This window comes from Quercus suber, unplaced genomic scaffold (genome assembly GCF_002906115.3).
Source record: "Quercus suber isolate HL8 unplaced genomic scaffold, Cork oak 2.0 scaffold_133, whole genome shotgun sequence".
NCBI classification, from domain to species: domain Eukaryota; kingdom Viridiplantae; phylum Streptophyta; class Magnoliopsida; order Fagales; family Fagaceae; genus Quercus; species Quercus suber.
The window spans coordinates 678369-750457 of NW_027069596.1; the positions used below are offsets into that span (position 1 = coordinate 678369).

The 72089-nt window shown below is 35.6% G+C and overlaps 1 protein-coding gene and 2 long non-coding RNA genes across 4 annotated transcripts; 2 read left to right on the forward strand and 1 right to left on the reverse strand.

Moving 5' to 3' along the window:
• Positions 1-4284: 4284 nt before the first annotated feature.
• Positions 4285-9734, reverse strand: LOC112030987 (uncharacterized). Of its 2 annotated transcripts, none has more exons than XR_002884932.2 (3): positions 8855-9734; positions 8342-8709; positions 4285-4618 (listed from the first exon to the last, which is right to left on the reverse strand). It is a non-coding gene; the product is annotated as an uncharacterized LOC112030987 (long non-coding RNA). The 2 variants fall into 2 exon arrangements; XR_002884931.2 differs by having other exon boundaries at positions 4285-4612; positions 8855-9733.
• A 24792-nt stretch (positions 9735-34526) lies between these two features.
• LOC136068791 (uncharacterized) lies at positions 34527-39698 on the forward strand. The gene is made up of 3 exons (XR_010630113.1): positions 34527-34926; positions 35531-39115; positions 39290-39698. It is a non-coding gene; the product is annotated as an uncharacterized LOC136068791 (long non-coding RNA).
• Positions 39699-44355: 4657 nt separating this feature from the next.
• LOC112017363 (uncharacterized) lies at positions 44356-49884 on the forward strand. The gene is made up of 4 exons (XM_065776429.1): positions 44356-44556; positions 44638-45579; positions 45657-45809; positions 49449-49884. Exons 2-4 carry the CDS (start codon positions 44779-44781, stop codon positions 49752-49754), a joined length of 1260 nt encoding a protein of 419 aa, XP_065632501.1. The 5' UTR covers positions 44356-44556; positions 44638-44778; the 3' UTR covers positions 49755-49884.
• Positions 49885-72089: the final 22205 nt, after the last annotated feature.

Below are 72089 nucleotides of genomic sequence, written 5' to 3' on the forward strand. Positions count from 1 at the left end.
GCCCCATGGTCCTCTTCCAAAAAGACACCAAATCTACTCTAAAAAAGTGATTTAAAGAGAAGCTTTTTTACTTCAAAAAGCACCCTAAAACCAAAGTTTCTTAGTTAGGACCTATTTCGGTCCAAAGCCCTCTAGTCAAACTTACTAACCCTCTAGGTATTTTTTTATGTGGATTGACTAAGTGGAACCCTCAAAATCAAACTCCAAGAGCTCTCTTGTTTGAGGCAAGGGTCTAAACTTGTCTCCTTCACTCTATTGTTTTCATTACTATTTTAATGCCTTCATAACTTGTTTTGTAGTTTAGCATTACTACTTTGATAATTAGAAACATGCTATGATAGCCTAGGTTGAGTTTTGCTTGATTATTGCCTACGGTGTTTCTAGGTAGAGATGCAACAAGGAGGCCCAAAACTAGAGAGATTCATTTGACTTTGTAGGATCTTGGATGCTAGGCCTACAGCATATTTGTTACCTTCGGTCAAAGACTTTATATTTCAAAAAGGCCTTGATTTGGCTTATGATAGCAAATGGGTTATGACCCTATGAACCTTTCAGGTTAAGACATACCTTCAGGCTTTGGGATAAGCCTTTCTTATATGTGAGATACTTCTTTTCTTTTTGTCCCAAAATCAGGGTATACCATAACCTTTAGGTCATCCTTCCAATTTTAATCCTTTATTTTTCCTTTAGAATTAGGTGATCACAAGATATATGGTTGAACACACAAGAGATATAAAGGGTACCCTCTTTTGATAGGATCTAGGAGCTCTCTATGTGTGGGTAGGCTCCTTAAAGTTAAAGGGACATATCAATAGGTTGCTCACAACTAGGTGGGCTATTATTCCAACCTTGGGCCTAAATGGACCCCATATGGAGTGGTAGACAAACCTTTAATGTACTCAAAGCCCATCATAGGCAATGGCATGGATTGTGAGTTGGTGGGATGAACTTCGAAAAGTCTTGGCCCTAAATGGAGCCTCTACTTTCCCATTTATCATCAACCATGGTAAAGGGATAAAGAACCAATTGAAAGTGTGTGCAAACCATATTAGAAATGCCTTTGTTAGGATTAGCAAATGGAATACATTGAAGTCAAACTTCTCTATCCCCAATGGAGTCGCCACTATGGATGCAAGCACGGGCAATGAGTGGTTTCCTCGTAGGAAAAATGTCCTGGCCTAGGGTAGACTGGGTGAAGGGTGTAAATGGAATCGCTAACTAGATTAGGTCTAGGAACCTGTGGAGTTTAGGTATGAAGATGGAAAGATGTTAGGCACAAACCCCACCCAACGCGTAAGTCGGCCTCCACTCATTATGTTCTAAATCCTAATCCCATCAAAGGGTCCTCTAACATGTTATTCTAAAATCGCACACTCTAACATTCAAACATGGAATATTGTTCCACATACATCATGGCATGAAATCTTATCATTCATCTAGCAAATCATGCTTTATCTCTAAGGGTAGCAAACATATCACTAGGTAGTAGCTATCTTAAGCATATCCATCATGGAATTCAAACAAGCATGTTCGATCACTCAAGCATAGTATCACAACGTTCATCAATTAAAGAGACCAATCACATGTTCAAGCAATCAAATGCATGTTCACATGATTTGTGCATGGCTTATCTCCCATAATTCACTATGCCACAACACCTATGCATCAATGTATGTTCATGTTCTTCACTCAAGACATATAAACCCTAATCATGAATCTAACCATTAAACAAAGCAAAGCATGTTATCTTATTGACCTAAGACCTAAGCATGCAAGAACTAAGCAAAACAGAACCCAAACATGTGATAAGAATTAAGCAAAACAAATAAAACAACAAAAATTCTAAATATGGGTTTCTAGGCACTAGTATGTGTGCACATACACAAAATATGTGCACACATTCCTTATGTATGCATCATGCAAAAAGCATGTGCAAACATACATGCCCAGAAACTTAAACCTAGAAACAGCAATCTAAAAAGCTAATTTAAACAACCTAGCATGTTTCTAATATGAAAACTAAACAACCTAAACTAATAGGCAAGATATTAAAGCAATAAAACACGAAAGAAAACAAATAAATAAATAAAAGGAGACAAAGTTTAAACCTTTACCTCAATCACTAGAACTCTTTATAGTTTTGATTTCACCATTCCTCTCAGTCAATCTAATCAAGAATAAAACCAATAAGGTTAGTAAACTTTAAACTCGAAGGTCAAGACCAAAATAAGTCCCAACTAAGAAAACTTTAACTTGAGAATGTTTTGAATAAAAACTCCCTCTTTAATTCACTATTTTCTAGTGAATTCGACATTTTTTGGTAAAAGAGCCTTTGGGGCCTTTTTATAGTGATCATAGAGGGGTGTAGGGCGACTCCCAAATGATGTGGGATTCACTCTACATGATTGAATGTCCAAAACCTTTCCTTGTAGGTATTCTGAAATCCTACATGTTTTGCACACATGAGGCATGCATGCGCATGCTCGATGTATGCGTATGAATACTTAAAGTCATATGTGCGCATACGTTTGTATACATGTGTATGCTTAGGGCTTGCCTTGCACATTTTCTTTACCAAAAGCATCCTTCAAGTCAAAGTTTCACTAGATCGGGCCCTAAATCAATCCTGGGCCTCTGAGTGATGTTGTCATTAAGGAATGGGGGTTCGAGTCGTAAGGGATACAAAATAAGGTGCCTACAAGGGTGACTTCCAGCCAATGTGGGATTAACTTTGAACGAATTTTACATCAAAAACTTTACATACTTGTATTTTGAAACCCTACATGTGCGCACATACTCGAGGTATGCGTGTGCATGCTCAAAGTATGTGTCCACATTCTTACAATATGCATGTGCATACATAGGGTTTCTACAGGTTTTTCTTTCACCAAATCATCATTCAAGCTATCCACTTACAAGATTAGGCCTTAAACTAGCCCTGGGCTTACACACACACACATTGCAGTTCATATCCTTCAGAGAATACTTTCATTTTCAGCATTACGTCTGCTTTCATTAATATTCGCTATTAATGCTAACCATGTTTTGGACTAACCATTATTTTGCCACAAATTCAAATCTCGTTTGGATTATTTTGTCTTGTGCAAGGACTAGGTCCAGGGGAATCTCGAGGAGAGAGCTAGGCCCAACTCCCTTTACCCTCTATTGAAGTTTTAGTCCAGAAGCACAAAAAGGGACCAACAATTAGCATGACCAATAAAATACAAACAATATTATTATTTTGAAGGACAATTAAATTCATTACATATGAGTTTAATCAGGCATAGCTCAGTTTACCCTTTTCATAAAAAATGAACAACTAAAAACTAAATAGTTATGGCTAAAAGTAGCAAACTTGAACTATCTAAAAAAAAAAAAAAAAAAGGATACAGATGTGTCTATCATGCTTTAGAGAAGAATGAAAAAGACAAAATAAGTTAATTTTTATGATTGTATAGTTGGAATTTGGAGTGAAGAGAATTTGATGACTGACATGTTTTAAGGGGAGCCAAACTTTTTACCTTGTCGAGGCCAGCTCTTAAAATAAGTGAGGCCTAGTTTTATCTACAATTAGAGAGGTATTAAAAAATTTTGGTAGGACCATTAAGAACAAAAGATAACAAAGGAATAAAGTTTGGATTTGATTAAGAGAATCTTGATCTCTAAGAACCAATTAGGATTCAAATTTATTAAAATTATCTAATATATTTTATTGAAAATAACTTCAGCTGTCTAAATTCAACAAAGTAAAAACCTAAAACAATGGACCACATTATAACTAACACTAACAATACAATCCAAATTCAACTCAAATACTAACAACTTCCTACCCACACTAGTCCCTATGTTAACTAAAACATGGTAATTCCCTACAAACATGAAACAACTAATAAATAATCATCAATATTAGTTCAGTGATTGAAAAAAATATGAATGATCATTTACATGTAATTTGACAATTTCAATGTGAATAATGAATATGGGTTTATTTAGAAATTTAGGGAAAATCAGAACTAAGATCAGTTGTAAACTAAAACAGAGTTAGGATTTAGTTTAAATACAACAAAAAGTTTGAAGCTGAAACACAAGCAACTAAGGAAAAATTCACTCTCACTCAAGTCCAAAAATACGTATTAAAAAAAAAACCAAAAAAACCAAAAAAATTTGAGTTCCATTTACAAGCACCATAACAATTCATGATCAAATCCTTCGACCTCACATTCCCAAGCACAAAGCTCATCGCAGCACAACATAATTTTTTTTAAAAAAATCACAGTAACCATGAATCAAGAAGGAAGTTATACCGACATTGTCACATTGCCAAACCCAACCATTAAGATAGGCATATGCTAACAGCCGCACACATAAAAGTTTCATCCTACAAGTGCAAGGCCTTGTTAGCAACTAAAATTATCCTCAAATAACATTACATCAATAAATCTAAAAATATCCTCATACCATTAGAAGCAAAAATCCAAACTTCATAACCATTTAATACAAATCAACAAAAAGAAAATACTAAAATTATTACAATATTATCTTATCCCAAAAATCATAATCTCCTTTTATGCGCACAACCTCAGCAGAAGTCCCAAAACTTGTTCTTCATAATCTGAAACTAAATAGGAAAAAAGAGGGTGAGTTAACAACTCAATAAGTATCCAAACTAGCTAGAATTAGGCATATAAATCAGCAAAATAGTAGGTTGTACATAATTTTACATACATCAAAAGTTATGATTTACAATGGAGTTCCAATAACATAAGAAATTTCATGGACTTAAACCAGTTCACAAATTCAAACAAATTCATATTCTTAACAATCTTATATGACTATGGTCGTGCTATATCCCCATGACTAGGCATCAAATTCAAATACATATATAAAAACATATATAGTAAATCAAATACATTTATAATGTTTCTTTATTCTTTACTTTAAATCAATGTAGCTAAGACAACTGAAATGAAAATTGTAACAATTGTAAAACAATATTCAATAGCCAAAATATAGTAGTATAAGTAAAAATATAACCAATTAGGAGAACACCAAAGTAGTTCAACCTGGACATAGGCAAACCAACCCTAGAGTTGCAAGTTTTCCCAATCTTAGTTGATCTAGATGGAACAAAATACAAGTAATTAGAGGTGTTGGCTAAAAAGCTAGATGGTTGGCGGAAGAAAAAAATAGTGCAAACAACCCAAGGGTGAAAGAGTGAACGGAGGGGAGAGAGAGAGAGGAGAGAGAGAGAACTCAAAGGAACATCAAAATGAAAGAGGAAATGGGAGTTATGGATATTCCATTAGGGAGGGAGAGGAACCACTTAAAGCGGAAGAGTGGTTAGGGTTTGTTACATTTACCAAAATACCCCTATCATAACTTGAATTAAAACCTTTAGAAAATAGAATTTTCTCCTCAATTAAAACTTATAATTTCAAAAGCTGCATAAGTCTCAAAACAAAATACATATTTATAAGATAAGAATTGTTAGACATTAAAATTTACTGGGTGTTACATTCTTTATTTTCAAATCTTAAAAAGATTTTTGAAAAAAAAGAAGAAGAAGCAAGACAGCATGGTCATTAAAATTATCTCAAGAATCAAGGAGAACTTTAACTAATTCAAGTACCAGTAAGGATTCTTCTTCAAACTTTAGAAGCAAAATCAAGGCACAAAATGGGGTAAATTATATGTCATTTGTAAAGGGTAAGGACACAAGCACATATAAATGTCAAATACATTTTAAGTGAGAAGAAACTAGGATAGAAGAGTTAAGGTTGACATTGTTCGATTAGCTTCAAGTTTTGGAATCCAAATGGATCCATGGGTAGTTAGTTAACCTAAAATTTATAACCAGTTGGATAAAGTCGAGACAAAAATATGCTGGTTGATTCATAAAATTAGACGTGCTGCTCAAAAATCACAGCCTCAAGACAATGACACAGGTAACCAAGTATTAGCAAGAAAGTATTACGATTAAAAGAGCAATAAAGTTTCAAGAATAACAAAATCTTAAGACCAAGTATAAATTGTTACCAAAATTTTCGAACTTAAAAGAGAAATAGAGCCACACACTTATATTAGGAAGAGTTAATAAATAAAATTACCATAGACAATCAAGGGGTTAGCAAAAAGTTAGACAAGATTATGAGATCCGGAGGGAAGCATTGAATCACAACAATAAGAGAAATTTTCAAGTTCAAAGGATAATCCCCAAGAGCACAAGTAGAAAATGAAATAGAATAATGTAAACACGCAAAAAGAAGTTTAAGGATGGGTGATTCCAGAATTCAAGTATGACCATTATTGCCTAAAACCTTAATATATATATATATATATATATTAATATTAATAAGGTAAACTTCTGATAACGACTCAATTATAAGCCCAGAAAAATAAAGGTTTAAGATAAGATTAGCAAACTCAAGGGAAACCAGAGATATATATATATATATATATTTTCAAAATAAGCTAATGTTAAAATTGAAATTCACCATACATATTAACAGAGGAACCGTTAGGAAAAGGATTTCAGCAAGCTAGACTTTAGTCAGGGAGTTGTATTTAGAGTTTCTGAACATGAATTACTTGTAATGGAGGAAGTACTGGTACAGTTGTTGGAATGCCTTTACCCTGAATGTTTGTAGGAGAGAAAAAGTGATCTCATGAATATGTAAGTCCAGGAATTACTTCGAACATTGACATTTAATACAGAGGTTTAGGGTAAGCATGATTTCTAAAATCTCAATAACAAAATATGAATTTTGATTTCCTTAGGCTGGTAAAAAATATGTAAGACTAAATTTAAACAAAGAAAATATGGAACCAAAGGAAACCAATGGAAAAGTTCAACCCCATTTCAAGGATGGTTGAATTGACACCAGATCTTAAGCTGATCATATCATAGGGTGGATGTACTCAAGTGGTCACAACAAGATAAATTAAAGTCGAACATAGGATATTGGGGAACAATTTTACTGATTCTTTCTTTTTAAACACAAAAGAATACAAGGCACATTTCAAAAAAATGCAACTGAATCTCGAAAATTCAACTAAATAGATCCAAATAGAACTCTCCATCACAAATAGGTGGCAAAAGATAATTTCAAATGTTGAGTAAAACTAAATCAAAATTAGTTCCTTACCCTAATCACAATCAAAATGATATAATATATCATATTGTGAAGCAAAACCAATTTGAGGTTATTGTAGTTTGGCTTATATGTTCTGATACCTATCAAAAAAAATTTATATAATATATAATAGAGTTAAAACTCTTCAATTAAAAAAATAAACTCGCTCAATTTTCCATTATATATATACATATATGGCGAACTAAAAAATAATATAGAATAATGCAATGCATACATTAAAATTAGATGGTCAATGGTTTATTGGACCACAAACGAGTTCACGGAGTCAAATAAATCCATTGACCAACTATGGCAGTCAAAAAATACTCACTGAACCATACTGAAGTTAGATGATCAACAATTCACTCGACCACTCCTGGCTAGCGAGGTTTCACTAAATCGGACCAAACTAACGTTAGGGAGGTTGACAATATAAGGCAAAACCATTAAATGAGTTTACAAAAGATCAATCACAAAATAGTTATAAGATTCTTTTGCCTATTTTATTTTTTCCAAAAAGAATTTAATAATAAATTTTTTTTGGAAAAACAATCTGATCTGTTTCAAAATTTCAAGAATATGCTTAAAAATATTACAAGAAATCTAAATTTTTTTTTTTAATAAAAAAAAGTCCTGTATTTATAACGACAAAGACAAAATTATAAAGTCCCAATGAATCTCACCTAACAAATTATCTACTGATAGAAACTCATCCACACTTCTCATCAAGTCACCAAAAGAACACTATCTATGGCCTAATAACCTCCACAAACTATAAATAGAACCATAATGCCTAATGCGTAAATTTCATTCCAAATCAAACCTAGTATAGAGTCTACAAGATCATAAACTAACAAAAACAATGATCTGAACTAAAAGAAAAATCAACCCTAACATGAGAATCCAAAGAAATCGACCAATATTCAAACTCTATTACTTATGACATCCGCAAAATCAACATCAGAACATATAAGCCAAACTAGAATAACCTCAAATTGGTTTTGCTTCACAATATGAATTTTCCATCAATCCCACCAGATCGAGTTTAATCACAAATTCTACAAAATCATACCCTAAAGATAAGAATTGTTATGCATTAAAATTTACTGGAGGTACAAACATAATTACAAAACACAACAATCAGAGCATTCAGTCATATGAAGAGACAAAGTAAGACTAACATATAAGAAACTTAATGAAAAGATAACCTTGTGAGGAACTAGTCCTGGCGAACCACACGCAAATTATTTTTATCAAATTTGAGTTTAATTGCTTCGGCGTAAAGTTCAGGTAAATCATCTTTCTTTGCAGGATCCAAAACAACTTTACATTCAGTTGTGAGCTTTGCCAGAGCCTCCAGCTCATCCTTTGAGCTAACGGAACAAGTCTTGCATGCCGCGTTCAATTCATCCTGAATTAGAGCAAGAAGTTCTTTACTTGCTGGAATTTGCTGCATTCGCTGAAACATGTATTCTGCATCAACTGACTTGCCGTAGTAATGAGGAAATTTACTTGGAAGATCGTCAGGGTCATATTGAGAAGCAGGTTGATTCGGATCCATAAAGAATACTCCGCTCTGAGAATACACCACAAAGAATTCCCAATCAATATAAAAGTAAATTACGATGAAAGAAAGCTAGATTCATTGCATCAAAATCATACTATTATATGATCAAACAAAACAAAAGAAAAAAGAAAATTAATAAAAACAAATTCAGTACAAGAATTTGGGAAAAGGACCGCAGTTTCTCAGTGTTGAAGAGACTGAATCTTCTCCAGCGGCGGACGCTGATATTCAAATTCAATCCAGAGGCGAATATAAACCCAGATCAAAGAGAGATTCCAAGCATTTCCTCTCTCATCAAAGAGGACGAAATCAGCGTTACCACTTGCTCCTCGCCGTTCATCGCCACGAGCCACCATTTGTTTGCTCTCTCCCTTTATCTCTACTTATTTTGGACTCATCCAACTCTGTAATGGAAGCCTTTGTCATTTCGTATGAGGATTAGTTGTGGCTTACAGCCAAGATGAAGCTGACAGCTGAGGCGTAGCCTAAGACGGCTGCGATAATGGGCATTGGGAGAGAGATGAGATAAGATTTGCTACTAGAGATGGATTTGAGTTTGCTTGTGCAGTGATGTGGTGAGATTGTAGTCGTTGGAGAAGTGTTTGCCTTGAGTGGTGGTGATGGATCTGAGTTTGTTTGTGTTTTGTGGAGGTGGATATGGGTTTGGGTTGATGGTAATTTGAGTTTGGTGGTTGTGAATTGGAGTCAGTGGTGGTGTTGAACTGTTGGGTTAGAGGTACTTTAGGATCGGTGGTGGTGAATCAAATTGCAAGTATGATGTTTGGCTACCAAGAAATTGCAAAGAAAGTAAAAAGAAAATATAGAAAATTATAACGAAAATATGTTTGGTTACTAAGAAATGGAAAGAAAATTAAATAATAATAATAATAATGGCAAGGACGCAATTTGCTTTCCAATCCCAAAATGTTCAAAAAGTCCAAAACAATGAATTTGTAGAGGATGCGCTAAAAATTGAAATTCAATGAGTTGAACAATAATCACAAAGGCTAATTGTTACTTGAATGTAGAAATAGATAGTTTATTGCAAGGAAAATCCTCCTTGGCAAAGTTTGAGGTAGGTAATTCTTGTATATTTCTCTTAGACTTAACCATAATTGCAATTTTTTAGTGTACAGTGATCTTTTACAGATTAACTAATGATCCCCTTGTAATGAAGTCTTTCTTATTTGAGAGATGCTACATCTACAATAATTTTACAACATTTTTACAACAAATCACAAGCGGTTAGTTGTTATTGATTCAAATTTGAAACTAACACTAAGATTACTTTTTTACCCCAACAATAACAACCAGTAACAACTTGCCACTCAGGATTTGTTGTAAAAATATTGTAGACATATCATTTCTCTTCTTATTTATATTCCCCTTCTTTACTCCATCTCAGCCTTCCACGTGTAGATCAAATTATTGGTTTTGATACTTGTCTCATTAGCATATTTCTAAAATCTTTGTGGGTAGCTGTAAGATTGAGTGTTACTCTTCAGGTATCGCCTCCACATTAATGCGGCAAGAGAGTTAGCTGTAGAGCATTCAATGCGGTGGTAACTGCGTTCTCCTTAGATATTTCTCAGCTTTCCTTTGTCTTATTCACATTTGACGTTTATCCTTGCTAGTATGATCATCTGGTGCCTTGTTCTTAATGAAAGGTCGGACCTTTAACCTCTATTTTGCTTAGCTGAGGAGATGTTTCTTCTCGGACTACACTCCCTATCCTTTATTACTAAACTTCTTCACCTAACCACTAACTTGTATACCCCTATTAGTATCTCTCTGTCCTTAGAAGATTTATGTCCTTGGACACGGCCTAATACCTATTTCTGGGCCTTTTATCTCTACAATAACCCCTTGAAATTCCACCTTTTTGCTCCTCGGGAAAAAAGGGGGATTTCAATCTTCCAGTAATTATTCTTCCCTACTCTTACATCATCTCTTTTTGTGCAGGTGTCTTTTTAATGATTACCAAGAAGCACACTCCTGACGCTTTGGCATCTGGGACACTTCAACATTTATTTCACACAACGCCCCATCCCTCATGTTCTACGGTGTGATGGAGATCCTACGGTAGAAAGTTTTATGGGGGTTTAGGCGGGAATTGTCTCGCTTACTTTTCCCTCTCATATATATATATATATATATTGCTTGAAGATTTCAATTGTTCCACTTTTTGCTTCCTTAACCCTCAAGAACTAGTCTAAGGAGCCCTTGTTCTCGTCCATAAGTTGCTCTTTGCACTTCTTTTTTAAATTTAGAACCTTTTCTTCCTCAGCCTTTCTAATTTCACCTCGTCTTCCTAATACTTTCAACTATTTTTCAAATGGGTAGATTTGCTCATTTAGTAGACACCCCAGAGGGTACAAAGAACTTTAAAGCCCACTATCATATCCCACCTGGGGTTTCCATTAGGTATTGCCGCCGGGGGGAATGGCATGCCTTGAGGCAAGAAGGAGAAGTGGTAATTCCTATTATTGCCTTTATAGAGGGAGGGATGAGAATCCCTATGGGTAAAGTGACTAGGGATTACCTTATTGCTTATAGGCTTTCTCCTACCCAATGTGCCCCTAATGTTTTTAGGATTCTAGGTAGTGTAGATGCCCTTAACGAAAAGTTGAATGTGAACCTTACTCACCACGACGTTAATTGGGTTTACAATCGTCATAAACTCACAGGCAAGGGGTACTACCTGAAAACTAGAGTCTTTGCGGTTAGACTTATATTGTGTCTCCCTGAGTCTAATAAAGGTATAGACAAGGATTTTCTAATTGTCTCAAGGGAGTGGCATGATGGACTTAATTGCCCGACACGAGGTGGGACTCCAAGTGAGGTGCTTAGGTTTAGGTTTACTACTCTAACAATACCCCTTATTAGTACTTTCTATGTTTACTTCTTTTATTTTCCTTTGTAAATTGGTTCTTATTTTTCCCTGTGTTACATTTTAACAATATTTTTATTTTTGGGTGCATTTATAGATAAGTACTCTACAATTCCTAACTAGCTGCCGTGGATGCATTCACCTTGGCCAAGAAGAGGATTCAAGGTTTGAATACTAAATTGACTGAGTCTGACAGGGAAAGGAAAAGCGCTGAGGCTGCTCTACAAAGGGCTAAGAAGTAGGTGGAGAGTCAGTGCAAACAACTTCGTCAGACTGAGGACCAGCTAACCACAGCTAAGAAGCAGATAGGGACATTGAAGAAAAAGTTGGAAAAGGCAGAGAAAGCTACAGAAAAAGCCGAGCAGGAAGGGTATGACATCGGGGTGGTAAAAACTGAGGAAACCCTCAAGGCTGAGGTTTCTGGGGTTTGTAGAAACTATTGTCTCCAAGTGTTGAATGAGGCTCTAAACCAAGCTAGAGTATATGCTTCCTTCACCCTAAGGAGAGCAAAGAATGTCTACTATCCCCCAGTCATTCGTGCTTCAAGCCCTTCAAGTTCCAAGGTTGAAACTGCCCCCAAAGATGCAGACCTTAGCAAGGATGCCTCTACCAGTGCTCTCTCCTTTCCCACCGACTCTCCAAAAGAGGCTGAGCAAGCTGGTGTTGCTAAGAAAGAGAAAGAAACAGTCGAAAAGGTAGCCCTTAAGGCCCCAAAGCTTCCACCTGCACCCAAAGGCTCCTCCAATGAGAAGGGAACCTCCCAGAGCCAAGAAATAGTTTTGGCAACTCTTCCCATCCCTGCCAAGGAGGATTCTAAAGGTAAAGGTCCAACCTTAACAACAATAGCATCTGAAAAATCTATTAAGGCCATGGCGAAAGACAACCCTCCCCCCAAGACCAAATAGGACTTAGGTTATGTTTTGTCGGTATTTTTTCTTTTTTTTACATGTAATTGTCATTTATGTTCTTAGATATGTACCTCCTTTTGTTATTATTATTTTTTTCTAAATATATATTTCTTTGCCTTTTCAAGGCTTGACTTAATGAGAAGCAATAAATTCCTTTATATTTCATCTTGTGTAAATAGAATAAAGCAATGTCTATTTCTTGACCAATACATTACTAGCATAAACATAATAACCTAAAATCATGCAAGTGGCAATTTGATTATTACCTTTCGGATAATTTTTTGTGTAATAAGATAACTCTTTCTAGTCTATAGCACCTGGCACCTTATAACTTAACATAAAAAACAAACTTTGTGTACCTGAGGTAAGTAACCTAGAGGAGTACATGCAATTCCAAATGTCCTTTTTAACTTCAAACAATGGCGAGGCATCTGTTTATCAAAGGCTTCTTATACCATTCCATTTAGCAATAAATCCTGGTAGTTGTAGGTGTTGATTTACCCAAAGTACATGGTCTAAAAAGCCAAGCAGTACTAAGGTTCTATTTAACAGTTAGATAGATATTGGACAGTAGTGCTAATTTACCCAAGGTATGTGGTCCGAGAAGCCAGACATGGTCAATGTTCTGTTTAACACTTAAATATATGTTGAGAAATATTAATTTATCTTAGGTATGTGGTCCAAGGAGTTAGGCATGACTAAGGTTCTGTTTAATACATAAACAAACAACATGGAGTATTAATTTATTCAAGGTATGTGGTCCGAGGAGCTAAGCATAACCAATGTTCTGTTTAATACTTAAACATGAAGTATTAATTTACCCAAGGTATGTGGTCCAAGGAGTCAGGCATGACCAATGTTTTGTTTAATACTTAAACAAACAACATGGAGTATTAATTTACCCAAGGTATGTAATTCGAGGAGCCAAGCATGACCAAGATTCTGTTTAATACTTAAACAATTAACAGGGAGTATAAATTTACCCAAAGTATGTGATTCGAGAAGCCAAACATGACCAATGTTCTGTTTAATACTTAAACAATTAATACACACAACATATAATATTATAAACAAAAAGTGTGGCAGAATTGCCTTTCATTAATAGTAATACATTCCTAGGTTATTTACATTCCAATGGCATAATACAACTTTTTCATCTAAATCGTCTAAAAAATAAGCACTTATACCAGTTACCGAGGTGATACGATATGACCCCTCCTAATTGGGCCCCAGTTTTCTCCATGCTAGGTTTTTTGTAATATCCATAACTTTCCTCAGTACTAAGTCACCAGGTGCTACTGGTCTTACTCTCACACTGATATCATACCCTTACTTGAGCTTCTATTGATAATATGCTAGTTGAACCATGGCAGTTTCTCTTCGCTCCTTAACCAAATCTAGACTTTTTTCTAATAGCCTGCCATTGTTACATGGAGTGAACAAGCTTGTTTTTAATGTCGAAAATCCAGTCTTTAGAAGGATTACAGTCTTAAACCCGTAAGTCATTGAAAAGGGTGTTTCCCTAGTTAACCGACGAGAAGTAGTCCGATATGTCCAGAGAACATGTGTTAGCTCTTCCACCAATCTACCCTTTGCTTCATCCAACCCCTTCTTAAGCCTATTCACCATAACCTTATTAACAGTCTTGGCCTGCCTATTTCCCTATGGATAGGTTGGAGTTGAGTATCGGTTCCTAATGCCCAATTCACAACAATACCTCCTGAACGTTTTACTGTCAATCTGAAGCCCATTATCTGAGAAGAAGGTGTAAGGAATCTCAAATCGAGTGACAATATTTTTCCATACAAACTTCTTTACATCCACATCCCTAATATTGGCTAGTGGCTCGGCCTCTATCCACTTCATGAAATTATCAGTGCCGACCTGAAGTCATCTCTTGTTCCTTGCAGCCTTAGGGAATGGTCCTTCAATGTCCAAGCCCCACTGAGCAAAAGGCCATGGGCTAGACAGAGGATTAAGGACACCTCCTGGCTGATGAATATTTGGAGCAAATCTCTTGCATTAATCACATTTCTTCACATACTCCTGTGCTTCCCTCTGCATACTTGGCCACCAATACCCCTAAATGAGGGCCCTATGGGATAGTGACCTACCCCCTGTATGACGTCTACAAATTCCCTCATGTAACTCCTTCAGGAGTGGCTCCATTGCCTCAGGATGGACACATAACAAGTACGGTCCAGGAAAAGAACGTTTATACAACTTTTGCTCCTCAGACAACCAAAAACAATGAGCCTTCCTCCAAACCTTATCTGCCTCTCCTTTCTCTTATGGCAAGGCACCTTTCTTGAGGAATATAACTATAGAGTCCATCTAGCTTGGTCTGACCCTAATCTGGTGAACCAGAATCTTCTCTTTCTTTTACTTGGTGGGTTTCTGCAAATCTTCAACAAGTATAACTCGAGGTAAGCCTTGTGCAGAGGAAGTTGCCAAAGTAGCTAGAGAATTAGCGTGTGTATTTCTGCTCCTCAAGATTGTTGCAAAATAAAATATTCAAAACTTGATTGCAAGCACCTAGCTTGGCTCAAATACTCCTGCATTCTTAAATCTCTAGCTTCCAACTCTCCTTTTACCTGGCCCACCACCAACCTTGAATCTAAGAATACCTCTACTACCTTTCCTTCCATTTTTCGAACCATAGCCATCCTTACTAACAAAGCCTCATATTCAGCCTCATTATTTGTAGCCGAGAACCCTAACCTTAAAGACTTCTCAATAGTAATGTTTTCTGGGGACACCACAACTAGCCCCACTCCAAATCCTTTTTGATTGGCTGCACCATCAACATACAACTTCCAAGATAAGGGTCCCTTTAGGGAGATTATCTCAACTGGTTTTCCCCTTAAGTTTTACTTCTCGCCTTCCATTTCTAGTGGAGATTCAGCAAACTCAGTCACCAAATCTGTAAGAACTTAAACCTTAATAGAGGTCCGAGGCATATACTTGATGTCAAAAGTCCCTAAAATTGTTCCCTACTTGGTAATTCTCCCTATGTAATAAGCTTTTTGAAGTAGTGATTGAAGAGGCAGTTGAGTTAAAATCACAACTGTGTGAGCTTAGAAGTAATGAAGGAGTTTCCGCGTGGCATGTACCACTACTAAGATAGCCTTTTCTAGGGGTAGGTAACGAACCTTTGCTTTGTGCAATGACTTACTTACGTAATAGGCTGGCCGTTTTACTCCATTGTCCACCCTTATCAGCACTAAACTAACTGCATGAGAGGCTACAACAATATAAGCAAAGAGAACTTCTTCCTCTTCGGGCCTTGACATAATGGGTGGCCAAGATAGGTAATCCTTTAATTGCTGAAAGGCCAAGGCACACTCTTCAGTCTATCAAATCCTTTCCATTTATGCAACAACTAAAAGAAAGGCCTACACCTATTTGCTGATTGAGAAATGAATCGATTCAGGGCAGCAATCATTTTTGTCAACTTTTGGACTTCCTTGGGATTCCAAGGAGGTTGTAGATTGTTAATTGCCTTAATTTGATCAGGGTTGACTTCAATTCCATAGTGAGTGACCATATAACCTAGAAATTTGCTGGAACTAATGCCAAAAGAACACTTAGAAGCATTAAGGCGTTGTTTATGTCTTGTTAGTATGTCAAAAATATTTCCAAGGTCATTCACATGCTCGGACTCTACTTTGCTCTTCACCACCATATCATTTATGTAGACTTCAATGCTTTTGCCAAGCTAAGGCTCAAACATCCTAGTCATCATCTTCTGATAAGTAGATCTTGCATTCTTTAGTCCAAAGGGCATCACTTTGTAGTGGTAATTCCAAGTGGGCGTAAGAAAAACAGTCTTTTCTTGATCCTCCAGTGCCAATGGTATTTGATGGTACCCTTGAAAGGCATCTAAAAAGCTTCCGAGGATAACCAACTATTGCATCCACCAATTGGTCTATCCGAGCCATTGGGAAAGGGTCTTTTGGGCAAGCTTTGTTTAAATCAGTGAAGTCCACACATACTCGTCACTTCCCATTCTTCTTCTTTACCACCATTGTATTGGCCAACCATTCAAGTTAAAAAACTTTTTTTATTGCTCTTGCCTGCTTAAGTTTGATCACCTCCTCCTTAACATCATCAAAATGTTCTTTGGACTTAGCCGAGGTGGTTGCTTCTTAGGAGTGATAAATGGATTAACATTTAAATGATGACAAGTAAATTTTGGATCCACCCCAGGAGCTTTATAAGCATTCCATGCAAATACATCAACATTCTCTTTGAGGAAAATAATCAAGTCTTCCTTCTCTCGAGGAGGTAATTGAACTCTTACTTGGAAAAACTTCTCATCATCATCAATGACAATTTTTTATAACTTTTTGTACTTTGTCCCTTCTACTACCACATCCGTGGATAATACTATTCTCCTTGATTGCTATAAATCCTTCTCTGTAGAGGCCGAGGACTCACCGCCAGTCTGATGCTTAATTGCAGCCACCAAACACTGTCTGGCCATAGATTAACTCCCAATTAGCTCTTCAACTTGGTCTCTTGATGGATACTTCACCTTCAAGTACAAGGTGGTAGAAACAGCCCCCATGGCATAAAGCTAAGGTCTTGCCATAATAGCAGTGTAGGGAAAATAGGCATCTACCACAGTGAAATCCATTTCCACAACTTTTGACCCTGCTTGAATAGGTAATCTGATTTGGCCCTGCAGGATGATTGTTTTCCCATCAAACCCTACTAAAGGAGAATCATAGTAAGCCAGGTCCTCAGGCTTCAGCTTTAGTCCCATTATATAGATCAAGGTACATAATCTCTACATTGCTGCTTTGATCAACCAAAACCCTCTTCATATCATACCCTCCAATCCTATGGGTAACTACTAGGTCATCATCATGTGGTTGTAGGGTTCCCGCCTTATCCTCATCAGAAAAGCTCAAAGCTGGTTGGACCTCCATTCTACCCTTCTTAGGATTAGGGGTCAGGTCTTTAGCAAATGGTCGAGCTATAGACATCACCTTGGATGGATGGGAACCAGTCCTACCTAGGGCAGCAAGAATAACACTGATTGTCCCCAAAGGAGGTCTTGAAGAAGCATCTCCTTAATATCTTAACCCTGCCTGACTACCTTGTGCATTGGGCTAATACAAGAATTGCCTTAACTTCCCAATTTTGACCAGTTGCTCTAGATGATTTTGTAAAGTCCTACATTCCTCTATAGTGTGTCCTCAGTCCTGGTGGTATTGACAATGAAGACTTTGGTTACACTTCGTGAGGTTTCCACCCATCTTATTTGGTCACTTAAAGTATGACTCATTCTTTATCTTCTCCAAGATTTGGTGCACAGGCTCTTTGAACACAGCTAACTACTTGAGCAATAGTAGATCTAGTATGCTTAGCAAAATATCTCCTAGGTCGATTGTTGTTGTACCTATTTGACTTGAAATCCCTTCGGTCCCGGGGAACTACTTTGGCCCTCCCCTTTCCTTGTTGTTGGTCCTCCTTGACCCGTTTATACTCACCAATATGATCCATGAGTTGACATTCACTCCTGGCAAGCTTCCTTGGTAAAGACTTCCTTAAATCATGCTCGGCAGGTAGGCCGACTTTGAAAGTCCTTATTGCCACCTCATCAAAATTTTCATCTATTTCATTAAACATCTCCCAATACTTATCTGAATACATTTTCAAGGTTTCTCCCTCTCGCATAGTCAAAAATAGCAGCAAATCCAAGGGACGAGGAACCCTACTACAAGTAACAAAACGAGCTCTAAAAGCTTTAGTAAGGTCCTAAAAGGAGTTGATTGACCCTTCCTTCAAACCATTAAACCATCTCATTGCCACTGGCCTAGGCTGGATGGAAACACCTTGCACATTAAGGTTTCATTCTTCAAGTGAACAACCATTCTCTGATTGAAATGGCTAACATGCTCCATAGGGTCTGTTCTACCATTATACATAGTAAATGTTGGCTGAGTAAACTGTCGAGGAAGTTTTCCTCCTTCAATCATTTGTGTAAATGGTGATTTAGAAATCTGGCCCAAGGCCCTACACATAACATCATTACCCAAGCCCCTGTGAGACAGACTTTTGCTTCTCCGCTTGTAATGGTGGTCCTCATCACATGAAAAAGACTCGGTAAAGGGAGTCCTTGATCTATTCGTATAGCTATCATCTTTATCATCATCAGAGGAAGGCTTTGAGCTTGAAGAAGTCCTTCTCCGTTGCTTACGGCGTAACTTCCTCCATAAGTGGTCTATTTCCGACTACATGTTCCTAGTATTTTCTCTATGGGACACATGACTCCCACTTCTAGATTGACTCCTACTCGTTTGGGTGGCATGTACACTAACTTCACAATCTCTCCTTCGTTCAAGATTAAGAAAATGATCTTAACGTTGGGTTTCCACAGATTCTTCACGGTTTGGCCCAAATTCTACCATGGTTAGATGAACTAAAAAATGTTCAATTTCCCACAGACGGACCCAATTGTAAGGACACGATTTGCTTCCCAAGCCCAAAATGAAAAGGACAAAGGCCCAAAGAGCCCAAAACAATGAATTTGTAGAGAATGGGCTAGAAAATGAACTTGAATGAGTTGAACAACAATCACAATAGGATAATTGTAACTTGAATTTAAAAATAGATAGTTTATTTCAAGGAAAATCCTTCCCGGCAAAGTCCGAGGTAGGTTGTTCTTGTATATTTCTCTTAGACTTAACCACAATTGCAGTTTTTTAGAGTACAATGATTTTTCTACAAATTAACTAATGATCTCCTTGTAATGGGGTCTTTCTTATTTATATCCCCCTTCTTCACTCTATCTCAGCCCTTCACATGTAGATTAAATTGCTAGGTTTGATACTTGTCCCATTAGCACTTTCCTGAAATCTTTGTGGATAGTTGTAAGGCTGAGTGTTACTGTTCAGGTATCACCTCCACATTAATACGGTCAGGGAGTTAGCTGTAAAGCATTCAATGCAGTGGTAGTAGCTTTCTCCTTAGATTTTTCTCAGCTTTCCTTCGTCTTATCCCCATCTGACGCTTTTCCTTGCCAGTATAATCATCTGGTGCCTTGTTCTTGACGAAAGGTCGAACCTTTGACCTCTACTCTGCTTAGCCAAGGAGATGTTTCTCCTTGGACTACACTCCCTATCCCTTATACCAGACTTCTTCTATGGACCACTAACTTGTATGCCCCCATTAGTATTTACTAGTCCTTGGACAATTTAATGTCCTCGAACACGGCCTATGGCCCAATACCCATTTCTGGGCCCTTTATCCTTGCAATAATAATAATAATAATAATAATAATATCCATAAAGAATACTCCGCTCTGAGAATACACCACAAAGAATTCCCAATCAATATAAAAGTAAATTACGATGAAAGAAAGCTAGATTCATTGCATCAAAATCATACTATTATATGATCAAACAAAACAAAAGAAAAAAGAAAATTAATAAAAACAAATTCAGTACAAGAATTTGGGAAAAGGACCGCAGTTTCTCAGTGTTGAAGAGACTGAATCTTCTCCAGCGGCGGACGCTGATATTCAAATTCAATCCAGAGGCGAATATAAACCCAGATCAAAGAGAGATTCCAAGCATTTCCTCTCTCATCAAAGAGGACGAAATCAGCGTTACCACTTGCTCCTCGCCGTTCATCGCCACGAGCCACCATTTGTTTGCTCTCTCCCTTTATCTCTACTTATTTTGGACTCATCCAACTCTGTAATGGAAGCCTTTGTCATTTCGTATGAGGATTAGTTGTGGCTTACAGCCAAGATGAAGCTGACAGCTGAGGCGTAGCCTAAGACGGCTGCGATAATGGGCATTGGGAGAGAGATGAGATAAGATTTGCTACTAGAGATGGATTTGAGTTTGCTTGTGCAGTGATGTGGTGAGATTGTAGTCGTTGGAGAAGTGTTTGCCTTGAGTGGTGGTGATGGATCTGAGTTTGTTTGTGTTTTGTGGAGGTGGATATGGGTTTGGGTTGATGGTAATTTGAGTTTGGTGGTTGTGAATTGGAGTCAGTGGTGGTGTTGAACTGTTGGGTTAGAGGTACTTTAGGATCGGTGGTGGTGAATCAAATTGCAAGTATGATGTTTGGCTACCAAGAAATTGCAAAGAAAGTAAAAAGAAAATATAGAAAATTATAACGAAAATATGTTTGGTTACTAAGAAATGGAAAGAAAATTAAATAATAATAATAATAATGGCAAGGACGCAATTTGCTTTCCAATCCCAAAATGTTCAAAAAGTCCAAAACAATGAATTTGTAGAGGATGCGCTAAAAATTGAAATTCAATGAGTTGAACAATAATCACAAAGGCTAATTGTTACTTGAATGTAGAAATAGATAGTTTATTGCAAGGAAAATCCTCCTTGGCAAAGTTTGAGGTAGGTAATTCTTGTATATTTCTCTTAGACTTAACCATAATTGCAATTTTTTAGTGTACAGTGATCTTTTACAGATTAACTAATGATCCCCTTGTAATGAAGTCTTTCTTATTTGAGAGATGCTACATCTACAATAATTTTACAACATTTTTACAACAAATCACAAGCGGTTAGTTGTTATTGATTCAAATTTGAAACTAACACTAAGATTACTTTTTTACCCCAACAATAACAACCAGTAACAACTTGCCACTCAGGATTTGTTGTAAAAATATTGTAGACATATCATTTCTCTTCTTATTTATATTCCCCTTCTTTACTCCATCTCAGCCTTCCACGTGTAGATCAAATTATTGGTTTTGATACTTGTCTCATTAGCATATTTCTAAAATCTTTGTGGGTAGCTGTAAGATTGAGTGTTACTCTTCAGGTATCGCCTCCACATTAATGCGGCAAGAGAGTTAGCTGTAGAGCATTCAATGCGGTGGTAACTGCGTTCTCCTTAGATATTTCTCAGCTTTCCTTTGTCTTATTCACATTTGACGTTTATCCTTGCTAGTATGATCATCTGGTGCCTTGTTCTTAATGAAAGGTCGGACCTTTAACCTCTATTTTGCTTAGCTGAGGAGATGTTTCTTCTCGGACTACACTCCCTATCCTTTATTACTAAACTTCTTCACCTAACCACTAACTTGTATACCCCTATTAGTATCTCTCTGTCCTTAGAAGATTTATGTCCTTGGACACGGCCTAATACCTATTTCTGGGCCTTTTATCTCTACAATAACCCCTTGAAATTCCACCTTTTTGCTCCTCGGGAAAAAAGGGGGATTTCAATCTTCCAGTAATTATTCTTCCCTACTCTTACATCATCTCTTTTTGTGCAGGTGTCTTTTTAATGATTACCAAGAAGCACACTCCTGACGCTTTGGCATCTGGGACACTTCAACATTTATTTCACACAACGCCCCATCCCTCATGTTCTACGGTGTGATGGAGATCCTACGGTAGAAAGTTTTATGGGGGTTTAGGCGGGAATTGTCTCGCTTACTTTTCCCTCTCATATATATATATATATATATTGCTTGAAGATTTCAATTGTTCCACTTTTTGCTTCCTTAACCCTCAAGAACTAGTCTAAGGAGCCCTTGTTCTCGTCCATAAGTTGCTCTTTGCACTTCTTTTTTAAATTTAGAACCTTTTCTTCCTCAGCCTTTCTAATTTCACCTCGTCTTCCTAATACTTTCAACTATTTTTCAAATGGGTAGATTTGCTCATTTAGTAGACACCCCAGAGGGTACAAAGAACTTTAAAGCCCACTATCATATCCCACCTGGGGTTTCCATTAGGTATTGCCGCCGGGGGGAATGGCATGCCTTGAGGCAAGAAGGAGAAGTGGTAATTCCTATTATTGCCTTTATAGAGGGAGGGATGAGAATCCCTATGGGTAAAGTGACTAGGGATTACCTTATTGCTTATAGGCTTTCTCCTACCCAATGTGCCCCTAATGTTTTTAGGATTCTAGGTAGTGTAGATGCCCTTAACGAAAAGTTGAATGTGAACCTTACTCACCACGACGTTAATTGGGTTTACAATCGTCATAAACTCACAGGCAAGGGGTACTACCTGAAAACTAGAGTCTTTGCGGTTAGACTTATATTGTGTCTCCCTGAGTCTAATAAAGGTATAGACAAGGATTTTCTAATTGTCTCAAGGGAGTGGCATGATGGACTTAATTGCCCGACACGAGGTGGGACTCCAAGTGAGGTGCTTAGGTTTAGGTTTACTACTCTAACAATACCCCTTATTAGTACTTTCTATGTTTACTTCTTTTATTTTCCTTTGTAAATTGGTTCTTATTTTTCCCTGTGTTACATTTTAACAATATTTTTATTTTTGGGTGCATTTATAGATAAGTACTCTACAATTCCTAACTAGCTGCCGTGGATGCATTCACCTTGGCCAAGAAGAGGATTCAAGGTTTGAATACTAAATTGACTGAGTCTGACAGGGAAAGGAAAAGCGCTGAGGCTGCTCTACAAAGGGCTAAGAAGTAGGTGGAGAGTCAGTGCAAACAACTTCGTCAGACTGAGGACCAGCTAACCACAGCTAAGAAGCAGATAGGGACATTGAAGAAAAAGTTGGAAAAGGCAGAGAAAGCTACAGAAAAAGCCGAGCAGGAAGGGTATGACATCGGGGTGGTAAAAACTGAGGAAACCCTCAAGGCTAAGGTTTCTAGGGTTTGTAGAAACTATTGTCTCCAAGTGTTGAATGAGGCTCTAAACCAAGCTAGAGTATATGCTTCCTTCACCCTAAGGAGAGCAAAGAATGTCTACTATCCCCCAGTCATTCGTGCTTCAAGCCCTTCAAGTTCCAAGGTTGAAACTGCCCCCAAAGATGCAGACCTTAGCAAGGATGCCTCTACCAGTGCTCTCTCCTTTCCCACCGACTCTCCAAAAGAGGCTGAGCAAGCTGGTGTTGCTAAGAAAGAGAAAGAAACAGTCGAAAAGGTAGCCCTTAAGGCCCCAAAGCTTCCACCTGCACCCAAAGGCTCCTCCAATGAGAAGGGAACCTCCCAGAGCCAAGAAATAGTTTTGGCAACTCTTCCCATCCCTGCCAAGGAGGATTCTAAAGGTAAAGGTCCAACCTTAACAACAATAGCATCTGAAAAATCTATTAAGGCCATGGCGAAAGACAACCCTCCCCCCAAGACCAAATAGGACTTAGGTTATGTTTTGTCGGTATTTTTTCTTTTTTTTACATGTAATTGTCATTTATGTTCTTAGATATGTACCTCCTTTTGTTATTATTATTTTTTTCTAAATATATATTTCTTTGCCTTTTCAAGGCTTGACTTAATGAGAAGCAATAAATTCCTTTATATTTCATCTTGTGTAAATAGAATAAAGCAATGTCTATTTCTTGACCAATACATTACTAGCATAAACATAATAACCTAAAATCATGCAAGTGGCAATTTGATTATTACCTTTCGGATAATTTTTTGTGTAATAAGATAACTCTTTCTAGTCTATAGCACCTGGCACCTTATAACTTAACATAAAAAACAAACTTTGTGTACCTGAGGTAAGTAACCTAGAGGAGTACATGCAATTCCAAATGTCCTTTTTAACTTCAAACAATGGCGAGGCATCTGTTTATCAAAGGCTTCTTATACCATTCCATTTAGCAATAAATCCTGGTAGTTGTAGGTGTTGATTTACCCAAAGTACATGGTCTAAAAAGCCAAGCAGTACTAAGGTTCTATTTAACAGTTAGATAGATATTGGACAGTAGTGCTAATTTACCCAAGGTATGTGGTCCGAGAAGCCAGACATGGTCAATGTTCTGTTTAACACTTAAATATATGTTGAGAAATATTAATTTATCTTAGGTATGTGGTCCAAGGAGTTAGGCATGACTAAGGTTCTGTTTAATACATAAACAAACAACATGGAGTATTAATTTATTCAAGGTATGTGGTCCGAGGAGCTAAGCATAACCAATGTTCTGTTTAATACTTAAACATGAAGTATTAATTTACCCAAGGTATGTGGTCCAAGGAGTCAGGCATGACCAATGTTTTGTTTAATACTTAAACAAACAACATGGAGTATTAATTTACCCAAGGTATGTAATTCGAGGAGCCAAGCATGACCAAGATTCTGTTTAATACTTAAACAATTAACATGGAGTATAAATTTACCCAAGGTATGTGATTCGAGAAGCCAAACATGACCAATGTTCTGTTTAATTCTTAAACAATTAATACACACAACATATAATATTATAAACAAAAAGTGTGGCAGAATTGCCTTTCATTAATAGTAATACATTCCTAGGTTATTTACATTCCAATGGCATAATACAACTTTTTCATCTAAATCGTCTAAAAAATAAGCACTTATACCAGTTACCGAGGTGATACGATATGACCCCTCCTAATTGGGCCCCAGTTTTCTCCATGCTAGGTTTTTTGTAATATCCATAACTTTCCTCAGTACTAAGTCACCAGGTGCTACTGGTCTTACTCTCACACTGATATCATACCCTTACTTGAGCTTCTATTGATAATATGCTAGTTGAACCATGGCAGTTTCTCTTCGCTCCTTAACCAAATCTAGACTTTTTTCTAATAGCCTGCCATTGTTACATGGAGTGAACAAGCTTGTTTTTAATGTCGAAAATCCAGTCTTTAAAAGGATTACAGTCTCAAACCCGTAAGTTATTGAAAAGGGTGTTTTCCTAGTTAACCGACGAGAAGTAGTCCGATATGTCCAGAGAACATGTGTTAGCTCTTCCACCCATCTACCCTTTGCTTCGTCCAACCCCTTCTTAAGCCTATTCACCATAACCTTATTAACAGTCTTCGCCTGCCTATTTCCCTATGGATAGGTTGGAGTTGAGTATCGGTTCCTAATGCCCAATTCACAACAATACCTCCTGAACGTTTTACTATCAATCTGAAGCCCATTATCTAAGAAGAAGGTGTAAGGAATCTCAAATCGAGTGACAATATTTTTCCATACAAACTTCTTTGCATCCACATCCCTAATGTTGGCTAGTGGCTCGGCCTCTATCCACTTCATGAAATTATCAGTGCCGACCTGAAGTCATCTCTTGTTCCTTGCAGCCTTAGGGAATGGTCCTTCAATGTCCAAGCCCCACTGAGCAAAAGGCCATGGGCTAGACAGAGGATTAAGGACACCTCCTGGCTGATGAATATTTGGAGCAAATCTCTTGCATTAATCACATTTCTTCACATACTCCTGTGTTTCCCTCTGCATACTTGGCCACCAATACCCCTAAATGAGGGCCCTATGGGATAGTGACCTACCCCCTGTATGACGTCTACAAATTCCCTCATGTAACTCCTTCAGGAGTGGCTCCATTGGCTCAGGATGGACACATAACAAGTACGGTCCAGGAAAAGAATGTTTATACAACTTTTGCTCCTCAGACAACCAAAAACAATGAGCCTTCCTCCGAACCTTATCTGCCTCTCCTTTCTCTTATGGCAAGGCGCCTTTCTTGAGGAATATAACTATAAAGTCCATCTAGCTTGGTCTGACCCTAATCTGGTGAACCAGAATCTTCTCTTTCTTCTACTTGGTGGGTTTCTGCAAATCTTCAACAAGTATAACTCGAGGTAAGCCTTGTGCAGAGGAAGTTGCCAAAGTAGCTAGAGAATCAGCGTGTGTATTTCTGCTCCTCAAGATTGTTGCAAAATAAAATATTCAAAACTTGATTGCAAGCACCTAGCTTGGCTCAAATACTCCTGCATTCTTAAATCTCTAGCTTCCAACTCTCCTTTTACCTAGCCCACCACCAACCTTGAATCTGAGAATACCTCTACTACCTTTCCTTCCATTTTTCGAACCATAGCCATCCTTACTAACAAAGCCTCATATTCAGCCTCATTATTTGTAGCCGAGAACCCTAACCTTAAAGACTTCTCAATAGTAATGTTTTCTGGGGACACCACAACTAGCCCCACTCCAAATCCTCTTTGATTGGCTGCACCATCAACATACAACTTCCAAGATAAGGGTCCCTTTAGGGAGATTATCTCAACTGGTTTTCCCCCTAAGTTTTACTTCTCGCCTTCCATTTCTAGTGGAGATTCAGTAAACTCAGTCACCAAATCTGTAAGAACTTAAACCTTAATAGAGGTCCGAGGCATATACTTGATGTCAAAAGTCCCTAAAATTGTTCCCTACTTGGTAATTCTCCCTATGTAATCAGCTTTTTGAAGTAGTGATTGAAGAGGAAGTTGAGTTAAAATCACAACTGTGTGAGCTTAGAAGTAATGAAGGAGTTTCCGCGTGGCAGGTACCACTACTAAGATAGCCTTTTCTAGGGGTAGGTAACGAACCTTTGCTTTGTGCAATGACTTACTTATGTAATAGACTGGCCGTTGTACTCCATTGTCCACCCTTATCAGCATTAAACTAACTGCATGAGAGGCTACAGCAATGTAAGCAAAGAGAACTTCTTCCTCTTCGGGCCTTGACATAATGGGTGGCCAAGATAGGTAATCCTTTAATTGCTGAAAGGCCAAGGCACACTCTTCAGTCTATCAAATCCTTTCCATTTATGCAACAACTAGAAGAAAGGCCTACACCTATTTGCTGATTGAGAAATGAATCGATTCAGGGCAGCAATCATTTGTGTCAACTTTTGGATTTCCTTGGGATTCCAAGGAGGTTGTAGATTGTTAATTGCCTTAATTTGATTAGGGTTGACTTCAATTCCATAGTGAGTAACCATATAACCTAGAAATTTGCTAGAACTAATGCCAAAAGAACACTTAGAAGCTTTAAGGCGTTGTTTATGTCTTGTTAGTATGTCAAAAATATTTCCAAGGTCATTCACATGCTCGAACTCTACTTTGCTCTTCACCACCATATCATTTATGTAGACTTCAATGCTTTTGCCAAGCTAAGGCTCAAACATCCTAGTCATCATCTTTTGATAAGTAGATCTTGCATTCTTTAGTCCAAAGGGCATCACTTTGTAGTGGTAATTCCAAGTGGGTGTAAGAAAAACAGTCTTTTCTTGATCCTCCAGTGCCAATGGTATTTGATGGTACCCTTGAAAGGCATCTAAAAAGCTTCCGAGGATAACCAACTATTGCATCCACCAATTGGTCTATCCGAGGCATTGGGAAAGGGTCTTTTGGGCAAGCTTTGTTTAAATCAGTGAAGTCCACACATACGCGTCACTTCCCATTCTTCTTCTTTACCACCATTGTATTGGCCAACCATTCAAGTTAAAACACTTTTTTTATTGCTCTTGCCTGCTTAAGTTTGATCACCTCCTCCTTAACAGCATCAAAATGTTCTTTGGACTTAGCCGAGGTGGTTGCTTCTTAGGAGTGATAAATGGATTAACATTTAAATGATGACAAGTAAATTTTGGATCCACCCCAGGAGCTTTATAAGCATTCCATGCAAATACATCAACATTCTCTTTGAGGAAAATAATCAAGTCTTCCTTCTCTCGAAGAGGTAATTGAACTCTTACTTGGAAAAACTTCTCATCATCATCAATGACAATTTTTTATAACTTTTTGTACTTTGCCCCTTCTACTACCACATCCGTGGATAATACTATTCTCCTTGATTGCTATAAATCCTTCTCTGTAGAGTCTGATGACTCACCGCCAGTCTGATGCTTAATTGCAGCCACCAAACACTGTCTGGCCATACATTAACTCCCAATTAGCTCTTCAACTTGGTCTATTGATGGATACTTCACCTTCAAGTACAAGGTGGTAGAAACAGCCCCCATGGCATAAAGCTAAGGTCTTGCCATAATAGCAGTGTAGGGAAAATGGGCATCTACCACAATGAAATCCATTTCCACAACTTTTGACCCTGCTTGAATAGGTAATCTGATTTGGCCCTGCAGGATGATTGTTTTCCCATCAAACCCTACTAAAGGAGAATCATAGTAAGCCAGGTCCTCAGGCTTCAGCTTTAGTCCCATTATATAGATCAAGGTACATAATCTCTACATTGCTGCTTTGATCAACCAAAACCCTCTTCATATCATACCCTCTAATCCTATGGGTAACTACTAGGTCATCATCATGTGGTTGTAGGGTTCCCGCCTTATCCTCATCAGAAAAGCTCAAAGCTGGTTGGACCTCCATTCTACCCTTCTTAGGATTAGGGGTCAGGTCTTTAGCAAATGGTCGAGCTATAGACATCACCTTGGATGGATGGGAACCAGTCCTACCTAGGGCAGCAAGAATAACACTGATTGTCCCCAAAGGTGGTCTTGAAGAAGCATCTCCTTAATATCTTAACCCTGCCTGACTACCTTGTGCATTGGGCTAATACAAGAATTGCCTTAACTTCCCAATTTTGACCAGTTGCTCTAGATGATTTTGTAAAGTCCTACATTCCTCTATAGTGTGTCCTCAGTCCTGGTGGCATTGACAATGAAGACTTTGGTTACACTTCGTGAGGTTTCCACCCATCTTATTTAGTCATTTAAAGTATGACTCATTCTTTATCTTCTCCAAGATTTGGTGCACAGGCTCTTTGAATACAGTGCTAACTACTTGAGCAATAGTAGATCTAGTATGCTCAGCAAAATATCTCCTAGGTCGATTGTTGTTGTACCTATCTGACTTGAAATCCCTTCGGTCCCGGGGAACTACTTTGGCCCTCCCCTTTCCTTGTTGTTGGTCCTCCTTGACCCGTTTATACTCACCAATATGATCTATGAGTTGACATTCACTCCTGGCAAGCTTCCTTGGTAAAGACTTCCTTAAATCATGCTCGGCAGGCAGGCCGACTTTGAAAGTCCTTATTGCCACATCATCAAAATTTTCATCTATTTCATTAAACATCTCCCAGTACTTATCTGAATACATTTTCAAGGTTTCTCCCTCTCGCATAGTCAAAAATAGCAGCAAATCCAAGGGATGAGGAACCCTACTACAAGTAACAAAACGAGCTCTAAAAGCTTTAGTAAGGTCCTAAAAGGAGTTGATTGACCCTTCCTTCAAACCATTAAACCATCTCATTGCCACTGGCCTAGGCTGGATGGAAACACCTTGCACATTAAGGTTTCATTCTTCAAGTGAACAACCATTCTTTGATTGAAATGGCTAACATGCTCCATAGGGTCTGTTCTACCATTATACATAGTAAATGTTGGCTGAGTAAACTGTCGAGGAAGTTTTCCTCCTTCAATCATTTGTGTAAATGGTGATTTAGAAATCTGGCCCAAGGCCCTACACATAACATCATTACCCAAGCCCCTGTGAGACAGACTTTTGCTTCTCTGCTTGTAATGGTGGTCCTCATCACATGAAAAAGACTCGCTAAAGGGAGTCCTTGATCTATTCGTATAGCTATCATCTTTATCATCATCAGAGGAAGGCTTTGAGCTTGAAGAAGTCCTTCTCCGTCGCTTACGGCGTAACTTCCTCCATAAGTGGTCTATTTCTGACTACATGTTCCTAGTATTTTCTCTATGGGACACATGACTCCCACTTCTAGATTGACTCCTACTCGTTTGGGTGGCATGTACACTAACTTCACAATCTCTCCTTCGTTCAAGATTAAGAAAATGATCTTAACGTTGGGTTTCCACAGATTCTTCACGGTTTGGCCCAAATTCTACCTTGGTTAGATGAACTAAAAAATGTTCAATTTCCCACAGACAGACCCAATTGTAAGGACACGATTTGCTTCCCAAGCCCAAAATGAAAAGGACAAAGGCCCAAAGAGCCCAAAACAATGAATTTGTAGAGAATGGGCTAGAAAATGAACTTCAATGAGTTGAACAACAATCACAGTAGGATAATTGTAACTTGAATTTAAAAATAGATAGTTTATTTCAAGGAAAATCCTTCCCGGCAAAGTCCGAGGTAGGTTGTTCTTGTATATTTCTCTTAGACTTAACCACAATTGCAGTTTTTTAGAGTACAATGATTTTTCTACAAATTAACTAATGATCTCCTTGTAATGGGGCCTTTCTTATTTATATCCCCCTTCTTCACTCTATCTCAGCCCTTCATATGTAGATTAAATTGCTAGGTTTGATACTTGTCCCATTAGCACTTTCCTGAAATCTTTGTGGATAGTTGTAAGGCTGAGTGTTACTGTTCAGGTATCACCTCCACATTAATACGGTCAGGGAGTTAGCTATAAAGCATTCAATGCGGTGGTAGTAGCTTTCTCCTTAGATTTTTCTCAGCTTTCCTTTGTCTTATCCCCATCTGACGCTTTTCCTTGCCAGTATAATCATCTGGTGCCTTGTTCTTGACGAAAGGTCGAACCTTTGACCTCTACTCTGCTTAGCCAAGGAGATGTTTCTCCTTGGACTACACTCCCTATCCCTTATACCAGACTTCTTCTATGGACCACTAACTTGTATGCCCCCATTAGTATTTACTAGTCCTTGGACAATTTAATGTCCTCGAACACGGCCTATGGCCCAATACCCATTTCTGGGCCCTTTATCCTTGCAATAATAATAATAATAATAATAATAATGATGATAAAATTGGTAAATATATATGCAAGAGATCTGAACTTTTCCTTTTTAGGTGCTCTCAAATCAAAGGAGAAAGTATCGGCACCTCTCCTTTGGGGTTATGCGGAGTCGCTACTTATTTTTATATTACAAAAAAATAAGAAAAACTTTAAAAAGTGTATAAAATATCTGAATAATACAAATTCTCATTAACTTGAATGAATTACAATTTGATAAAAATAATTATACATAGCTTTGTTTCCTAGCTTACAATCTAGTACAAAAAAGGTTACAAGGCTTTGTTTTCTAATTACAATCTATTAATAGAAAAGACAAAGCACTATTCTATGAACCAAAATCTATGGTTCGATGGCTAGATTATAGAATGGGAAGGTATTAGACACCCATTTTGCCCGGATAGAGTCCGGTCATCTAGACTTCAAATGATCATTAAGTACCCCTATTCAAAATGTTAAATGATATGTAATAAATGTCATGTCAAATTCTAGATCTAGGGTTAAAACACTATTTAAGAATCTTAGATCTGCAATCTTATTTGTATAAAAAATTTGATGAGATTACTTTATTAAAAATCTAGATTTGAGTTTCCATGGTGAGAAAGAGTGAGTTTTTGATAAAAATTCAGATCTGGTTTTTGTATTGAAAAATATAAATTGGATTTATATAAAAAGCATAGATCTGGTTTTTCTTTTTTGAGAAACGTAGATTGAATTTATATGAAAAGCACATATCTAGTTTTTGTTTTGAAAAACATAGATTGAGTTATATATGAAAAGCACAGATCTGGTTTTTGTTTTGAAAAACATAGATTGAATTTATACGAAAAGCACAGATCTGGTTTTTGTTTTGAAAAACATAGATTGCATTTATATGAAAGCACAAATCTGGTTTTTATTTTGAAGAGCATAGATTGGATTTATATGAAAAGCACAGATTTGGTTTTTGTTTTGGAAAACATAGATTGAATTTATATGAAAAGCACAAATCTGGTTTTTAAAAAGAACAAAATGAAAATTTATTATAAATTTTCTTGCAAATTTAAGATTTTAAGAAGAAATTTACCCTAGATCTATGCATGTTAATCAATTAACACATTAAAATCTAAATGAATCATGTGAATTTTTCTCAAAAGGAGAAGCATGCAATAACGTATTAAGAACACCATTATGTAAACAATGAAAGAAGCAAATACATGTTCATAGAAGATAAAGTAGAAACAAAAGCATGTTTATAAACAACAAGATAAAAACATAGTTGCATGAATGTATTCTACAAGAGGGGATTGTTTTAGAAATCAAAGAGAATGAATCTCTTTGAGATCTAAAATAGGGTCACTTAACAGAAAAGAAATTCTTAAAGCAAACCTTCCAAAATTTCTTTAACGTAAGGGGAGAGAGGGTGCTGAATTCTGGGTTTTCTCCTCTATTTATATAGGTGTATCTGCTTAAAAAAATAATTTAGGGTTGCTTAGAAAATTAGCAGACACAAATTAGGTCAGGTTTTATCCTTAAAAAATTGAATTTGATGGGTTTAAACCTAAATAAAATGTGTCTGGGCCTAATTCAAAATTTGTGCCAATCGGCACTTCACAAGGGCCAATTGGCACTCCTCAGTGCTTCGCCTAATTCATCTTGTTGTATGTTTTGGACTTTTTTAGGGCGTTCTTCTAAATTGGGAATTGTACTTGGATGCTTTTTGGACTTGTATTCCTAGTAAAATCCATTTTAACTTGATAATTAAATCCTTAAAAATAATTATCTAAAAGATGATTACCCTAGAAACCTAATTATCAACTCAATTCCCAGATTATCATACTTTTCATTTTATTCCCATGCAACTAAACTTATTTTTAATCAAAATCAACAACCAATCACATAAATTTATTTAATTAACTTTAATTATTAACTAATCAAAATTAATTTCAATTAATCACATATGATCAGTTCCACCAAAATTAATGCATGGACCGTGAAAACTTGATCTTGTAATATCTTTCAATCTGACGGTCCAATTTGGGAATCGGGCATATTGTCATGATTGTTAGAATCTCAAGATCATTTTTATGTTATATGATGAATGATTTAATGCATGAAATGCAATTATGATTTTTGGGTACTTAAAATGATTATTTTGGTCATCTCCCAATGTTAAATTATGGGTGCAAAATTAAGTGTTTACAAAATGCCCCTCAATGATAGAGCTTGAAAAGCAAATGTCAATGTCAAATAAAGACACCAATTTTAGCAACCATGATTTAATTGAGGTTATTTTTTTTTTTTTCAAAGTCTTCCTAGCCCTAGAACCTAGAACCTTAGGACATAGTACTAGCGTTTTATTGTCTTACATCATAAAAAATAAAAAAAAATAAAAAAAAAAAAGAAAAAGAGAGAGAAAAAGAAAAAGAGAGAAATGTTGACATCTAGTTTACTTAATGAACGAGGAACCTTTGTAGAGGATTAAATGCCTATGATTGAGAACCGTATCTGCTCAGCCTAGACTTGAGTGATTGAGAATTATATCTACTCAACCTAAAAATCTTGGGTGACCAAGAACTCTATCTACTCGATCCAGTAGGGAAATCAAGAACTCTATCTGCTCAATTTGGAAATCTTGGGGTAGCTGAGAACTTTATCTGCTCAATCCGGTAGGGAAATCGAGAAATTCATCTGCTTAATATGGAATCTTGAGGTGACCGAGAACTTTATTTGCTCAATCCATTGGGGTGTTTGAGAACTCTATTGGCTTAATCTGGAAATCTTGAGGCAATTGAGAGCTTTATCTGCTCGATCCAGTGGGGTGATTAAGAACTTTATTTGCTCAATCTGGGATATAGGGCAACCGGGAACTCTATTTGCTCAATCTGGTGGGATGATTAAGAACTCTATTTGCTCAATCTGGAATTTAGGGCGACTGAGAACTTTATCTGCTCGATTTGGTGGGGTATTGAGAACTCTATCTGCTCAATCTAGAATTTAGGGTGACCGAGAACTCTATTTGCTCGATTTGGCGAGACGATTAAGAACTCTATCTGCTCAATTTGGAATCTTGGGGTCACCGAGAACTCTATTTGCTCGATCTGGCGGGGTGATTGAGAACTCTATCTTGCTCAATTTGGAAATCTTGGGGCTACGGAGAACTCTATTTGCTTGATCTGGTTGGATGATTGAGAAACCTATATGCTCAATTTGGAATTTGGGGCGAACAAGAACTCTAGCTGCTTGATCTAGTGGATGATTGATAACTCTATTTGCTCAATTTGGAATTTATTTGCAATAAACAAAATCCAAATTAGAATTTTGATGGTTGAGGCTCTATTAGCTCAATTTTTTGAAATTTGGGATTTTCTTTTTTCCTTTTTTGATTCACCAAAGAAATCAATTTCAATCATTATAAACTTTTTCCTCTCTCTCTCTCTCTCTCTCTCTCTCTTGTGTAAAGTCAATTTTTTTTTTTTGAAATTTGAGCCATTAATTTTCTAAAAAGTCGTTAAAATTTTTTTGAAAACAACTTTGCTTTTTTTTTTTTTTTTTTTTTTTAAGAAAAATAATGGATGAGTTAACTCAAGTTTGATTGAGTCAACTTAGTCAAACTTGAGTTGACAAAGCAATTAAAGTGGGAAGAGAGATGGGCCGAAATTTTGGCCTCCCTCTCTGCCCCATCTTTTTTTTTTTTTTTTCTCCTTCTTCCTCCATTGTTATTATTCACAAGCTTCATCTCTCTTGCATTTTCTTTTCTTCCACACTATTTCTTGCTTAGAAAATCACTTCTCTAGACTTCCAAACTTGATTTTTACCATCTTCATGAAAATCTCTTTAGATCTTTGAGTTTTTAGGCATCTTGAAAAACCCATCTTTGAAACCCATTTTGAAAATCTTCATCTTTTTTTTCTTCAATGGAACTTTCTCCTAATCCCCCTAGATTTCTCACATTTCATGGGAAGAGATATGAACCATCAATTGAGTGGAATGATAAGAAGGGACTTCTTCAAGACCTACTTAAGCATGCTCCAAACCCTTCCACCAAAGACCTCCAGGTGAATTCAGTTTTTGTTTTTGTTGGTTAATTTGTTAATTTTTGCTTGGTATTTGAGAAATTTGTGATGAATATTGTCATCTTGTGATCATTTGTTCATTTGGGAATTCTTGGATATTGTATGATTTGGGTGAAAATTTATATTGTATGGACATGTTGATTTTTAAGGCATTCTTGAATTGATGATGATTTTCAAATTTGGACAATGTTGATGATTTATGGAACTTTGCATTGTATTTTGTTTTGGATTATTTTGATTGAATTTGCGAATTTTGATCTTTCAATGGGTATGAAAATTTTGGGAATTAAATGTGTAGACGTGGTTGGACAAAACTCATTTTTCATGAGTGTGGATTTTTTTTTTTTTTTTTGAATCTTGTTTGGGGCATTGTTGAATGAATTCATTTTTTCATTTTTGGGATCACTTGTTGGCATAATGGCATTTATCATTGGCAAAATTTTTGTTGTGATTGGCATTTTCATTTAGTTGGCAAGATTTTTTGTGAATGAACATCTCTTGGAATCAACATTTTTGTGAATGTTATGATGATTGACAATTTTGTGGTTGGTCATATTCTAATATGGGATATTTTTGTTTGGTGTAGAATCTTAAGAGTCGGGGTACTCTTCAATTGTTGAAGCAAAGTTGGTATGTTTTGTCATCGGACATCAAAAAACTTTGGCCAAGTTTGACCTAAAGTTGACTCCCAAAGGCAAGTGAAAACCTAATTTTGATATGACCATTAGAACGGAATAAAATCAACGTCGTTGAGAAGATATTGAATTCCCTTTCAAATGACTGCTCATTGGTTAGAATCAGAGTTAAAATAGTTGAGATATCTTGAAAACTGTGATGGGCATGTCAACTCACTTCCCAAGGCCATAAATTTTGATCCAAATGTCCAATTTTCAAAAAATCAAATGATCTACAAACCAAACATCCATATCTTTCCAATGCCACCAAATTAGGTCAATCGAAGTCTGTGAAGACCTTTAAATGAGCAACCAAAATTGGAACCAAAAAGCTAATGAAAAAGGATAGAATTACTGACACTAGCATATGGGTTCGATACAAACTTAATGTGCACTGCCAAAAGCTGAAACATCATAAAAATATATATAACACCCCCCCCCCCCACCCACTCTGGATCCCTGAATTAAAAAATAAAAAAAATAAAAAAAAAAATTTTTGGGCACTCAAAGCAGTTTTTAAAGCAATTCTCTCTTTCTTTTCTCCGAAATTCTCTCCCAAATGCACATAAATAAATCCTTGATTCTCTCATCTTCCATACATCAAGAGTTAGTGTTCTTACTTCCATTTCTTTCTTCTTGGTCCATCTTCCTTGGTTTTGATGTTTGGAGGGTGTAGAAGTAGCTTTTTAGCTACAATCTACACCTATTTAATTCTTAGCTTGTTATTGATTTATTTTAAATTCCTAGCATGTTTTATTGCTTTATTTTAAATTCCTGGCATGATCGATTGCTTTATCTTTCTTCCTGGCATGTTTTATTGCTTTATTTATCTCTCTAGCCCCTTTTTATGGCTTTGGCGATGTTGGCATAGCTTTTTGGGCTAGGATATGCCAAATTTCTTGTTTGTGCTCTTTATGCAATATCTACATGTTTGGACGCTATGTTTGAGTGCTTATAGCTTTAAATAAATTGTTTATGCCTTTCTCTTGTGTTTTGTGTCATGGGTAGGAAGTAGATCTTGATCCATTAGTCAAGGTTCACATCTAAACATCCTAGTTCAATAAAGGGTTTCGATTAGAGTCTTACTTGCTTATTTATGCTTGTTTAGCTATTTACATGCTGTTACTTCTAGATCCATCTCTTTTGTGATGCTATGTTTGGATGCTTCATGCTTAGATCCATGTTCATTTTTAGATCCATGCTTGTATGCTTAGACCTAGTTTCTTACATCCTTACCACGCTTCGCATGTTTTCCTTCTCTTAGTATGTGTTTGTTTGCCCCTTTTTGTACCTTTCTTGTCTTGTTTGGTTGCATCTTATCCCTTGTGGCTTGTTTGGGTGCAACTCTGTGTGTGAGACTGCTTCTTGTTGATGTCGGCATGCTTGTTTCTTGCTTCTTTCTCTTGCCTAGCTTTGCATGTTAGACTTTCTCATGTTAGCCTTGTATGTGCATTATAACATGATTAGCTTTTATCCTTGTATGTTTGATAACATGCCTTGCCTATTTGTGCTTTTTGCCTTACTTGCTTTATGCCATCTTGTGTGATCTCCATGCTTTAGTTGCATCTTTGCATATTTGTTTGTCTTGTTCATGCATGTGTCTTTGATTACTTGTCTGTATAATTAAGCATTGCTCTAATAATTGATTTTGTATAGGTTCACACCCAACCTTTATACACGAAATCCCAAGTCCCTTTAAAGGAGCCTTGCATTTTGGCACATGTGTTATCCGTAATCCAATTCTATGGATCTACGGACACCAAATCCAAACCTACTCACATATTCTCTTTGTTTTTTTGATTGATAGCATGCTTCCTTTGCTTTTGTGTTTATTCAAATGTTCTCTTCGTTTATTTGTTAGCATGTTTAGAGCATTAGTATTGGTGGTACTAAAAAGTCATATTGCTATTTTTAGCACCACCAATACTAAAAAGCATGTTGTAATGGTGGTGTCATAGCTAAAAATTTTTAGCTTCTTGCTATAGTGCATAACCATCTATAGCTATGCATTGTAGCAAAAAAACTAAAGCAAAAAATTTTATTTTATTACACTTCCACACACTTTTTCTCCCTTGCACACTGCTTTCTTTTTCTTCTTCTTCTCCTTCTTCTTCTTCTTTTTTTGCCTCTTTCTGCCATGCACACTATTTTCAATTAATGACTTTCAGCTCTCTTCAGTTTTTAGATTTGGTATGTTGGGTTGTTTTTATGGGTTTTGCAAATTGGAATTTTGTGATTTTTATTTTATTTTAATTTATTTTTTTGCAAATTGTGTTTTAGTGTGTTCAAATTGGAAGAAAAATAAGAAGGCCAAATCCACTGCAATAGTGATTGTGATGGTTGTTTATTGTAGTAAATATATTATTTTATTGTGTTATCTATATTATTTTATTGTGTTGAAAGCTAAAATAATGTTGGAAAAATAATAGTGAATAAACAAGTTTGATACAACAAACAATATCCTAAATAATTAGCAAGAACATAAAATAAAAAAGAGTTTAGAACAATCTCACAATGCTATAGAATCACACTGCGAAAGCGTTGTCCTTAATGGTTGATTTATGCCACCCAAAGTAAAACTTGGTGCGATTGGTTCTCTTGGCCAAACAACCCCCAGGATTAGACTACAGCATCGACCTTTGTGATGTACGCACTTTCACTCATAAAAGGCTTAAGAACAACCTTCTATTGCCTTTCCTTAAAAAAAAAAAATTCTTGTAGAAAAATATGTGGGAGAGAAAGATAGTAGAATTTTGTATATCTAAAACATAGAGTAGTATAAAGACCCTTTAGAAAAAAAAGTTATGATGAGTATTATATAGGCTATTTATGAAGATAATAATTTATAGTTATTGGTTACTAATAACCCTTAAAAGCCCAACAACTATATTATCAATTATTATGTAACGGCTATTTTTCTCATAATTGCCTAATGGCTATTTTACTCATAAATTTCCAGCTAGAAAATAAATAAGAATAAAAGTGTTTGGAACACACACCCACACCAACAAATAAAGCCATTGATGTAGGGTGTTTTGTAAAGTGAGAAAGTAAAATAGATAAAGTAACTTTTTGTGGTAGTAAATAGCTAAATTTATGGCTCCACCAATGTGGATGTTTTTACTCCCTTTGTGTGTTTGTTAGTGTGCTTGCCCCCTGGGAGTGTTTGATTGTTAGCATGCTTCATTCCTTAGCTTGTTTGCCTTATTTGCATGTTTTGTGCTTTCTTTCTTTGTTTATTGCTCCTATGCTTGTCTACTGATTTCTTTCTTTGTTTGTTGCATGTGATGGACGGAGCACGCCTGCAACTTCTAAATGCGCAAAAAGGCATTGATTAGTGGATCAGGGGTTTAGCCCCTTTGTGAGATCCTTTCTATCCTAGCATTTTCTTTAAAATTATGTCTATAGCTTTCCTAGACTATGATTTCCTTTCATTGTACCTTGCTTGGGCCCCACGCTTTGGGTGTGGATATGTCACTTTTCCGCTCTGTAATAAGGTGAGACAATCCCCAGTTTTCACAAACGAATCTATAACTTTATTGATATCCTAAATTATATTTTGGAACACAGATTTGTGTTGTATGTCACACACGGTAGAACAATAGCGTTGAAACTACGAACTTTATTGCACACATTATTATATACTAAATGGTGAATTCTCCTTTTGCCAGGCCTGAAGGGATATTAAATTCAAAGCCAAGGAGGATTATAAAGGGAAGCGACAACCGACTTGACTTGAAGATACTTGTGAAGGGCTTCAAGTCCAGAATCTCTTCCAAACCCACTCATCTTATACCCACCAAAAGGGCTGTCATGGCCGAAAGCAAAATAGCAATTGATCCAAATGGTGCCGGCACGGAGTGATCTTGAGACAGTGTTAGCCACATTCAAGTCCTTTGTAATGATGCCTGGTGCTAGTCCATATCTGGTACTGTTGGCCCTCTCAATCGCCTCATCAATTGTTCTGTAATTGTTCATGAGATAAGCCAACATAGTCGAGCTCTTATATAAATCCCTAACACTATTTTGCTAATGGAATACATGGAATCAAACTTGAAGGGAAGAACTTGGCTTTTCCAATTGAATTGGTCACGTTCCATTAAACCACTATTTTGTTCATTATAATACACTTGATCCATATTTTACTTTCTAAAACCATACACTGATAAATGAAAGCATTTTATTCTGAAGTTTTGATCAAAGAAATAAGAGGATTAATGAAGAATGTAACAAAGTTTTTTCAAAAGGTTGTGTAACTGCTTGTAGTGGGGTTTGAATATGGGATTGATTTTTTTTTTTTTTTCAATACTTGTTTGGGAGGCACGTACTGCCACTTGAGTGAGAAAATTAAGAAAAAACTTCTATTTGATGAAGCATGAAACCATATAAATAAAAAATGTATGACATACAGTGTTAATATCATTCGTATAAGAATTTTAATTGCATAAAGTTAGGGTAGTTATTTCACATATGATTTTACTACGATAGTTTCTTAGTACCTAATTACTAAAGGTAATATCCACTCATAAAAAGCTTCTAAAAATGATAATGAATATCATTATCTTCCAACAATAAGCAACTGAGTTTTACTAAAACATTGTTATAATATTTAATTTTTTGCAATGAATGATGTCATATGCTACAAATGAAACTCTTCATCCATTACCTGCAATCATCCGCAATGAAAATTTTGTTATATTCATACTTCCTTGTTTATCTTTACATTTATGAGTCTAGGTGTGTGTTTAGCTTAGTTTTTAATGAACACCCATGTTAAGCAAGAAAAGAAATTAAAAAAAGAAGGATAACAAAAGGTAGTGTCATTGAATTTTCCATTAGTAAAAATCATATATCTAAAAGAGTTAAATCTAACAAATCAATATTCTTTAGGTAGCAAATAAAATGCCTTATATCAAAATTCCAATTTTCCAAGCATTACTACCACCTAACACTCAAAATATGGGAAGAAAATTTTTGGAATAATAAACTTTATTAGGTGTATTTTAGACATTATACAATGGAATATTTTATGGAAATTTTTTTTTCCTAAGATTGTTTGTTTGTTTGTGTGTGTGAGTGTGTGTAAAACTATGTGTATTTTTATTACTTAAGATGGTGTGTTAAAAAAAGAAGAGGCAAAAATACAAAATACAAAAATTCAACCCAAGAAAATTGTTTATGAAATTGTGAATTTTAGCTACATAAAATTGACAAAAAAAATTCTAGAAATACAATAAAATGCCACAACATTTTCACAATACCTTTATTTATTTATTTATTTATTTTGTAGCTGATTCCAGTATAATATTTTATTATTTTACTTTGATTTATAAGGAACTAATACTTCAAAATTTGAGAAAATATTGTGACGATTTGTTGTGTCAATATTTTATTATTTTAAAATTAAAAAAATTTCCAGCTCATATATAATAATAATAATAATAATAATAATAATAATAAAAGGAAAGTCAAAGTTTTAAATCAAACTGGGCGTTTAAAAAGAAGAAAAAAAAAAGGCCAAAATAGGCAAGTGCAACAATGACAAACAATGAGTTTTGCCTTAGAGCATTGAAGAAACTAAAAAGTTACTGTGGATAAACTATTGGTTCTTTTTATATTGTCAAGGCATGTGTTTAGCTTTGTTTTTAATGAATATCCATTTTAAACAAGAAAAGAAATTAAAAAAAAAAAAGAAAAAGAAAAAAAAGGTAGTGTCATTGAATTTTTCATTAGTGAAAATCATATATCTAGAAGATTTAAATCTAACAAATCAATATTCTTTAGGTAAGAAATAAAACATCCTATATCAAAGCTCCAACTTTCGAAGCATTAATATCACCTAAAACTCAAAATATGTGAAGAAATTTTTGGGGTATTAAAATTTATTAGGTGTATTTTAGACATTATACAATGAAATATTTTATGGAAAGTGATTTTTTTTTTCCCCTAAGTTTGTTTGTTTTGTGTGTGTGTGTGTGTAAAACTATGTGTATTTTTATTACTTAAAATGACGTGTTAAAAAAAAGAAGCAAAAATACAAAAAGTCAACCCAAGAAAATTACTTATGAAATAGTGAATTTTAGCTCCATAAAATTGACAAAAAAAATTCTAGAAATATAACAAAATGTCACAACATTTTCACAATACCTTTACTTTTTGTTGTAGTTGATTCTGGTATGATATTTTATTATTTTACTTTGACTTAGAAGGAACTAATACTTCAAAATTTGAGAAAATATTGTGACAAATTGTTGTGTCAATATTTTATTATTTTAAAAAAAATTAAAAAAAAATCGTGCCATCTCATAATAATAAGAAGAAGAAAAAAAGAAAAGAAAAAAAAGGCCAAAAAAGGCAAGCGTGATAATGACAAACAATGGGTTTTGCCTTAGAGTATTGAACAAACCAAAAAGTTACTAGGAATAAGCTATTGGCTCTTTTTATATATATAGACTAGTGTGGCTGGCACGTGCAAGGCATGTGCTAGAAAAAATTAAGATTGAATTATTATTTGAAGAAGCATGAGACTATATACATAAAAAATGTATGTCATATAAAGTTAATCTTATTCGCATAAGAATTTTGATACCTATTTGCTAGAGGCAATATTCACTAATTAAAAACTTCTAAGAATGATAACAAATATCATCTTCCAACAATAAGCAATTGCATGAATTTTGCTAAAACCTTATCACAATATTTAAATTTTCATAATGAATGATGTCATATGCTACACGAGTCTAGGTGTAATCTTTAACTTAATTAGTTTTTAATGAACATCTATTTTAGGTAAGAAAAGAAAAGAAAAGAAAAGGAAAAAAAAAAAAAAAAAAAGATAACAAAAAACATATGTCATCGAATTTTCCATTAGATAAATGATAAGTTTCAATGATTTAAACCTAGAAAATCAATTTTCTCTAGGTAACAAATAAAATACCTTATATTACCATTTTAACTTTCTAAGCATTACTATCATCTAAAATTCAAAATACATGAATAAAATTTTTGGGATGTTAAAATTTAGTGGGAGTATTTTAGAGATGATACAATGGAATATTTTAAGAATCATAAGCTTTCATTAGAGTTTAATTGAGATAATAACAATATGACATATTTGCTCTTTTCCAAAATATTAAGGGGGGAATTGCTTGATTTTAAAGTTTAAGGAGGAATTGTGAACTGCCCCAAACAAAAGATTTTATTTTTATTTTTTTTACAAGTATGAACTACTCCAAACATAAAGGATGAAAAGTGTTTTAATCCTTTTTTTGTGTGTGTAAAATTATGTGTTTTTACTTAAAATGGTGCATAAAGAACAAAAAAATTACAAAAATTCAACCCAAGAAAATTGTATATGAAATAGTGAATTTTGGCTCAATAAAAAATTGACTAGTAAAATTTTTTTCCTAGAAACACAAAGAATGACACAAAATTTTCATAATACCTTTATAGCTTTGTTATATTTTACTTTGACTTGTAAAGAATTGACACCTCAACCGTTGTGAAAATATTGTGACGACAATAAGATGTCTTAATATTTTCACAAGAGAAATGTTATGGCCATAACATTTTCTTTACAAATCATAAGTAGTATGTTATTAAGAGTTGTTATTAGTGTTAAAAAAGTAATTTCATTAGTAAGTTTAAATTAGAACCAATAAAAATTTACTAACTATGATTTGTTACGAAAGTATTGTGAAAAAAATTGTTGATGTAACACTTCTTTTTTCACAATACCTTCATTTTTAGTTGCGGTTGGTTTCAGTACGATATTTTTATTTTGATTTATGAAGAATTAACACCTTAATAATTGTAAAAATATTGTAACAATTTGTTGTGTTATTATATATGAACAGGGTAACTAACAACTCATATGTATATAATAAAAAAGAAGAAGAAGAAGAGTTTAACGACGATATTATGAAGAAAAAAAGAGAGGCCAATGAGCAGTGTGAATTGAACAAAGCAAGACACTGTAGCTACAATCGTAGGTTTAAGCATTTGCACTTTTTATATATAGATTTTGACCCATAAAGAATTGATACATGCGTCACAACATTTTTACAATATCTCTATATATACATTGTACTTACAATGTAAATTTATATTGTAGACAAATAAAAATTGGCAAACTTTGTACACATTTACAAAATTTGTGCAATATTTACTCTTTTTTTTTTTTTGGTAAATGTGTATAATATTTGTTACTTTTTATATGTCTACAAGTTAAGCTTACAAAGTAAACATATAAAGATCTTAAAAAAAAATAAAAATAAAAAAAGCTCAAACTAAACTGATGTACTTTTTTTTTTTTTTTTTTTTTTATTTTTTACAATAAAATAAAATGCAGTGATAATATAATATATATTAGGGGTGTTTTAGGCCATAGAAATAAAATAAACTTAACTTATTATTATTATTATTATTATTATTATTATTATTATAAGATAGAAATTTTACTTTATTCTGATCTAAGGGCATATATATGTGTAATGTGTGAGACTCATTCTTGGAGTGTTTTTCAAGCAACTTAACTTTATGAATTCCTTTAGCATACGGATAAGAGATAATGGTTAGGTTTAACTTTCTGAATCCTTCTCGTATACGTATAGGAGATAACCGTTAGGATTAAAACAAGGAAAATCTGTGGATCAGATTTAACACACCAAAAAATATATATAGGCACCGTGGAACGACCCTAGAGCAGTAGATATAGATAAATTGGAGTAAATCACTCACAAACAAACCCGCAAGACACCAATTCGCGTTTTTTAGTAGAGGAAGGAGAAGAAAGAAAAGGGGGAAATTGTTAGGGTTGAGGAATTGTTTGCTTTGCCCAAATTACAGTGATTAATGGATAATAGAAAGCAACCTGAGTCATCTGCCTCTAATCTCGACAAATTGATAATACCCGATTCTGACGTTGTGTTTGATTAAAGTAATATTGCCGTTACTTTTAAAATGTATAAAAATTAAATTTATGTAATAGTGACTGATATTCTTAATGTTTATTTATCAGAAAGTCAAAAAAAGCTCAGATGAAGATCGGATTAGTGGTTTGAGCGATGATATTTTGTCGGAGATTTTGTCATTATTGGCGATAAAAGAAGCAGTTGGCACCTGTATATTTTCCAAGAGATGGAGATATGTGTGGACATTCATGCATAGACTCGAATTTGATAGTTTCAAGGACTTCCCTTCTATGAAGTCGGACAGTTTCACACAAATGGTCAGTCAAGTTGTAACCCTTCACAAGGGTTTAAATCTGCATGAACTTCGAATCCTTTTTAATTCACATCAAGACAATAGTTTTCCTCATATTCATCGTTGGATTGCCTTTGCAATTCTCTGCGGCACCGCCAGGATTGAATTGAACTTGTCAATGTTCAGATTGTTATCCGGCTTTTGTGGCCATCCCAAAGTGACTTATGCCATCCCTCCTGATTTCTTTGATCGCAAAAACAAAGCAGTTGATGATATTGATCACTATTTAAAGCATTTGGATTCCAATTCCGCAATCCTTATCAGCCGTAGTGGTAGGCATTTCGGTGTTGACAACTTCTTTAGCTCTGTTAGAGACCTCTCGTTTACGCAAGTGTACCTTAATGACCAAGATGTTGAAAACATCTTGTCCAATTGTACCTCTCTTGAACGCTTACATGTGGAAACCTGTAGTACACTATTCAGTATCAAACATGTCTATCATCCCCTGAAATTGAAATGCTTGGAACTATTCAAATGTTGGTCTATGACAACTCTGGAGATACTTGCTCCAAATCTTGTTACTTTTGGCTATAGAGGACCAAAGATAAACATTTTTCTAAAAGGTGTGCGGCATCTTGTTGATTTAACTGTAACTACACCGTTGATATGTTTGGATTACCCAAAAGGCATCAGTTATGTCCTTGACCAATTCTCTTGCTATTTTTCTCAGCTGAAGGTCCTGCAGATGGAAGTCGAGGTAAGTTAAATGATATTGCTTCTCATTACTACATGAATGATGAATCTGACATCTCATCCCCTCCTTGTTTTCTACAGGCAGAAAAGGCATACAGAAACGTTCCTGAATTGAGTAATTTAAAGCTGCTCATGTTCTATGGGGAAAAGTGTTCCAAAATAGAGAATAGCACGCTAATTGGAATAACATCTGTCATTATGGCATCTCCAGTCTTGCATAGATTTGAGTTGCATGTGAGTATTCTTTTACTTTCACTAGACTTTAAACCCTCAAATTTGTCTCTCAATCATACGAAACATGTGGGTCGTAAATATTGAAATGATATAGAAAACAGATTTTATAAGCTTTATTGTTTAGATTCTGCTAAATACAGAAAATTCTACAGAATTTTTCACACCTTATTCACATATTCAACTCACCGAATCCCATTATAACACAAATATAAACCTAATTTGGTGAAGAACTCTGGAAAAAGTCCGTGACTTCAGACTTACTTTTTTGTTTTGTTTTTGTTTCTGTTTTTGTCCCTGTGGCTGCTTATGAGTGGAACTTTATTATAACTCTCTGTCTTCTTGCTAGTCTCACTACCTTTAGGATGTTTATTGGCCAGTTTTTGATAGAATCTTGAGTTCTTGAATGCAAATCAAATGCTGCTATAATTGCATTTTTATTTCTATAATTATATGAATGGTAAGAAGTTACTTGGATTGAGTAAGAATATAATTTAAACTCTTTGTAAATTATTGAAGTTTAGTTATACATTTGTGATTTTTGTGCAGGAATAAGAATGAAAAGTAATGATCTCACAAAGAAAATTGGTCACTTGAAAGACTTGAATTCATTGAAGTTTGGTTGTAGTAAAATGAAGTACTTTGTGATTGTATATTACTGTTGGCATTTGCATATAAGAAAACAATGAACCCGAGTAAGTATGAGTAGGTGAAAAATTATGCTTGTTCGTATTAATTTTTCATGAGAAGCACTAGTTCATAAAAGTATCATAACATAATTTATGTTAAAAAATTTTACTTTGGTGCTTGTTTTTCTAATCTTGTTTAGTTGACTAATAATTGTCTCCTTTCTTTAAGGTTTTTGATTTTCTTGAACTTGATGTTTTGTTTATTTGACATTGTCACCTGTCTCTTGGCACATTGATGGGAAAATTTTATTGTATTTGAATAGTTAGGTTATGGCAGAAGACTTTTAATTTATAACGATTTGCCAGATGAGTTTTAGTATTGATGGGCTTACGTAAGTAAATAGTCAATATCTAAGTAAAGGGGATTTTGGATAATTTGAATCTTATTATTTATGTAAGTAAATGGTCAATATATTGCAGGAATTGGGAGAATGAAAGCCTTTGCTTGTAGTGTAGTAAAGTATTTTAAAAGAGGATATATGATGTTTTTAGTGTGATAATCAGAATGACCATATGTTATAAACCCATACGTAGAGCTCACCCTTGAAAACAGACTTGCAAAACTCATAGTTAGAACTCATCCTTGAAAACTAGTTTGCAAAGAAAGGGTGCACAAGAGGTATACACGGGGTTAAACTTGCACTTAAGCTATGTGGGACAGTTGGATCATAACATCTCACCATGATTCAAAGCTGATGTCCATGACGGTCATTCTATCAACACTGACTTTATGGTAGCTCTTTCTCTTTTTTGGCTGCTCCACTCATCTAACAAATAGTCAATGACTTAGCAATAAATTTTAACCTAGCCTCTAAGTCGTCCCCTTCGAGATTTGACCGCAAAATTATAGCTCATTTGATTTTATACTTAATGAGTTATGTTTAATCACTTAATGTTGTGGTTGATTCTAATACCAAATGTTACAAATCTATTAGTAGAACTCACCCTTAAAAACCAGTTTACAAGGGAGGGTAATTTTAGATTTTGAATATATGTTATGGTAATTTGGCATTAAAATAGTGAATATAAAGAGGAATAAAAAAATTAATATAAACACTAGGTAATCAGTATCTCACCTTGGCTTTTCTTTGCAATCGCACCTAGGTAGGAGAAGGTAGTCATACCTAGGACTGAGTATGGGTCAGGCCAGGTTTAGGCTGACGCACAACTCAACTCGATAAAATTGGGTTGGAAATTCAGGCACTCAAACCTGCCCAAAATTTTTGGTTGATCTGCTCATTGAGAATACTCAGGTTAGCAGGCAAGTTGATTGGGTCTCGAGTTGGGTGAAATTAAACAAATCTCTGACATTATTCAGCAGATCTGAGTTTTGAAAAGTAACCTCTGTGGATCCCAACACAGTGACATTGTTTGCAGAGGTTATACAAACCCATAGTCTGTTGCTTACAACCCTAACCCTGGAGAGCCCGCATGCCTTGCTAACCAGTTTGCTCAAGTGACCCAAACCGGGCAAGAATTGTAAAAAGCCTGACCAACTGACCAAGTAGTCCATCGCCATTAACGAGGGATTGAGTCAAAGACACTAAAAGAACCACTGTGTCATTAACTAATAGGCTTGAGAGTGATTGAGGTGGTGAAATTTTGAGTTAGATTGAGAGAAGCAAAGAAACAACGGCGTGGTGTTTTTTTATATTTTTAAGGCTCCGCTTGGGAGTTCATAAGGGAATGGAATGGAATGGAATAAGATAATCATAAGGGAATGGAAAGGAATGGAATGGAATGGAATGTATTTAAGTAAGGGAAAAGAATGGAATAGAATGGAATTAAGTAACTTTGATTGGATGTTTTAAAATAAAGGAATGGAAAGGAATGAAAATGAATTAAATGTAAGTAATCCTGTTTGGGAGCAACATGGAGGGAATGGAATGGAATCATTTTACGACAATATTACTATTAGACCTCTATTTTAAAATAAAGGGTTGAATATATAGGGGTATTTTGGGAGTTTTAGTAAAAAAATCATTAAATCTAATTTCATTCCCTCCCATTCCTTCCAATTTCAGGGGGAATGAAAATTTGAAGTTTTAAGGGAATAGAGAGGAATGAGTGTTCCCTCCTACCCATTCCATTCCCTCCCACTTAAACTCCCAAACAAGGGAATGAACTTTCCATTCCCTCCTTTAAAACTCCCAAACAAGAGAAGGGAAGAATATTCTAAAATTATTCTTTTTATTCCTTTCCATTCCATTCCATTCCCTCCTACCAAGTGGAGAGAGACCGAGAGAAGAGAGAAACTTGAGAATGGGCTTGGGCCCAGGGGGATGAAAAAAAAAACTTTTAAGTTTAATAAGTTTGGGTGGGTCGGGTTCAATGGGTAGGCTTTAAATGAACCCGCACCCAACTTGAAATCCACACAAAAATTTAAGCCGAGGACTCAAACCTCACCCAAATAACTTTGAACCCAACCTAAACCCTCCGGGTTAGGCGGGCGGGTCAAGTTTCACAGGTGAACCCTAGTCTCACCGTTAAAGCTGGCTTTTGGAATGTTGTTAAAATCAATTTCACTATGAATGCTGTTGATTACAATAAAGCCTTTGAATATGTTATTGCTAAATTAGATTTTATGATAACTATGACTCTAGATAACCTATTCCTAGAAAGACTAGCTTTCCTAATAAATTTTTTATTTTTATTTTTATATTTGGCTTTGTATGTATTGATTCTGGTCTTTAGTCTTGAAACACTGGTTGTGCACACACACGTCAGTTGTGGTTATTGATAGTCTCTCCATTAAAACTTATGTATGAATCATTTTTTTTGTTGAATATTCCGTATCCATATCTAAATCATTTGGAGAATTGCTAGGTCCAGAGATTAAATTGTTGGGACAGAACAAATTTAAACGTATAAATATTTTTATTGCTTTGTCCAGAACAATCTTGACTAAAGTATCACCAAATGTTAATGCTCATGAAATTCTCCTCTATTGCAGTTATTTAGACACAAACCGTGTACAGGGAGTGGGGGAAAACTGATTTCTAAAGGACCTCACAAATACCTGAAGGAGGTTGTGTTGAGTGGGTTTAAAGGTCTTCCAATTGAAATTGACTTTGCCACGTATCTGCTAGATAATGCCATTGCACTAGAGAAGATGGAAATCATCACAAGTTACATATATCTCCTAGGACGTCGATGGTGCGTTGCTGAGAACAACAATGAAGTTCACTCCAGAAAACAAGCTCAGCTATTCCGTGAAGGACTAGCTTCAAATAACAGGTCCAAAATAGTGGTCTCGTAAGTCATATTTTGATTGTAAAAGAGATGTTTGACTATAAACTGATGGGTAGTAGTTCACATTGTGTTATAGAGCGGAGGATGCAAGAGTTTTGCATTTTTGCTTTTAAAAAAAATTTGGAGGATGCTTGGCATGTAGGAATTGTATTTAACAATTTACTTTTAGCTAATAAATGTCTTTTTTTATTTGATTATATAGTACAAATTATTTGTGAATTGGTATGTTAGGAAAAATGGAAGGTAAGTAGGTTACATTACCAATCATGCAATACACTGACAAAGCTCCTGTCTATGGAGAAATTATTAGAATCTACAGGAGGACCAACCAATAGACTCAAACTTCCTCTTTATTAAACCTAAACCCAAATACATTTTCGTTCTAACTTCAAACTCCAAAGACCCTTATTTTTATAACCCGCTCAGTCTTGTTTCGCTCCTTTTTCCCATAATACACACCATCCTCTCATCACTTTTGCTTGCCGATGTCTCAACCTTTAAGCTTGCTGGAAGTCTTTGTCTGTATATATCACTGAAGTGGTTGTCAGAATTCAAAGACCACCATTGCCACTAATTATAACTGATCAATGTATGTTACAAAAACCTTATTCACTCTTCAATGTATTCCTTTCTTGCTCAATTTTGTCTTATTTCACTCTTCAATGTGTTCTTTTCTTGATAAAAGTCCACGATGAGAAAGTAGTAAAAGCAACTAATCATGACCGATCAATGTATGTTACAAAAGCCATATTCACTCTTCAATGTATTCCTTTCTTGCTCAATTTTGTCTTATTTCACTCTTCAATGTGTTCTTTTCTTGATAAAGTCCAAGATGAGAAGGTAGTAAAATCATAAAATTTTAATTTGTTATTTCTCTATATCTGGTCTATATGTATAGTTCCCTCTAGCATTTTTTTTTTTTTGTTGTTGAAAGTTTTAACATATTGCATCTGCTTATGATAGTAGTTCTTTATTATTAGATTAAGATACCTATTGGTTTTTTGGTGTAGGCAGGGATTGAACTTTAGATTTCTTATTCAACCATTAGAAACTTTACCAACTAAGCTAACTGGAACCTACAATTCTCTCTAGCTATTTGATAAAAGTCCAAAATCTGAAGTTTTGAGTTATGATGGGTTTAGCATTGATGGGCTAGCAGCCATTGTCACTCATTGTAGCCTTGTAGTTCAACTACTTGGCACCTCTAGTGTTTCAACTAATTTTTTTTAATAAAAAATTAAGATCATGAAGCTTGATTTTTATTTGTTGGTATTCTTATCTGTTTTGAGATGGGTTTTAAACTATTAATGTGTGTGAGATTTGAGCAACTACTTGTGATATTTTGATGACAAAGCACAAAGCTTGTATGCCTTCTTCTATTAATGGGGTTTTCATTTAAGTTGATTAAACTGATTTTGTTGTTGTAATTGTTAAATTAAAATGAAGTCTTAGTTTGAAGGTGTTTTACACACAAATTTCTTAAAAGGTAAATCACACTATCTTCAAATAGTGTAACAAATGATCAATTTATATAGATTTATATGAATGTGATACAATCTCTAAATGCCTCTTTACAAGGAAAGAATACAATAGACTCTTTTGATTCGAAGTCAAGGGCCATTGGCTTGATCACGAATTAAATCAAAGGGAAGTTGAAGGAAAATACCTACTTTGATTTGAAAAAGTAGGAATGAACCTTGATTTTTGAGGGAGCAAGAGTGCTCTTTTGAACATAGAGATGATTTTGTATTTTGGCAGAATTTAAGTAGCACTTTCTCTCTAAGTTTCTGTCCCTTTTTCTCATATGAGAAGTCTTTATTTATAGGCGACTTAATGATTTTTAACTTGAAATTTTCTCTCATCATTTATTGAGAATTAATTACAAATATTTGAATTTAATTTTATTCATGCATTTAATAAGAATATTCCATGCGCATTTTTTCTTTTGACGTTGCCTCATGGTTTTCTTTATTTGTCGTTGCCATGTGACTTGGACACATTTCAATTCTATGTGAGTCGTGGTAACTCAATTCTATGTGAGTCGTGGTAACTCAAAGACTTGATATTCGGTTTGATTTTATTTGCTGATTGTATTTACTGTTGGGAATTAATTTGATCATAAATATTTGATTATTATCAACTAGACAACTATGAATACATCATAAAATTTTGATATCTACACTATAGTTACAAAAACAAGCATTTTGCTTTTATGTTCTTGCTGTTACTATAAAAATAATTGCGATACATAAAAGTGCTTCAACCTTTTAGTTTTTTTTTGGTCTTCTTAGTTTGTTGCCATGCTGTGGATGAGGTTGCTTTATATCCTGCATAGTGGAAGGCATATCCTTGTAGTTATGCCTAATCCTATTTGGTGAAAACAAAATGGCAATTAAATATGCGGCCAAAGAAGAACTCACCCACCTTGTATTATCTTGTGGCCTTGAATGAAGCCCAAAGTAAAAACAAAGGTGGTTATTTTTTATTATGTGATAAGGATGTCACCTCTATTATTGTACACTTATTGCTACCACTACATTAGAATACGGCTTTAACTCTTAAGTGCGTGTGGGAGAAACAAAAGCCATACATTATGTTGGCCAGTCTAATGTTAAGAATATCGTTACGAACCCTGTTCCGATTTTTCTATTGAAATGAAATATTTTGCTACCAGACTATTCTAGTGTATTTATATGAGGCAATCTAAGTGAGTGAAATGAAGAGAATAATAAGGATGGGAAATGCAAGAGTAGAATAACGCTACAATATATAAAAAGAGATTTATTTTGAAAAGCTTAAAAACTTACTTGAATAACACTTCAAAAACTGATTCTCATTCAATTCTTCAAAATAATAGAAGGGTTTTCTAATACAAGGATAATTTTTTCCAATACAAGGAAGGGTTTTTTGGGACTGTTAAGGGATTGAAGCAAAGGGATTGATATTAACTTTTGATAGGCCAAAACTATATTGACCCCTTTGGTAAATTAATCAATTAATTAGCCAAGTGAATTAATTAGATTTAATTATATGCAATAAGCGTGGTAGCACAAACAAATCACCAACTAAGTTAAATGTAGTAGAAAATAAATTTGACATAGATGATTTGTTTACGAATGCGGAAAACCACCGAGGCAAAATCCCACCAGGTGACTTTAAGGTCATTATTCCCGAGAATCCACTATTATCAAAACAAGTGGTTACAAGTAAAAAGAATCCTAGTACCTAATATCAACCTACAGTTAAACCCTTACCCCAATACCCCATTGGACTTGTGATGTAGCGGCAATCTCTCCATTCAATGCACAACTTCCACTACGTGACTAACCAATGATGCACGGATCTCAGTATGTGACTAACACACCAACTTGAGGAAGATGTTGGCTGCAAAGTTCTTTAGTTCATCCAACAATGAAGATCAGGAAGCTCTTTGGTCACAAAACCCTTGGCGCAAAGACGTAATAGCTTCTTGAGAGAATAAGATGAACCAGGGCAAATTCTGTCTTCGGTCACAATTTGCATGCACAATGACTTTGTATCAAGTTGCATCACCCGTGACAGCTCTTAAAATAATCCTTATATATGTCTAGGGTTGTGAGAAAAGAAACACTACACAAATACACATGGATATGCGTGAAATCAGATCTGAAAATTCTAATTTTGTAATTCTTGACAGATACAGTTTCTGTCAAGCTTCTGTCGAGCTCCATCATTAAATCTCGATAGAAAGTCTTCTGTCGAGATATTTGTCGAGCTTTAATGAACGACACTTCTTCACTTGTTTCTTGGTCAGACTTGCATGGTTTCAATACTAAACTTGAACACTTGTTTCTTGAAGTATTAAACCCATCCTAGATCTATCCAATTACAAGTAAAGTGCGTTTTGTCAAAGGATTAACTAATTTACATAACATATATCTCTAACAATTCCACCTATGTCTTAACAACTTCTCTTATGCTTAAGGCTTCTATTAGCTTGCTATGAACTTGCTTCTTCCAACTCAAACAAATGCCATATATATAGACATACAAAAGTGAAAAAACCAAAAGATAAATAGTAAATTCAGGATAATACAATGAATAGTGAAAGTAAACAATTATGCAAAGTAGTGAATAGTGTTGTCCAACAACTGTCAATAATAAGAAATGCCGCACAGTGACTGTCAAAAGATAATTTCTAATATGTCCAAATATTGATACAGTGAAAAGTCGTCAATAATTTTTGATATTGGGACTATAAAGAAGTAAATCCAATAATACTTCTCCCCATAAAAAAGAATTTCTACAAAGCTAACACCAAATAGTGGAGAACTTAATAATTTTGATTCTTTTGATACCAAATAGTGAAAGCTTGAATTATTTTGATTATTTTGTTGAATAACTGATACCAAATCAAATAATTCTAATTCGAAGAGGTAAGGTTGATTCTTGTGCGTCACGGGACTAATTATTTTGCTAAAGAAAACTTACCTTGATACAGAACAATTGTGGAATTGATACAGAGTGATTTTGATTCTTGAAATGAAATGATACCCATGCGTTGTCTAGAGATAATTGAACTGATAACAAACTGACTCTTGAAAAACTTGTGTGAGAGACTGGAATTTTTAGGGTTCTCTCAAAAGAGTGTAATTAGCACCTCTTTGGGGTTTTAATTAATGTGGAGTTACCACTTATTTTTATTTACAAAAAAGGGAAAAACCTATAAAAAATACAAATGTACATGACTAAATGACATCAAATTCTCATTAATTCAAATGTGTACCATCGATGGAAACTACATGGCTTTAGTCCTAATTACAATCTAAGTAACAATTACAAAGCTTCTATCCTAGTTACAATATACCAATGAAAAAGACAAAACACTACTCTACGAACCTAAGATATAGATTCAGGAGTTAGGTTATAGGGTGGGAAGGTATTAGACATCCAGTCTGAACAAAGTTTGGTCTCTTAGACTATGAATAATCATTTATGTACACATTCAATATGCAATGTGATAATTATGAAATGCAGCATGTGTTTGGTTAAGACTAGATCTAAGATTAGGTCAAGGTTTAGATATCATAGATCTATTCTTTTTAAAATGAAAAGGTTTTGAAAGTAGAATTCAGGTCTGTTTTTTTAATTATAGAAAAATAAATGGATTTTGGAAAATTTTCAAATATGTTTTTATTTAACATAGAAAAAACATGATTTTGAAAAAAAAAAATTCAGATTTGGTTTTGTTTAGCATAGAAAAACAATGATTTTGAGAAATTTTAGATCTGGTTTTGACTAACAAAAAAAGAAAAAAAAGATTTTGAGAAAAGACTTTCAAATATGTTTTTCTAATATAGATAAAAAATGATTTTGAGAAAAAGACTTATAGATCTGTTTTTAATTAATATAGAAAAATAATGATTTTGAGAAAAAGTTTTAGATTTTTTTTTTTCTAATATAGATAAAAAATGATTTTGAGAAAAAGATTTCACATAGGCATATAAGCATATGGAGAAAACATAATAAGCTTGCAAAGAAAACATACGAACAATCAAAGCATGTGAAGAGATTTAAAATCTACAAACCTACACGAATGAATGAAAGCAAAGGAGATTTCTTGAGAAATTAGAGAGAAGAGATCTCTCTAAGGTCTAAAGAATGTTTACTAACAAAAAAGAAAATCTTGAAGAGAATGATATTTAGAAGTTTCTGATTTAGTGAAGATCAGAAGTTTTAAAGAACTTCAAGAGGTTCTTTTACATTAAGGGAAGTCGTTGTTGAATTTGGGATCTTGTCCTGCACATGTGTTAAAAGGGAAGCCTGATAAGTTGGAACCAAAATCAGAAGTGTGTTTGCTTGTAGGTTATCCAAAAGAAACTAGGGGTTATTTATTCTATAGTCGTAAAGATAATAAAGTTTTTGTTAGTACAAATGCTAAATTCTTGGAAAATGACTATATGAATAATTTTACTCCTAGAAGCAGAGTTGCGTTGGCTGAAATGAATGAACCTGTAAATGAACAACCAATAGATGAAACTAGGGATGATGTGGTTGTATTAGATATACCATAAGATACTACTCATGACATGTCTAATACTCAGGTGCCTCGTCGTAGTGGGAGAATTGTTCGGCCTCCTATAAGATTCATAGGTTTGGGAGAAACTTATGAAGCTATCTCAGAAGAGGTTGAATCAGATCCCTACACATATGATGAAGCAATGAATGATATAGATGCACATCATTAGGTCCAAGCTATGAAATCCGAATTAGATTCCATGTATTCCAATCAAGTTTGGAACCTTGTAGAGGCGCCTAACGGCATTAAACCTATTGGTTGCAAATGGGTTTACAAGAGGAAGAGAGGGATAGATGGAAAGGTTAAAACCTTTAAAGCAAGGCTAGTGGCGAAAGGGTATACACTTAAGAGACTATGAATTCCATCTTGAGAATATATGTTCCATCAACACTAAATGTGGCTGCCCAATATACTGAGGTTTTCACCATAACATTAGATCTCACTCCTGATATATCAAAGCAACCTACACCTCATGATCAGGTCCATTATTCTCTCAGGATTAAGAGTTCATGCAAATGTAAGTCGTGAGATTTATTATTCATTTGACAGTTTTTAGGAAAATAATAAATCTCACAGCGGTCCAGTTCAATATGTCTTAACTCTTAAAACATATTAACACATCAACCAGAAGTCACCACTTCCATGATCAAGACAAATCATCATGATTGATATGTTATAGTCTTCGCAGATGAAATGCCCAATTTCATCACCGACTACGAACTATAATTCTGAGTTTACAAAGAACTTGTGATTATATTGATATGTGACTCTTCACATAAATCACATACTATGCATCTCATGGACTATGTGATAATGTCCGAATATTCATGTTACCATTATTTCAGATAATAATAAAACAAATTTATTAAACACAATATTAAGTCATACATAATGTCAAACACAATGTCACACTTAATATTATACATAGCATCTTACAATAGGATTTAAGGGCACCAATCCTAACAATCTCCCACTTGCCCTAAAGACTATTGTGCACTAATCTAACTCCCATTCTTTCCAAATGCGACTCAAAAATCCTTTGAGGCAAAGCTTTAGTAAATGGATCTGCCAGATTGTTTGCACTTTCAATCTTTGCTACCACCACATCTCCACGAGCAACAATATCTCGAATGATATGGTACTTCCTCTCAATGTGCTTTCCTTTCTTGTGATTCCTTGGATCTTTAGATTGTGCAACTGCTCCACTGTTATCACAAAACAATGTGATTGGAACTTGCTCCATTCTTATTACACCAAGGTCAGAAAGGAACTTCTTGAGCCATACAGCTTCCTTTGCTGCTTCACAAGCAGCAACATATTCTGCCTCCATGGTGGAGTCTGCAATACAAGATTGCTTAATACTCCGCCAACTAATGGCTCCACCTCCCAAGGTGAAAACACATCCTGAAGTGGATTTTCTGAAATCTAGATCCGATTGAAAATCTGAATCTGTATAGCCAATAGGTATCAAATCCTCACTTTGGTAAACAAGCATATAATCTCTCGTTCTCCGTAGATACTTGAGAATATGCTTTACAGCTTGCCAATGTTTTGGTCCTGGATTTGATTGATATCGGCTGACCATGCCAACTGAATAGCAGATATCTGGTCTAGTACAAAGCATGGCATACATGAGACTTCCTACTGCAGAAGCATAAGGAACTTGTCTCATCATATCTTCTTCCTCTTGAGTCTTAGGCCTTTGGTCATCAGACAGAGGAACTCCATGTCTGAAAGGAAGCAATCCTTTCTTGGAGTTTTGCATGCTAAACCGTTCTAGAACCTTATCTATATATCCAGCTTGTGATAAGCCTAACATTTTATTCTTGCGTTCTCGCCAAAGCTTGATCCCTAGAATAAAGTTAGCCTCACCCAAGTCCTTCATATCAAATTGGCTTGACAACCAAACCTTTACCGATGACATTATCCCTACATCATTTCCAATGAGTAGAATATCATCAACATAAAGCACTAGGAACATTACTACTTTATCTTGATGTCTTTTGTACACACATGGTTTATCAAGATTTTGTTCAAAACCAAATGTCTTGATTGCTTGATCAAATCTAATGTTCCATGACCTAGATGCTTGTTAGTTTAAGTCCATAAATGGACCTTTGCAACTTGCATACCATATGCTCTTGGTTCTTTGCTATGAAACCTTCCGGTTGCATCATATAGATTTCCTTTTCAAGATTGCCATTAAGAAATGCAGTCTTGACATCCATTTGCCAAATCTCATAATCAGAATGAGCAGCAATGGATAAGAGAATTCTGATAGATTTAAGCATTGCTACTGGAGAAAAGGTTTCATCATAATCAATACTTTTTTTCGGAGATATAAAGTATTCCCTTGAGATAAGTTTAATGAGTTTGTTATTCAGAGAGTTAGGCCTAACCACTTTAGTAAGACTAAAGTATATATTTATGGAATTGGATTTCATAAATATATAATGAATAACATTAAAGGATAAAACTGGGTACTCAAGGATTAAGATGTAGTAATTTACAAAGTGGCAGTCTACATTAATAACTTTGAATTACTACAAATATTTTATGAAGGGGTTGCATGTATAATAAAGTCTTGGGATATAATTTATAGATAAGACCTAGAGTGCAACTATATTTATATAGTGGTATTAAATATAGTTAATGGTAACTTTGGACTTGTAAAGAGTTGACAGAAAAGCCCAAGGCCCATTGGAGCTAATGTCTTATTGGTCACTTTTGGTCCCACTCCAAGCCACACACTTAAGCCCAATTGAGAAGGCCCAAAAGGCCAGCCCAATTAGATAAATTGGTTAGATACAAAGGGAAAAAGGTTCAGATTTTTTTGAGGGTGAAAAACAACATTGAGATGGTGTGCATGTGAGTTTTTGTCACTCACTAGACATTCCTTTGTTACCAATTGAGAGACCACACATCTTGGGCGTTAGTGGAATTGGAGAGAAGATTAAAAGCAGTCCCAAGTGCTTCAATCTTCGGTTTTGAAATTCACCACTTCAAGGTACGATCTCTTGTTTTCAAATTCTAAAATTCACTTAGTAAGTGTTATCAATATTGAATGAAGTAGATCCGTTTAAAACTTATTTTCCACTGCACTCATCTTTATTTCCATCATAAGCATCTTATCAAGCTTAGCGCTTGAAGTCCTTTCCAGCTGAGCTCTAACTTGGAACAGTTTTATCTCAAGTTTCTTGATCTTCTCAGCCAAGAAGTTATTCTCAAACCTCAGTGCTCCAATAGTCTGATTGGCTTCATCAAACTTTGTGGAAAGCTCTTCACGTCAAGCTCCACATCACTAAGCTTCTTGGTGGTTAACCTATACAACTTCTCATGCTTTTCTGAGACCTTATATAACTTTGCATAGGCTGTATGGATGTCATCTTGTTCATCCATTTTTTCAAACTTGGACTCCACCAATTCCTCTTCTTCATCCACATCTTCAACAATCCCCTTAATAGGATTGACAGTGGCAGTGACGGCATTTAGGATTCCGTCATCCTCATTGTCGGAATCATTCTCAGGCTCGGTGTCGCTTAGTGTAGCAATAAGTGCCTTGCTCTTACCAATGGGCTTGAGATATGTGGGGCACTCTTGTTTTAGGTGACCGAAGCCTTGACACCTAAAGCATTTTGGTCCTAAGGGAACAGTGTACTAACCGCCATCCCTAGCATCCTTCTTCCCCTTTTTTTGGCTCTTGAACTAAGAGGAATTAGATTGCCTATGGTCCTTGTCGAAGCCTTTCCCATTGGCATTCTTCATGAACTTCTTGAATTGCCTTGTAATATAGGACTTTATCTTAGAATCTTTATCGTCTGAAGACTCATCAGTGTCACTGCTCTTGCCCTTTAATGCCATGCTCTTACCCTTACTCGACTTACTCATCCTCGTTAAACCTAACTCATAGGTCTGCAGATTACCGACCAGCTCTGTTAAAGGAATCATGTCAATGTCCTTTGATTCCTCAATCGCGGTGATCTTGGCATGGAATCTCTCGGGTAGATATCTGAGCACCTTTCTCACAATCTTGGGTTCAAGAATGGTTTCTCCAAGATTAAAAGCTGAGTTCACTATGTCCTTGAGATTAGCATAAAACTTATCGAACGACTTATCGTCCTCCATCTTGATCTCTTTAAAGCTAGTAGTGAGCCTTTAACACTTCGAGTCCTTAACAGCCTTTGTTCCCTCATAGGTTTTTTGGAGAATGGTTCATGCTTCCTTCGCAGTCTTAGTAGAGGATATCTTCTTGAACTCCTCATTGGTGACCGCACTTAATAAGGCATTCAATGCTCTGCACTATTGAAATTTGCCCCCTTAATCTTAGCATCATCCCAATCGGCCAACACTTCCTTCGACTTTCTCATCTAAAGACTGCAAGAAAACTCTCATGCGTACTTTCCAGTATGCATAGTTAGTACCATCAAATAAAAGAGGTATAATTAGAGACTGTCCTCTATCCATGACAAACAGGGGTCAATGGTTGATATAGCAAAGATTAACTCAAATCAGAGTGTGCTTGCTCTAATACCACTTGATAGGCCAAAAACATATTGACCCTTTGTGATGAATTAACCAATTAATTAGCCAAATGAATTAATTAGGTTCAATTACATGCAATCAGCATGGTAATACAAACAAATCACCAATAACTAAGTATGTAACGGAAAATAAATTGACACGCTGATTTGTTTACGAATGGGAAAAACCTACACGACAAAAGACCCGACCGGATAATTTTAAGGTCGCCACTCCCGAGAATCAACTATTATCACAACAAGCAATTACAAGTAAAGGAATCCCAATACCTTATACCAACCTACAATTGAACCCTTACCCCAATACCCAATTAGACTTGTACTATTGTGACAATCTTTCCTTGTAATGCACGACTCCCAGTACGTGACTAACCAATTGTGCGGATCCCAATATACAACTTCAATCACCAACTAGAGAAGGCTAATGGCTGCAAAGTTCTTCCGTTCATCCAAACAATGAAGATCAAGAAAATGCTTGGTCATAAAACCCTACGGTGTATAAACACAGTGGCTTCTTCACAAGAAATATGAACTAGGGCAAATTCTGTCTAAGGCAAATTCTGTCTCTGGTCACAATTTGCTAGAACAAAATTTTGCTTAACACTTGTGCAACTTCTGTCTCCTTTGACGGCCCTTAAAATAATCCTTTTATATGTCTGGGGTTGTGAGAAAAGAAAGCCCAAACATACAATCACAAATTGGAAGAAAAACAAATTAGAAATTCTGAGTTTCATAAACCTCGATAGATACCCTATCTATCGAGCTGTTGTTAAGTCACGGACTGGAACAGCTCTTCAAGGCTCGATAGATTGCTAGCTGTCGAGCTTTAATGAATAACACTTTCTGACTTGAATCTTGGACAGACTTGCATGATTTTAACACTTGAACTTAAAACAAGATTTTTTGAAGTATTAAACTCATCCTAGATCTACCCAATTACAAGTAAAGTGTATTTTGTCAAAGGATTAGCCAATTACATAAAATAGTGACATATATTCCTAACAAGTGAACCACATATGTCCTAATAGAATTTTCGAAGCACTAGGCAGTTTGTAAACTATAAAGAACTATTATCATGGATTTTGACTAACCACTCGAACTCAAAACTCTTTGCTATGACAGCTTGGTCCATCTGGAACCAAAGAAATCAAATAAGGATGCATACCCCTTGATGCAGCGTGGATCGTATTGCCCGGGTGTCTAGAGAACGCTTGGAAGAGTTCCAAATTGCCTCCCTGCCCAAAGCCCAAGATTGTGTTGAAACCTCCTCCAACCAATATTCTGAAAATCAACTTTGATAATGCAATCTTATAGAAGGAAAACAAAAGTGATGCCGAGGTTGTCATCTGAAATTCTGAAGGCCAAGTTCTTGCCTCTCTATCCTAGCAGCATCCCCAAGCTTACCAACCTCTTGAGGTGGAGGCTCTAGCAGTGGTCCAAGCCCTAGAATTTGGAGCTGAAATCGGAGTAAAAGAAATGGTTATGGAGGAAGACTAGGAGATAATTGTTAATGCACTGAAGGCAGATGGTTCCACTGTGGTGTCAGTAGTATCAATCTTGTAGGATGTAGCTTTATTCTCTAGCTTTTTCACTAAATTACTATACTCTCATGTTAGGAGGGAAGGTAATAAACTTGCCTATAGTTTGGCCTGGCATTCTTTAAATGTCACAGACTATGCAGTGTGGATGGAGGACGTTCCACCATTTTCTTTTTTTTGTTATGCAAGCTAGTCTAGCCAACCTTTGATTAATAAGACTTATTCAATTCTTCCTTCTCGGGGAAAAAAAAAAGTTCATATATTCTTTTAAAAAGTTAAAAAAAATACCCTTTTTTTTGAAAAATTTTGAGTAGCCCTAATCCCACTGATAAGTTACCACTTACCAGCATCTGAAAAATTTCCTACAGGGTGGAAGATGAGGTAATGAATTAAAACTTTATTAGCCAACATCTAACTAATCAAACATAGAAAAAAAACATATTAAATACATATGTTGATATCCAATAAAATGTACTGAGATATTTTTTCTTTTAATAGATACAATAATATTTGAACTGTCTACTCCAACATGATTTATGTCTATTCAAAAAAAAAAAAAAAAATTGGTTTTGGCATTGATGGAATTCAAATCAAAATCATTTATTCAACAATTAAAGATTTTATCGATTGAATAACTAGAACCCATAATAACCGAAAGATGAATTAACAAACTTTGATCATGCATATTATCCAATTTTCTTTTCTTTTTTATTTTTATTTATTTTCCCTAATTCAAGATAAAAGTATTACAATTGCAAGTTTCAAGTAATCCCAAAGAAAGTCCTACAAGATCGAATGCTTTTAAGAGAAATATAAACATGCCCTGAATTAGTTTGGAACTTTGGATATACCTTGGCCCATGCCAGATATGTTAGAAAATAGGGAAGCCAAAGCAAAATGAATGCTTTAAAAGGAATGTTATAAATGATCGATTACTGTTAGGAGTGGAATGAATGGATTTGATCTCTCTAGCTAGATTCGAGGTAAGCTGGTCCTCTAATGGAAAAGAGAAAAGAACATAGAAAAGGAAACAAAGAAAGAGAAAGCAAAATTGGGAACATTCATCTTATTCCATATTTTTTGTACAGACTTCCTTTTATACCCTTGACTAATGCTTTGCTCTCTCAACCAGTGTCTGGTGTTACTCAAACTAGCCATTACTCCAACTAACCCAATATCCTAACTAACTTGTAACTAACTAATTTGCCACCCTGTCACTATCTTGCATACACATTTGCAACCCAGCAATTACAACACTACACAATATTAAACTACTACTACACGTGCATAATGGCCTGACAGTCATACCCACAAATATCCCATTACAATCATATCATAAAATATCTCACAAATATCCCTAACAATACCCTTTCCTTAAAACACCTTGCCCACAAGGTAAGGATACAATTGTTGTAACAGGTACAGATCTTCCCACGTGGCATCATCCACACTTTCCCCTTGCCGTTACACCAGGACTTGAGTAATAGTTCTGCTTCTTAAATTATGAGTTCTAGTCTTCAAGATAGCCACTGGTTTAGGACTCAAACTGCCAGCTACATCCACATAAGGTAATGAAAGAACAACAACCACGTGCTTGCCTAGCTTCTCCTTAAGATAGGAAACATGGAAAGTAGGGTGGATTTTAGAATCTGGTGGTAGATCCAACCTATAGGATACCTTTCCCACCCTATGCAAAACTTGAAAAGGTCCATAATATCTAGGTGCCAACTTACCCAAATGCTTCTACTTCATTGATTTTTGCTTGTAAGGCAGTAACCTGAGGTATACCAAATCACCCACAGCAAATTCCTTTTTAATCATATGCTTATCAGCATTCACCTTCATCCTTTCCTGAGCTGCTACCAATTTATGTTTCAACAAAGCCAGAAGCTGTTGTCTAGTCCTCAATTGCACATCAACACTATCAACTTTAGTGGTACCTGGAATATAATCCAATAGCTTGGGAGGAGGGTAGCCAAATAAAGCCTCAAAATGGGTTAACTTGGTGGAGGTATGAAAATTGGTATTGAATCAAAATTCAGCCAATGGTAGCCATTCCACCCAAGTCTGAGGTCTATCAGCTGCAAATGCTCTCAAATAATGTTCTAGACTCTTGTTAACTACTTCAATTTGTCCATCTGTCTAAGGGTGATAAGCTGAGGACATAGCCAGCTACACTCCTTGCAACCTCATCAACTCCTGCCAAAAATGAGAGGTGAACAGAGGATCCCTATCACTTACAATTGTAGCTAGCATACCATGCAATTTAAACACATGTTGCCGGTAGAGATTAGCCATCTTGGCAGCTGTATAAGGGTGAGATAAGGGAACAAAATGGACAAACTTGGTAAGCCTATCCACTACCACTAGAACCACATCTTTGGATTGAGACTTAGGAAGGCCTTCAACAAAATCCATGCTTACATCAAGCCAAGGTTTGTCAGGTATAGGTAGGAGTTGTAATAGTCCAGCCATATGATAGGTTTCATACTTAAGTCTTTGGCATACATCACATTCCCTAACATGCTTCTTCACATCAAATCTTAACCCAAGCCAATAAAAGTCTTCTGCACCCTATGTAAGGTCTTGAGAAACCCTGAATGCCCTCCTAAAGGACTATCATGGACTTGCTGCAGCACAACAGCCTTCAAAGCATCACATGACCCAAGAAAAATCTTACCTTTATACAACAACAACCTATTCTGCACAGCATTCCCTTTCGAAACCCCCTTTCGCAACTGAAAAGCTTGGAAAATATCTTGTACCTGTTGGTCAAAAGCATAAATGGCCTTAAGATGAGTCAACCAAGCTAGAGAGGGAAATGAAACCATGCACAAAACTCCCTTATGAGCTTCTGAAACATCCAGAGAAGTATAATCATCAAAATCAACCTTTCTAGACAATGCATCAGCCACTAAATTGTCTTTTCCCTTCTTGTACTCAACAACAAAGACATAGCCTAGCAATTTAGCAAACCATTTCCGCTAGGCTGGTGTTCCAATTTTCTGCTCCAACAAGTACTTCAAACTCTGTTGGTCAATTTTAATAGTAAAAGGCCTACCTATCAGATAAGCTCTCCACCTCTTGACAGCAATAACTACGGCTAGCAACTCTATCTCATATGTTGACAAAGCCAAGTTTTTACCTTTAAGGGCTTGACTGTGGTAAGCTGTTGACCTGCCATGTTGCATTAGTATTGCACCAATCCCTCTTCCATAAGCATCACACTCCACCACAAATGGATGATCAAAGTTTGGCAAAGCTAACACTGGAGGTTTAACCGTAGCATCTTTAAGTTGATGAAAAGCTAACTCAACCTTATTAGACCAACAAAAGGAATCTTTTTTTAATAGGGCTGTCAAGGGGGCTGCAATTTGGCCATAACCCTTGACAAACTTCCTATAATACCCAGTAAGCCCCAAAAACCCTCTTAAGGACTTAATATCCTTAGGAATATGCCATTGCTACATTGCAGCAACTTTCTTAGGATATGTATGAACCCCTTCAGTAGTAATAACATGCCCCAAATACTTCACCTCCTTACAAGCAAACATGCACTTTGATATTTTAGCATACAACTTGTTAGTAGCTAAAATCTCCAAAACCTTTCTTAGGTGGATAACATGCTCAGCCAAGGACTTGCTATAGACTAATATGTCATCAAAGAACACTGATACAAATTGTATAAGGAAAGGTTTGAATACCTGGTTCATCAATGATTGGAAGGTTGAGGGAGCATTTGTTAGACCAAATGGCATAACCAAAAACTCATAGTGGCCCTCATGTGTTCTAAAAGCCATTTTGGGTATGTCCTCTTCCTTCATTCTGATTTGATGATATCCAGACCTTAAGTCCAACTTGGAGAAAATGACAGCTCCACTTAATTCATTCAACAACTCATCAATAACTAGAATTGGGAATTTATCCTTGACAGTTATATTGTTAAGTGCTCTATAATCAATGCACATCCTCCATAATCCATCAACTTTCCTTACTAATAAAACAGGAAAGGCAAAGGGGTTGCTGCTGTTCCTAATTAATCCCACAGACAACAATTCTTTCACAATCTTCTCAATCTCTTTTTTTTGGTAGAATGGATACCTATAGGGTCTTTGACACACAGTTTGAGCTCCTTCTTTAAGAACAATGGGATGCTCATGACCCCTAAGAGGGGGTAACCCTGTAGGAGTCTCAAAAACATTCTCAAACTCTAGTAAGTCCACTTCAGCAGGTAACCTATCCTCTAATACAACAGCTTCCACACTAGCAATCTGTAACAGCAGTCCCTTCTTCACAAATGCCTTGAAAAACTGCTTACAATACACAATGGAAGAATCCAAGGAAGGAGTTAACCCTTGAAGCAGTACCATATGATCCTCATAACAAAAACCCATAGTCAAGAGTTTAAAATTCCATTGAATCTCACCTAAAGTGCTTAACCATTGGGTGCCCAATACTACATCATAGCCCCCCAATGCTAAAACATGGAACTGAATGCAAAACTTCACTCCCTGAATGCACACCGGCACATTACTACAAAAACCCTGAGTTTTAACCATACTACCATTGGCTACCTTAACCTCTAAAACCTTAGAAACATCTATCTTTAACTACAACCCAGAAATCAAAGAAGCATCTAAAAAATTATGGGTACCGCCAGTGTCTATTAGGATTACCAACCCATTCGCATTAACCTTACCCCTTACCCTCATAGTACCAGGTGTAGGAATTCTTGTGAGTGCATACAGGGTAATCTCAACCTCTTCTTCCTAACTAACAGCCTTAGTAGCAATATCACTTCCTACTTCTTCCTCTAATTCAGTGATCTGTACCCCATACTGCCCCCCATAAGCTAATTCAATTCCCTCTAAAAAAAACAGTTTAGCATTCTTACACAATTATAGCAAAGCCCCCTTTTTCTTCTTTCATCCATCTAAGTAGGGATCAATCTCTTAATTGGTATCTTAGATTTAGCTTCTAGTACTACATTATTCTTTGGTAAACCCAAGATAGAACCTTTACCTATTTCTTGTTGAAATCTGGAACTCTTCCTGCAACTGAACACATATTCCTCTTGAACCTTGGCCAACCCAAATGCTTCATTCAAGGTGCTTGGATTCAGCATCCTTACTAGAAGTCGGATTTCATCCTTTAAGCCACTTAGGAAGCAGCTAAGCTTGTGTAAAGGAGACAGACCCTTAATCCTATTAGACACAGCTTCAAACTCTGCCTTGTACAATGCCACTGTTGAAGACTATCTCGGCCTTGTTAACACTTCCATAAGATCATCATAAGCAGTTGACCCAAACCTCACGTGTAGAGCCTGCACCAATGAATCCCAATCCGTGAACACACCTGCCTCCTCAGCTTCTTGAAACCAAATCAAAGCATCCAATTCCATGTGAAACAGAGCAATTAACAACTTCTCTGTAACTGGGGTTTGATAATAGCCAAAATACTGATTGGCTTTATAGACCCAATTAGCAGGATCATCACCTGAGAAGCGTGGGAAGTCCAATTTCACGGATCTTGCAAATGACAAAGCTAAAGAATTCTAATTCACTAGACCCGTTCTTTGAGGAGAATGTGAATTGCTATTTTGGGAACTCAACTTCAGTAGAATGATATTGAGGTTTTGATTCATTTCATTCAAGGTCCTGGTATGGATTCCTTGAATCTTTTGGATTTCTTGGATTTCTCTATTGTGATGATTCGAAGTGGTAGGCAGAGAAGCAAGAGCTTCATTCATCACATTCATGGAAGCAACATGAGTTTCAGTCATGGTGACGCAGGAACAAGGCTCTGATACCAAATGTTAGGAGTGGAATGAATGGATTTGATCTCTCTAGCTGGATTCGAGGTCAATTGGTCCTCTAATGGAAAAGAGAAAAGAACAGAGAAAAGGAAACAAAGAAAGAGAAAGAAAAATTGGGAACATTCATCTTATTCCATATTTTCTGTACAGATTTCCTTTTATACCCTTGACTAATGCTTTGCTCTCTCAACCCGTGTCTGGTGCTACTCCAACTAGCCATTACTCCAACTAACCCAATATCCTAACTAACTTGTAACTAACTGATCTTCCACCCTGTTACTATCTTGCATACACATTTGCAACCCAGCAATTACAACACTACACAGTATTAAGCTACTACTACACGTGCACAATGACCTTACAGTCACACCCGCAAATATCCCATTACAATCATATCACAAAATACCTCACAAATATCCCTAACAATTACTCACACCAATATACAAGGAATATTTTATTTCTTTCTTTCTTAAATAGATCTTTAATTTAGATATTGTCCCTACATTATTTATACAACTATGGCTTTAAAATTTATTATGAATCTTGAAAAGCTCCATAAGTAAATTGCATCGTAATATTTTTGATAACTGGTAAGAGAAATTATTCACAATTTTGAAGGTGATTAATGGATAATGGTAAATGATAACATGATATCAGTAGTGGGTCCTAATGAGATCTAACAAAAATCTATCAACTCAATTATTGTGTATATATAACATTACTCAATTATTCAGTATATTTGGTATAGTACATCTTTTGTTCATATAAATGTAAGTTTTACATGTGGAACTTATATGTGATTAGATCAAGGAAGTTAATTTTGTACCGTACCGGCTAGTACCGCCCCATACTGGAGCTTAGGCCAGTACAGAAATGCTTTTGTTTCATTTCGATTTAAATATAGGCTGTACCGGAGCCGTTTCGGACATACCAGGATAAATACCCGACTTCGGCCAGAAAAGAGATACCGGGTGAAACAAAAAAACTTAGAAAACCCCCCAAATTTGAAGTTCCACCTCCTCACTCTTACCTCAGTTTTTCCTCCTCTTCTTCGTATTTGTCTCTGCTACACATTTCTTCTTCTTTTCCTTTGTTTCGCCGACCTCTGTTTCTATAGCCCCTTCATCTTCTTCATTTATTTCTCAACATGTGTCTGTCTCTCTTTTTTGTTTTGGTACACTCACTTGAAAGTAGAAACTAAGTAGTCAATCAAGAAGCAAGTGACAAGACTTCAAAGCAAAACGTGTGGAGGTGAAAAAAAGAATGAATAAATAAATGAATAAATAAACTTATAATGAAAGACTAATGGGCTACAACTGTAAGCAAAATGTGTGGATGTGAAAAAAAGAATGAAAAAAAAAATGAAATCCTAATGAGTTAGGACTTCCAGTAGTTGGCTGGGTGGGTGTAGGACTTGGAAACTCTATGCATTTCAAATATATATATATATATATATATCGGATAACATAAATCATTTCAATTTTTTAAAGGTTCAAATTTTCTTTTTTCTTTTTTTTCCAAAAAGTATTTCAATCTATCAATTCTATCCGTCAGTCTTTAAATATTTATGAGCTTTTAATATATCAATTATTAAAGAAGAGAGAGTACTGAGTTAAGGAGAATAAAAGAGGGCTAAAAAACAAAGATATTGACAAGGTAGAAGAGATATGAGTAAAAAAAAAATATTAATATTTGTTTTAGAAACTTATTATAATTTTTTAAATAAATTTTTTAAAAATTTTAGCTATGACTCCACTATTGTAACATGCATTTTTGTGTTTTGGTGAATCTAAAATAGCTATATAGCTATTTAGCTTCATTGCTGCTAATGCTCTAACGCCACCAAAAAATATAAAAAGTTGCCAAAGGGATATATTGAGTTATTAGAAATATAACTTTGTATACTGTATAAAATAGTAAAAAATAGTGGTAAACCCGAAACGGTACACCGGTATTGACCGTTATCCAAAATATATCGTACTGCTAGCCAAACCAAAACAGCCTCCTATATGATATTGACTTCCTTGGATTAGATTCTAGATGCTAGACCCATATGTGGGATTCATATTTATATAAGAAAATGTGTAGTACTTTAGGTACATTGAATTAGGGAGGGGAAATTTGAACTTAGATTCTCTTTATAAAGGAGATCTCATGATACCAATAAAATACAAGTCTTTTTGCATACATATTAACAAGTTGGGTGTAACACATGACATTAATTTACTTGACATAAAATTCGAAAAGTCATAAGGATTAACCAAAGGAGATCCCATAATATCACTAAACTCCAAGTCTTTGACATGCACCGAATAATTTGATAAGTTGTTAAGCATAACAATGTCCCACTAGAAAGTTGATCACATTATATTGTCTATATTTTGGCAAACCCACTTTGGTTTTTTTTTTTTTTTCTTTGATAGATAGACAGTATCTAGGGGGTGGTGAATTTCAAATTACAAACTTAAACTACAAAGAATGTCATACAAACTGAGTTATCACTTGCAAGTTGCAAATACTTCAAAAATTCAAAGTAAGATGGTCTATAAATACTAAATACAATGTAATGAGCATTACCTTTCCAGTTTGGGATAATAAATGAACTTTCCAGTCTTGAAGTTTTTATGCTACTCAATGTGGGCTAAACAAACACCTTTCTTCTTTGTCCAATTGGCCATATGTTTACCAAATTATGGCCTAATTTATATTTAGATTGTCTCATTATATTTGTAGTATTTGTTGGACAAATCCATCATCTTGATTGGGGTTATTTGATGTAAAAAGTTACATTATCACCACAATATGTATACATGGGATATGGTTTTTAAAATCACCAAAAATAAAAACAATTAAAAAAAAAAAAAAGGACTATATCTTATTCTCCTTCCTTCTATTAGCCATGAAAGTATTACAGACCCAAAAAAAGAAAGAAAAAAAAAAAAAAAAAGGCAGTATCGCACGTGATGCAGCCATTGACGCTTTGGAATTTGTAGCCATTGATGCCATTAAAACAAAATTGGCTGTGATAGCATTTGGTGACCTTAGGACACATATCTCTATTACAACGGAAAATTATTAAGAATATGATTATATGTTGTTCTTTCCTTTTATATTCATAGTGAGCACCATATTACCATACTCTAAGAGTACCTAATAATTATTCTGTTACAACTATCTCACGATAAGAGTGGAGGGAGGGGGGGGGGGGGGAGAACCTAAAAATAAGTCATGCTCACATCGTATCTCCCCAATACTAACAAAGGTATGGACAAAGACTTCTAAATTTTCTGGGGGAATGGATGATGGACTTCATTGCCCAACATGAGATGGGAAACCAGGTGGGGTGCTTAGGTTTAGGCTTACTGCTCTAACACTACCCATTTTCTCACTAACAATTTTTTTTACTCCTCTTTTCCTAATTTGTAAGCTTATTTTTCTTTATTCATCAATTTCATATTCTAACAATATCTTCGCTTTTGGCGAATTTACAGATAAGTACTCTACAGTCCCAAACTTCAATCTTGTCAACGAGCCCAACCTAACAAGGATACTTCAGTCCGAGATTTTCGTCCATACTGATGGACAACTGCGAGCGGCTCACGTTATCCTCAGCTACAAACCCATATCCACCAGCTTCCAAGCCCTCAAGTACATGATATAGGCGAAGGACCCTCGACTGCACCAGATTAACATTGCATTACTTGGATTCCTGACTGGCCCCCTACCTAAAGGTACCCACCAGGTTGAACTCCCCTCTCAGTGCAGTGCCAAGGAAGAAGCAACCTTCTCACACTTGGTTCTTAAAGAAGTAGTCAGAGTAGTTAAAGTTTTAGATTCCAAGAAGGATTTTAAAGCTTTTGACCAGCCTCAGTCTCCAGAGCCTTTAGGCGCTACTCTCAGCCACCTTCCCCCTACTCAAGTTAGCAACGTTCAAGAACCTTCTAATGTCCCCGACACAATGGTGCTATAAAGGAATCTAAAGGTGAGCCTACTTAAGCTCCTTGAATCTCACACAGGAGGGTTTATGCCCGACGTATCTGTGCAAACCCAACCTCCAACTCCTCTCCCTATCCACACCTCTCCGTCTAAGCCTGTAGACAAGTAAATAAAATAGGATAGGAAAGATAAAGATGTGGATGAGGAGGGAAGGTCATCCCTTCCATGGAGCTCGAACCCCAAAAAGGGGCCAAAGTAGCTAAAGGGGCACAGAAGAAGTCCTTGAGCAAAAGGCAATCGTAGAGAGGGGACCTGATCATCGCCCTAGGGTCCAAATCTAGGACCCCCCCCCCCCCCGGATGTTAGATGGAGCCCACTTCCCTAGACTCCTCCATCAAAGACTTCTAAAAGGGGAAGGCAGGCTATGTGGCCAATGCCTTAGAGCAGCCCTTATAGT

Excerpts from the sequence above, each read along its gene's own strand:
- LOC112017363 (XM_065776429.1), top strand. The coding sequence starts at position 44,779 with ATGCATAGACTCGAATTTGATAGTTTCAAGGACTTCCCTTCTATGAAG. Across the intron at positions 45,580-45,656 it reads TCCTGCAGATGGAAGTCGAG|GCAGAAAAGGCATACAGAAA; the intron begins GTAAGTTAAATG and ends TGTTTTCTACAG. Across the intron at positions 45,810-49,448 it reads TGCATAGATTTGAGTTGCAT|TTATTTAGACACAAACCGTG; the intron begins GTGAGTATTCTT and ends CCTCTATTGCAG.